Source organism: Castanea sativa, chromosome 9, assembly GCF_040712315.1.
Source record: "Castanea sativa cultivar Marrone di Chiusa Pesio chromosome 9, ASM4071231v1".
In the NCBI taxonomy this organism is placed as follows: domain Eukaryota; kingdom Viridiplantae; phylum Streptophyta; class Magnoliopsida; order Fagales; family Fagaceae; genus Castanea; species Castanea sativa.
In genome coordinates, this window is record NC_134021.1 from 30,143,007 (window position 1) to 30,215,095 (window position 72,089).

General features: G+C 35.4%; 4 protein-coding genes, 1 long non-coding RNA gene and 1 pseudogene across 11 annotated transcripts; 2 read left to right on the forward strand and 4 right to left on the reverse strand.

Annotated features, from left to right (window-relative positions):
- Positions 1 to 311: 311 nt before the first annotated feature.
- LOC142610778 (uncharacterized) lies at positions 312 to 1,036 on the forward strand. Its single transcript, XM_075782714.1, has 2 exons — positions 312 to 691; positions 764 to 1,036. Exons 1-2 carry the CDS (start codon positions 530 to 532, stop codon positions 866 to 868), a joined length of 267 nt encoding a protein of 88 aa, XP_075638829.1. The 5' UTR covers positions 312 to 529; the 3' UTR covers positions 869 to 1,036.
- Positions 1,037 to 1,126: 90 nt separating this feature from the next.
- Positions 1,127 to 11,935, reverse strand: LOC142610777 (uncharacterized). Its single transcript, XM_075782713.1, has 3 exons — positions 11,487 to 11,935; positions 2,551 to 2,619; positions 1,127 to 2,006 (listed from the first exon to the last, which is right to left on the reverse strand). Exons 1-3 carry the CDS (start codon positions 11,778 to 11,780, stop codon positions 1,392 to 1,394), a joined length of 978 nt encoding a protein of 325 aa, XP_075638828.1. The 5' UTR covers positions 11,781 to 11,935; the 3' UTR covers positions 1,127 to 1,391.
- A 1,418-nt stretch (positions 11,936 to 13,353) lies between these two features.
- Positions 13,354 to 18,939, reverse strand: LOC142611304 (uncharacterized). Of its 2 annotated transcripts, XR_012840008.1 has the most exons (3): positions 18,638 to 18,917; positions 16,812 to 17,264; positions 13,354 to 16,003 (listed from the first exon to the last, which is right to left on the reverse strand). It is a non-coding gene; the product is annotated as an uncharacterized LOC142611304 (long non-coding RNA). The 2 variants fall into 2 exon arrangements; XR_012840007.1 differs by having other exon boundaries at positions 13,354 to 17,264; positions 18,638 to 18,939.
- Positions 18,940 to 24,392: 5,453 nt separating this feature from the next.
- Positions 24,393 to 28,435, reverse strand: LOC142611236 (receptor kinase-like protein Xa21). Of its 4 annotated transcripts, XM_075783291.1 has the most exons (4): positions 27,666 to 28,422; positions 25,557 to 27,323; positions 24,836 to 25,266; positions 24,393 to 24,561 (listed from the first exon to the last, which is right to left on the reverse strand). In XM_075783291.1, the coding sequence occupies exons 1-3, from the start codon at positions 28,306 to 28,308 to the stop codon at positions 24,836 to 24,838; spliced, it is 2,841 nt and encodes a 946-aa protein (XP_075639406.1). In that variant the 5' UTR covers positions 28,309 to 28,422; the 3' UTR covers positions 24,393 to 24,561. The 4 variants fall into 4 exon arrangements, with proteins under 4 accessions (XP_075639406.1, XP_075639403.1, XP_075639405.1 ...); XM_075783288.1 differs by having other exon boundaries at positions 25,557 to 28,424; XM_075783290.1 differs by lacking the exon at positions 24,836 to 25,266 and having other exon boundaries at positions 25,557 to 28,435.
- Positions 28,436 to 35,158: 6,723 nt separating this feature from the next.
- On the reverse strand, positions 35,159 to 36,917 carry LOC142609027 (putative LRR receptor-like serine/threonine-protein kinase At3g47570; annotated as a pseudogene).
- Positions 36,918 to 46,845: 9,928 nt separating this feature from the next.
- Positions 46,846 to 53,432, forward strand: LOC142609576 (adenylyl-sulfate kinase 3). 3 transcript variants are annotated; one of them, XM_075781191.1, is made up of 7 exons: positions 46,846 to 46,967; positions 47,706 to 47,843; positions 50,145 to 50,294; positions 51,116 to 51,234; positions 51,321 to 51,405; positions 52,737 to 52,783; positions 52,943 to 53,432. In XM_075781191.1, the coding sequence occupies exons 2-7, from the start codon at positions 47,720 to 47,722 to the stop codon at positions 53,042 to 53,044; spliced, it is 627 nt and encodes a 208-aa protein (XP_075637306.1). In that variant the 5' UTR covers positions 46,846 to 46,967; positions 47,706 to 47,719; the 3' UTR covers positions 53,045 to 53,432. The 3 variants fall into 3 exon arrangements, with proteins under 3 accessions (XP_075637306.1, XP_075637304.1, XP_075637305.1); XM_075781189.1 differs by having other exon boundaries at positions 46,873 to 47,203; XM_075781190.1 differs by lacking the exon at positions 46,846 to 46,967 and adding an exon at positions 47,080 to 47,203 and having other exon boundaries at positions 47,700 to 47,843.
- Positions 53,433 to 72,089: the final 18,657 nt, after the last annotated feature.

Sequence of the window (72,089 nt, forward strand, 5' to 3'; positions counted from 1 at the left end):
TTAATGAATCATTTAATTATTTTTTAAAAAATTATGATTCCTTCTCTGAAGCCGATCATCAGTAGCTGACATTCGCTTAGCACCGTTGGATTATGTGGAAAGTGCCCTCCATGTTCTGCCTAAGGGCTGGTTTTTTTTGAATAGTTCCTACCCAACATAACATAAAGCTGGTATGTATAACTTATAAGAAATTGAAATAGCAAAGTTTTGTAGTAGTTGGTGAAAATAACGTTGACATTGTAAACAAACTATTGGCATACCGATTACCGAGTACCTAGTCATAACAAATATACCTTTCAGAAACTTCCATCACCACTCAGTCTCACCCACAACGCGTTTTCTTTATCCATCCCTCTTATATGCTTTACTATTTTTAAAAACCACAGCCTTCTCATTCTTTGCATTGTCTTTGTTTTGCAAACCTCCCCGGTGAGAAAGCTAGGAAATTTTTTGTTAGAGAAGCTTCAACCCTTTCATTCATCTCCGTTTTCCTTCCTCTTGCTGATTCCCAAAAAACCAACCGAAGAAAATGTGTCCTCTGAGGTTCATCTTGGTGTTTTTCTCTGCAATACTGGCAGGATATTTTGCATGGCGGACAGTTTGTTCTTCGCCCGAGACAGAAAGCATTTTTGAGGACTCTACAGCTGAAAATATATCAATGAAAGATAAACAAGAATTCAATCTGAGAAAGGTATGGTATTAACTTTCACGATTTTCCCCTTTTTTGTTTCTTTCTCCTAACTTGGATGTTGTACCATTTCAGACAATTCATAATGGGTTCTGGGTATTCGTTGACATGGCCAGCGGGAGGTACTTATGGAGGAATCTGAGGGACATGAGGAACAATGAGAAAGTCAAGAGCTGCTAATATTTGATCATGGAAGTAATTACAAGTTTATCTCTGTAATCAATCTCTTTTTTCTTTGTTCTTTTTTATTCTTTTTGAGGGATCCGGATGTAGGTTGGGTTAGAGTGGATATAAAAGTGTAGACTTCATACAATTCTGCAAATAGTAGTGTCAAATTTTATTTTCAAATGCACATCTCTTTAGCTTTCGAAGAAAAAGGATAGAGAGCAAACAAATTGGTGAAGACAGACTAAATTTCAACAACAAAAAAGCCAGTAATACAATCAAAACAGGTATATATTGCTCCAAAATTAAAAGATCTGATGAATCCAAATTCTTGGTCCAACACGGAATTCAATGTCAAATTTGCAAATTTTGCAATTCTATTCATCAAACCTGTAGACAATAGGGTTTTATATCCAACAGGTGAGTATATGTAGTATGTACAACAAGAAGAACGTCAAATATCAGCATATGCACAACTTCAATCTAAAGAACAAAGACCTGTAATTTGTTACAGAAGATAAGATAGGAGTGGCAAGAATTACTTTAAATCGACCTGCAGCTTAATAGACATGTAGAGAAGAGTAAGCAGTGCGCCCTGTGGAAGTGGTGCATGCCTCGCAAGATTGGAGCCTACCCACATGGCAACCACCACTAGAGCAACTATACTGCTACTGGTTTTTCCACAAACCCAACTTGCGAATGAGAGGCACAATGTCAGCAAAACGCCACCCCTCCCACCCAATAGCCATGCAATTACATAACCAATCTTATACCCAGCATCCAACTTCCTATCAAACAAAGCCATGAGGCTACTAAAGGTGAGAGACAATCTGGATCCAAATGTCTGCAGTAAAAATAAAGATAGAAAGGCAGATCTAAGCACTTCGGTGAAGGGACCTCTCTCTTCATCTGTATTCCCTTCTTCAACCACCTCATCTACTTCATTATTGGAGGAATTATCTTCCCTGACATTAAAACGTTCCCAATGTCTCTCATGTTGCATTTTCCACCTCAGTTCAGCCCACCTATAAATCCTTACCCTGTCTTCATATTCAGGGCTTTGGTCCCATTTTCCTCTATATGGCCTGTCAGTATCTTCATGAAATTTGAGTTCTTGGTCATACTGAGTCCTTGTTGCTTCATTAGACAGTACCTTTAAGAGGATACATAAAGCAGAAATATTGTCATAAGCTTTTAGAAGTATGAGCCGACAAAGGAGTTTCAGGAAAAGGAAAATGCACTATTTGAATGTGGAAGCAAATGTTTGACATTTCTATTACAACCACGTTCATTAAAATCAGGAGTCAGTATTTTACCAATATTGAATGCGGAAGCAATTGATTATGACATTTCCAGTACAACTAAGAATTATCTCAGTCAATGTTTTCAATATTCCAGAAACTATTTCGACTGTAAAACAGCATTCAGGTTTTCAATATTCGAATTCTAAAACTGTTCACAACATCTCTTTTCTGGTCACAGATAAAATAGAATTGTTTATATCTTTTTCAATAGAATCACAAATCAACAATTTCCAGACACTCCATGAAACATTACCAACTACAGAGCAAGTCAAATATCTCCTAACCTGGAGTAGTAAGATAAGAAGTTCATGTGAACAGATAAAAAAAAGTTTCTAATTTTTCATTCATATATAAAGCAGTTGCTGTAAATCACAGATGATTAAGAATTCTCACTTCATATGCATGACGGATACTCTTGAATACCTCACCAGCTTTTGAATCCTTGCTAACATCAGGATGATACTGTAATCAAAACAGACAAATACATGTAAACAAATTTTTCATGCCTTTGTAATAGAGAATTAACAAAAAAACTCATAAATGCCACCTAAGCATGCTGCGTTTGTTATTTGAACCAATCAAAACATGTCATGTCAATTTATATGGTAGCTCAATTAAATAGCCAAAAGAAGCTTTAAAAATTAAAACAATTCTCTAAAATCCAAAAATTACATCTACTTAAAAAATAAAATAACATTTTTCTAGCATTTCCTCAGCATCCAAATGAAGTGCCAACAACCCAATCTCCCAAAAGCACCAATTTGTTGTTCCACTCAAAGCAACTTTGACCATTGCCGGACTCCATCGCTCAACATTGCCATTCAAATAGTGCTCTTTTACAACCATTTTGGGTGAAATCAAGGATTAATGGGAAGTTGGATGAGATGAGTTGTTTGGCTTTCATGGTGTAGTTTCATGGAGTTTGTGTGTGTTAATTCGGCTAATAGGTGGCTTTGTGTGGTGGGGTTTGGTCATGGCATACCAGCAAATATTTAGATGAAGGCGACAGCTTGTCCAGGTTGGGATCTGGGGAAAGCTCGGTATCTAGATTTGGGGATCACCTTGGCTTGGAGGGCCATAGATGTGGGAGATGGAGATTTGGTGAGTGTGGAAATAGGATCACCAAGAAACGAACGCCACGGGCTAAAGAAAAAAGAAGGGTAAAGGAAAAGGAAAAGAGAAAAAAATAAATTGATTCTGTAAATTAAAAAATTTAAATACTAACAAGGTCAAATAGGGCATTTAATGGCCACATCATTGACAGACACAGACAGAAGGATGAAATTCAAAATGCTATACAATGTCAATGATGAAAATCCAAATTTGAAACATATAGAGGGTGAAATTTGACTTGGTGAAACTTCCCAATGACAGAAAATCCACTGGGAAAGAGCATTTCAGTTTAATTCTGCAATTTCATAACATTATCATATTAACTAAAAAGAATAAGAATGCATACAGTGATCTGGGAAGAAATTTTAGAAAAAATTGAAAACATGAAGTAAACAAAGTGGAAGGGCATTAGCCCAAAAAATAACATCCCCGCAGTGTGCACAGTGCACAAAGGTATCCCTGACATCATTTGGACCACATGGAAGGCACAAGGCATGAAACTACACACTAACAAACATTTTCATATCAATCTATGATGCATTGTGAAAGTTACAATGCATTAACCATAGTCCATATACAATGAACACCGAAGGCATGCAGTCTTGATGATATGGATGAACATTCGGCGACAGAAACTCCCTATATTCTGGAAAAGCAGTGATCCAGCCATAGAAGACTAATTTGTTGTTGCTTCGAAATTTTATCCACTCAAGATTTTTTTTATTGAGTCAGTGTGTGAAGTTCAATTGAAATTAAACTTGTATTTTATTTTAAAGGTCTTAGAAGTATTCTAGGGTTGAAAGAATTTTTATTTATTAATTTTTTTTTAACATGTTATGGTCAGTTTTGTATTTAGGGGCAAAACTGTAACTTCAGAAACTCATGCATATAAGGGGTAGTTTGGTAATTTAGTTGAGACTAGAATTATCTAGGAGATTCTAAGTATCTTAGGTTTAGTTTCTTTGAGTCCAAGTTGTCTTTTATTACCTTATATTAGGAGGTTAAGATTTAGAGTCTATGTAAGCCTGTTAGTGTACTTGAATAAGATGGAGTTGATTAATAACTTTTTTTTTATTTGATAAATAACAGAATTGTATTAATCAAAAATCTAGGTACATCAGGGGTGTACATGGTTAACAGTAAATCAAACTCTTAGATTACAATGATAAAGCATTTCTAAAAAATTAGAACAAGGAAAAAGATTAAAGGACGAACTCCACTCTAGCAAGGTGTGGAAAAGGAGAGATTTAAGTTCCGAAATAGATCGTTCCTTCCCCTCGAAACATCTTGAGTTTCATTCTCGCCAAATACACCATAAGACACAATGTGGTACAACCCTTCATAAATCAATGCTCCGATGTCCACCGAAGGAACCTTGCCAACTCGAAAGTAAATCAGTAACACTTTGCAGCATAACCCATAGAAGACTATATAGAGTCCACACCATAAACCGTGACTCATAAACAATAGGACAATGAAGAAGAAGATGATTCACCAATTCTCCACTCTTTTTACACATATAGCACCAATCTACAACTACGACACCCTTATGCCATAAGTTCTCATGAGTCAAAATCTTACCTAATGCGGTAGTCCATGAGAAGAAAGCAACCCTAGGAGGGATTTTCGAATGCCACATAGGTTTCCAAGGGAAAAGAGTGTCAGGAGTAGAGGAAAGTTAGAAATAGTACTCACTCACTTTAAACCTCTTATTCCTTGCCCGTTTCCAACAAAGTTTTGTCCTGGCCTTCACCATTAAGAGGCATAGAATTGATAAGATCCAAAAAAGTGTAAAAATGTTCCGATTCCCAATCTTGGGCATCCCTAGAAAATTGAAGATCCCAGTGGAGCCTATATATGAATAGATTTAGGAAATCTTTCTTTGCTTGCTTGGGGTGAGTTTGGCCTTAGGAGAATTTATCAAAGGGAGGTAGACTAACTATGATAAAGAGTACTCTTTCTAGATTGCCAACATATTTTCTCTCATTATTCCCTATTCCCTTATCTATCGCTGCTCATATTGTGAAGTTGCAAATGGATTTTTTATGGGGCAGTTTCGGGGATGAACTTAAATTCAACCTTATCAAGTGGAAGCAGATTTATAATCTGATTCAAGTTGGCAGACCAGGGGTGAGGCATCTAGCTTTGTTTAATAAATCTTTAGTGGTAAATGGCTTTGGCAGTGAATGGGGCAATTGGTGTACGAAATCTGTCATGGGTACTCAAGGTGTGTGTGTGTGTGTATATTGATAAGTAATAAGTTTATTGATATCAAAAAAGGAACACCCTAGTGCTCAAGAAGTGTACAAGGGGGTCAAACAATCAAGAACAAAATGAGGCTAGGAAAATTTGCTGGTTTTATTAAAAATGAGGGTCGTTCTGGCACCAAGGTTCATTTCTGGTAGGATTGGTGGTGCGGGGAGAGAGCTCTTTAAGATGCTTTTCCTAGATTATATATGCTGGCTCAGAATAAGGATGCTTCTGTAGCAGATTTTCTGAGTAGGAGAAATGGGCCAGATTCAGCGGGATGAGAATTTCTATAGGGTTTTAAATGATGGGGAGTTGGGCATGTTGGCAGATTTCTTCCAGCTGATCCACTAAACCAAAATAACAAGGGATGTCATGCCAACAAAAGGTAAGCCTTTTGAAGTTAAATTGTATTACAAAGTGTTGAATGTAGGGGCAGCAACTCTGTTTTCATGGAAGCGTATATGGAAAGTGAAAGTCCTACCAAAGTGGCTTTCTTTGCTTGGACTGCAGCCTTGGGAAAGATTCTTACTATTGATAATTTACGAAGATGGAGGGTGCTAATTGTGAATTAGTGCCGTATGTGCAAGCAAGATGGGAGTCTTGTGACCATTTATTGTTACATTGTCAAATGGCTAGAGAGTTATGGTTATTTCCATTGTGTTTGTTTGAAGTGCAGTGGATTATGCGTAAAAGGGTGGTAGACATGCTGGCGTGTTGGAAAGGGCAGCTTGCTAGGAATGGTATCGGTGTTGTTACGATTGCTAGGACATTCAAAGGCTCGGAACACTCTACGGTGGATATGAAGCTCATGTTTTTATGTACTTTGTTTGGTTGGATGACTTCCTTTCATGGTAATTCAGCCTCCAGCTTATTGAACTTCATAGACAGTTGTACTTTTCTTGTTCCTTGATGCACCAACAGCATCTATCAATATATACTGTGTTGTTTCTTTTTTTCTTCTAACTAATAAAGTTTTACTTTTTTTAATAAGTAATAAAACTTCATTGAAAAATAAATAAATCGTATAAGGAACCAAAGGAAACAAAGCACACACGCAGTGTACTAAGGAACCAACAAAATATCAAAGCTATATTGCATAGAAAGTACAACTATCAATCAAATCAACTAAAGAATTGAAAGTAAAAACACCCGAAGCATTGTCCACTCTAGCAAAGTTTATTTAATTTTTACAATTTTTTATATATAAATAAATAAAATTATTTAATTAATAAAGGTCTACTTATTTATCAAAAAAAAAAAAAAAATTGTAATGGCTCAAAATTAAATAGACTAGAGTTTCATAAGATAGACATAGGGAAAATATACAATTTCTTGAAGCATGCAAATTACTAGAAAATTATGAACAGCTGTTTGTTTAGGAATTAAAGGGTGATTTGAATCTAGGAAGCATAGACACTTCCTTTGAGGTGCTGAACCCGTGTTGTATCCGTGTCGGACACTTGACACACCTATGGAAACTTTTGCATGCGTGTCTCAGCCATGTCCTTTTTATAATAAAAAATAAAAATAAAGAACACGGCCGAGACATAAGAACAAGAGAAATCAAAAACCTTTTCAAAAAACAAAGAGAGCATTCATGCTCTGAATAGTAATAGCGCATTTGAAAATGAATAAATATCCTTATTCTTGGTTTGTATTCTAAATTCTAAACATTTTTTAATGGTCATGGATTTGCTTTATTATCCATTAATATTCTTAATCTGATATATATATATATATATATATATATATATATATATATAATATGACAAATAAATGCTTAATAATCTATAGAAAGTATAAATAAAAAAATATTTAATAATTATTTAATAGATGTGTCTTGCCGTACCCGTGTCCTATTTTTTCAAAAATTGCCATGTTGTACCCGTGTTCGTGCTTCTTAGGATTTGATGAGTTATTTGGTGACTATTTAGTAGAAAAGGCAAACGGGGTTCTAGGATTTTGATAAGTAAGAAGAATAGATTAAACTTATGAGTTCAAGGTGACGTAGATGTGAGAAGAAACCGAAATCAAACCTGCCCACAATCTAATTTAAGACCTGCAGCGTGGACAGTAACCAGTGATCTCCAGCTTGACTGGCACTTCCTTCCCTTGCAAGTGCTAGGTGGAGGGTGAGGTTGTGGGTCCAAGACCCACAAGATGTTTGTGTAATCTACCAATTAAAAAAACAGCAAGGACAGTACATGTAAACGGTCACTTGAATAGTAAAAAATAGAGCAGAGAAAAGGAGAAAAAGAAACAAAGAAGGCCAACATGCCTTAATATTCAAAACAATCAATATTTTATTAGTCAACTCCATCTTGTTACGATACAATATCACACTTACCTATCAAAAAAAAAAAAAAAACACATTACAATAACTCACTTATAAAGAAGATTCTAAGTATAGGGTTTAATTTGAAACTTCTACAAGTGTGGGGTTTAATTTGAAACCACTCCAAACTATATGGTTTAAAATGTAATTTACCCAAACTGTTTTTAACCCTATAATACTTATAACTACACCTTTAAAACCATATGAGTTATGCTTCAATTGGACCTCACACATAGACCCAATAAAATAAATCTTGAATGGATAGAACTCTGATCTGAAGTAGCAACAAATAGTGTTCTGTAACTGCATTACACAGCTTCCTAACTGTTTATGAATTCAATATGTTTAACGTATACTTGACTGGGTGGCTGGGTGGCTGGGTGTGGGGATGTGTGGGTGGGGTATGTATATGTGTGTGTATACATGAAAAATAATTAAAAAATAATGAACAAAGAAATTGATGCAAGTGTTGTGACATGCATGAAAAGTAGGTAAATAAGCAATGAACAAAAGACATGAAATACTTGAAAAATATTTTAAAAGTAAAATAAAGGTCAAATCTGTTCCAAGAATCCCACCATCACATGAGATACAAATGTCATGTCTTATGTACTCACATCACATCCCAGATTCAACATTGAGAGTGTCCTATAGAGGTATCAGCTAAAAAATTTCCTTAGACATCATACCTCAAATATCAATTCAGCGGAAAAGTAATTAAAGATGAACAAAGAAATTGATGCAAGTGTTGTGATATGCATGAAAAGTAGGTAAATAAGCAATGGACAAAAGACATGAAATACTTGAAAAATATTTTAAAAGTAAAATAAAGGTCAAATCTGTTCCAAGAATCCCACCATCACATGAGATACAAATGTCATGTCTTATGTACTCACATCCCAGATTCAACATTGAGAGTGTCCTATAGAGGTATCAGCTAAAAATTTTCCTTATACATGCCTCAAATATCAATTTGATGCAAATTTAAGGGAAACTGCCTGAAGAAATAACCTTGTGCTTACAAATATTGCATCACACCCATGTTGTGATTAAGGGCCTCACACGTCATGGTTCATCCTGGCTCTAAGAATGCACCACATATAGGAACAGTAATAAGTTGCATTCACCAAAAAGGAGGGAAGAAAAAACACGAAAGGGGGTGACGGGTGTTTAAAAACAAAGACATACCAAATGGCAGTGATTAAAAATAAAAGATTAATAAAAAAAAATAAGGAAGAAAAAAAACACTATTTTTACCTTTGTAATTTAAAGGTCAAGCTAATATCTCCTTAACCTTCTAAGCATATATACCATTTTTCAATCATTGGATTCTGATTCACATTAGACATCATCGAATAATGAGCCACCAACTGGACCCAATTGGAGAACACCCAAGCTCACTAATCATTTGATTTTTTATTAGAAAATATATTCATAACCAATTATATCAATTGACACCATAACCACAAACATCACAAAAGGTATTTCCTGATCACAAAAGCAAATTCATCAAGCCTAGTAATTTTGAAATCATCCCCAAGACATAGCAATAAAATACCCATTTTGTGTACTAGCAAAAAGAGATTTATATTTTCTTCCATGCTTGCCTCTTGAGCAAATTTGATTGAAATTCACCATAGACTATGTTGGGGAGTTCATAAAGGGATGAAATGGAATAGATAAATTACAAAGGAATTTAATGGAATGTAAAGAAGAAGAATGAGGTATTCTTTTTCTAGCATGTGGGAGTTTATAAAGAAGTACAGGAAATGAAAGGAAATACATGCATACTTTTATTATTAAGCCCATTATATTATATTTTGTTTTTAAAACATGAGGATTGAAAAAAAAGAATTTCTCCTCAAATAATAAGGGGAACACATCAGGCATTCAATTCCTTCTCACAAAACTCTCAAATAAGGGGGAATACGTGGAATATCCCTTAAAAATTCATTCCATTCCACTCATTTCCCCACTCCCAAACAAGCTGATTTGATACTGATATCTTGGCAATTCAAACATCAAACCATATATGTATAAATTATTTTCTCCCACTTTTTTGTTTAAAGTGAAATGTCTCCTATTTTCACAGCTTATGCTTATAAAGAATAGAAATAATGTTTTGAATTGAAAAGATACTTAGCATACTTTATGTGCTTTTTAGAGAATAAGACTTTTAGAAATGATAGATTTGCCAGATACAACAAAACAGAGTAGGGATTCTAGCCACACACTTTTTGAAATGATATCTTTTAAATTTGAAAATATGTGGTTTACAGTGGATATGTTCATTGAAATAGTTCAAAACTAGTGCAGTGATTATGAGTTATGACTATCATGGAATCCCTAATCACAAAGTTGAACTGAAAGCTCCTAAAGAAGATTTGAAGGTTTGAAAGAAGTGCGAGTTTAGGGATCAAATAAAATGAGATTGCTTAATGATATATTGTAACGATCCAAGGAAAGCGCTAGCCACATCTGCCCTATGCCTCAAAAGGACTAGTCACAATTGAGGCTTCTTGTAATTGTTAATAAAGCTCAATTCAACTCAACAGATGCCAGACGTGGGACACCCACACACATCACACAATCAATCAAATTGGGGTATTACAAGCTCCCCCACTAAAATCTCTAACATCCTCGTTAGGGCCACTTTGTGGGTAGTGTCTCCAAGCTCACACAGGGTTACATGTCATATGTAACAATCTAGGCAAAAGCGCTAGCCACATCTGCGTTACACCTCAAAAAAACTAGTCACAATTGAGGCTCCTTATAATTGTTAATAAAGCCCAATTCAATCCAACATATGCGCGATGTGGGACTCACCCACACACATCACACAATCAATCAAATTGAGGTATTACATATATCATGCTTAGATGAGAAAGAAGGAAGAACCAGATTAACGTCTGAAGATAGGGATCGAAGGGAGGATTTGAAATCTAAATTGGAGAGGCTGGCAACCTTGAAAGAAATTTCTTGGAGGCAGGAACCAGGGAGCTGTTTGGCTAAAGGAAGGAGATAGCAATGCCAGATTCTTCCACAGGTTGGTGAATTCCAACAGGCGATCCAATCACATTGGTCAATGAGGTGAATGGGACGGTTTAGTAGAAGGATTCTGATCTGAGGTAAGGAACTAGATGGTTAATCTTTACGAATTACTTTACAAAAAAGACTGAGTTTTGGAGGCCAACAGAAGATGGGTTGGCTTTTTTCTTTCATAGCTGAGGCAGATAAATTGGTGCTGGAACAGGATTTTGAAAAGGATGAGATAATCAAAGCTCTTAAGGAGATGAGGGGAGATAAAGCCCCTAGAATGAATGGATATTACTATTTACTATGGCATTAGCAAAACCCAACTGAGGTTCAGACGCATTACCGATGCCTAGAGTTTCTTAGAGAGAAAAACAAAGGAGAAACCTCTTTAGGGTAGGGTGTTGAGTTGAAAATGAAATAAGCAAAAGCCTAGTGTTCATGAAGCCAAAGGCGATATATCATATATTATTGCTAAATTAAGAAAATTTATCTTACAATGTAGTTAGAAGAAGAAAAAACCCTTAAAAAAAAAAAGAATTAATTTAGACAAATCCTCTAGGCATACATGAACAAAAAAGAAATAGAATCGGGATACCTTACGGGCGAGAAGGCGATAAGCCCGTTTGACGTCAGAGGAGGAGGCATTGGGACTGATGCCAAGCACGCTGTACAGCTCCTGCTCCGCCGCACGAGATGATGATGATGATGATGATGACACCACCACTGGACCCCACCTCCGGTACCGCTGCTGCTGCTGCTGCTGACTTCTACTTCTACTTCTACTTCTACTTATACTAGGAGAAGATGAAATCGAATCAAAGAAGAAAAAGAAACCACTGCTACTACTACTACTGCCAGTGCCAGTGTTGATGATGGCCGCCAATTTCATTTTTATTTTATCTACTATTCTTTTTTTTTTTTTTTTTGACTGATTGAATCTGATATTATTACTTGCTCTTCAATCGAGTGATGATGTGATTAGAGGGAAGCTGCTTTGCTTCTTTTGTTGGACGTGGGTTGGGTTCAAGTTAATGGACCTTTGTCTGCTTTTTATTTATCAAAAATAGGCGCATTTATCAAAAATAGGCGCAGCCCAATTTCTGTTTTACCATTTCTACTTGACGTACCGCAAAATATGGATTCTGACCCGTACAAGTCTTTCATTATCACCTTTCATTTTGCCCAAACCATGTACACATTTTCATAAGAGCACTAAAGCATTCTCATGTTATTTTAATACATTAAACTTTTTTTTTTAACACACTATTTTATAATACGCCACACCATATATCAGATGTTCTATTTTTTTATCACTTCATTTAAATATTCTTTCTTAATTTTTTTTAATTCTTATTTTATTCTTTCTTTATTATTTATTAGGAGAAAAAAGAAAATTATTTGCAAAAGTTCAGGAAGCATATAGGAAGGATGTAGAGCGTACATTTAGAGTGTTTCAAGCATGATTTGCAATTGTACGTGAAACTGTATGGTTTTTCTATCATGAAACACTACAAGACATTATGAAAGCATGTATAATTCTTCATAACATGATTATTGAAGATAAGCGAGATCAAGTTGAAGTAGTGGACTTATATTATGAACAAATTGATGAGATTTATTGTACACCAATGTCGCATGAGCTGACAAATGAATTTATGAAGTTCATTCAAGTTCATCAATCCATTAGGGACCAAGAAGTTCATTCTCAACTCCAAATGAATCTCATTGAACATTTATAGCAATTACAAGGAGATTCGTGAAAACTATTGGTTTTGTTTATTTGTCTCCTCTTCTTTATGAAGTTGTCATTAAAACTTTTGATTTGGCTTATTTGTTTCATTTTGTTTATGAAGCTGCCATTAAACTCATTGGCTATGTTGTTTTGTTGTGTTAAGTTTAAGTACCAATTAATTGTTTTGTTGTGTTAAGTTTAAATACCATTTGTCATCAAGGAAGTGGCAAGCTTAAATTTGTTGAATTCAATGGGTTTTCTGTGTGAGTTAATGTTATTGGATATGAGTTATGTGTGTAAGTTTTCTATGGACTACATTAGTAGTTTAGTTCAATTGAAACAACTTCAACTTGACAGGTTGGCTTTTAGATTTCATTTATAAATATGTTTTCGGCTTTTGATATGAGTCTTGACAGGTTCAAAGTTTTTATTTTAGTTTATTTATTTTTTGGAGGTGACAGGTTCTAAATTTTTTTTTTTTTTTTGAAGGTGGCAGGTTCATAGTTTAGTTTATATTTTATGTATATAGTTTTTGATGGATTGATTGTTTAGTTCGATTAAAGTGGATATGAGTTTCCATTGCATCTATCATTCTCTTCAAAAAATTCATGTGATCGATAAAGAAAAAAAATCCAAAAACATGGTTGTCACGAAAAATAGATTTCCAGAAGTATGACCATTATAATAATTTTTTTTAAATGCTTGTTAAGAAAGTATGGATTTTTAAAAATATGACCGTTTAAATAAGACGATTATTTGAAAATGTTACCGTTAGAATAAGATGAATATTTGAAAATATGACTGTTAAATACATCATGAGCCAAAAAGATTAAGTACAATGTGAAGCACCTAGCTACAATCTAAAACAAATCTCCCTCTATAACAAAAATCTCCCCCTTTTTTGTGACGAATTGCCAAAGGGCAATCAAGACTCATTATCAAAAGGAAGTGGTGAAGGCGACCGTTGAAAACTCGCTAACTCTGCACATAAAGCTTGAAACTCTGTGAGGACATCCACCAAAAGTTGACCATAAGCCGCCTGAACGGTCATGACAGTGTCCAACATATGACGAACGCTAGAATCATCCGAAGTAGAAGGTGAAGGATCAGCAGCAGCAGCAACAGTCGAATTTTTAGGATCCATTCCCTACAACATCATCAACTGACTTAAGAGTCATTGATTTAGATTTGTTTGTCTTGGGTAGGTCTAACTCATAACTAGAAAGATCCTACAAGTTCATCAACAGGGATGGAGTCCACATCCTTGCTTTCAGTAATGACAGTCACTTTAGGTCTAAAGTTCTCACTCAAAAATCTAAGAATCTTCCTAAAAATCTTAGGTTGATCATATATTTCACCTAAATTATAAATAGAATTAACAATGTCATTAAGCTTAGCATAAAATTCATCAAAACTTTCATCATTAGACATCCTAATGCTTTCAAACCTAGATGTTAACTGCTACAGCTTATTGATCTTAACTGTCTTTGTGCCTTCATGCACAGTTTGAAGAATATTCCAAGCAGTATGAGCAATTTTAACATTAGAGATTCTCTTGAATTCCTCCATAGAAACAACATTAAAAATAACATTCATAACTTTGCTATTAAAAGCAGTTGCTTCAAACTGAGAAATTTGCTACTCACTAACTCGAGTAGTGGGCTTCTCCCATCCGTACTCAACGGAATTCCAAACTCTCTCATCAATGGATTTCAGGAATACTTTCATTCTTATAGGCATAGTTGTTTCTATCAAAGTGAGGTGGGATCACAAGAGAGCGACCATGTTCCATAACAACAGGGGTCAGGGATCAACTCCTAGATCAACGGATCTAAATACTAGAGCTAATCTGCTCTGATACCACTTGTACGTTTTTAGACCCCTTAAACACAAACAGATTAACCTAGTTATTTAGCCAATTGATTAACTTAGGTAAGTTATTCAGATCTAGGTTAATACAAGTAAATCATATCATTAAAACAGTGCAGAAAATAAAGAACACAACGATATGATAACCCAGGAAAACCAAACCGGTAAAAAACCTGGGGATGATTTAACCTAGCTATCCTCAGGGTAAAACAGATCCACTATGAAAGAATTGAAGTTTTACAATAGCGACTTAGACCACTAACATCCTATTACTATCTCAAGTAGAAAAATTACTACCACGACCACGTGACAGCTCCGAGTCCATGGACTACTTCTTTTTCAGATCTACAGCATCCACAAGTATACCACTTGTATTTCTTGAAGTTCTTTATGTAGCAACTGAATCTATCATCAAGCTTTCGACATCAATCTCGATCTTGATAACCCTAAGTATGTATGAAGGCAAACATCTCTAGATCTCACAAGAGATTCACACATACAGCATAAACAACAACCTTAAAAAGTGGTTAGGGTTTTTCCTTTTATACTTAAGGCAAAACATTAAACCTTACACGTCAAACGGGCTTGGGCTGAGTTAGAAAATTCTGCAGAAAAACAATTTGCATGGGTTTCGATTGATCGAGTCTAATTTTCAATCGATTGAGCCCTGCAGATTTACATAATAAATCCTGTAGTACACTCGATTCCAACTATACAAATAAATACACTTTGAGCAACCTAATTCTAGACTCTAAGTTTTGATCATAGTTTGCCAACATTACACATTGAAGTTCTAATACATTTAGATCCTAAATTCTTAGAACCTAACAAAAACTATGAAAATGTGAAGACATGGAAGAGAAAGATTAGTAGATGCTTTAAGGTTTCTTTTAGCAATAAATCTAGAGTCATCATTTATTTTTTCCCACAATTGTTAAGAATGGTTAGTCATAGATAACAACTTGAAGAAGTTAGAAGTCCCAAGACTGATGATGACCATACTTACAAACTAGGTCCACTAACTGATGAATTGGTGTGAAATTTAAAGTCAGATTATAATTGGTAGAAAGGAATTGGAAGTAATATTTAGATGCTTTTTAAGTGCGTTATGTCACGTCCCAAACCCGATACTCGGATTTGTGACCATGACCGGCATGTTAATATCAAGCCTAAACCTAGTATTAACAAAAACCAACTAAACTTTTACAAAACTTTTCCTCTTTCTTTTCATTCTTGTTTCTTTATTTCTTTGTGTAAATTTTCACTTAATATTCAGAGCATCTACACTGTACTCAAAGAATAACATAATCCACCAGTTACTCAAGTTCTAAATTTCACATAATACATCTCTTAATATTTTAAGGTACACAACTTTCATTAGATCCTAAAGTACACAAAACTACAAAGCTAAATATCAAATTGCTAATTTGGGATCTATACTTTTAAAACTAAAATCAGCTCATTCCAAAACTCGACTAAGGCTCCCTCTGCTCCAAAATAAAACCTATTAACTGAAGGAGTGGAAGGGGTGAGCTACACAGCTCAGTAAGGACAAGATACATAAGAATTTGATAAGAATGCATGTAAATCAAATCATTTCATTTTATAAATGTCCATATAGGAGACCATCTTTTCATGCATAGGATTTTATACTATTTATAATAATAACTTATACGCTCTTCGTAGGAAAATAGTTGTTCTTATTTTTCTTATCAAAATAATATTACTAAAACCTTTTGAATTGAATTTCTTTCATTTCTTACAAAGTCACCAAATATAATATTGATTGTTTAAAATCATATACATACGTATATATATTTGTGTGTGTGTGTGTGTGTGTGTATTCTTGTTACAAAATAATCATTTTAACTTAAATCAGACAATTGGTAACTTTGTCTTAAACTAGAAACATTTTAACAAATAAGAAGACTTTTCTTTATAAACTTCTTCTCGTAAAAAATTATAACTTTCATAGTTATAAAACTTAACGTTTCATAAAGAACAGGTATCTGATAACTTTTTAACGTAAACTTGTACTTTCATTAGAAGCTTTATCTTTACAGAACATTAATACATTTTCATCAAATTCTTTATCTTTAAAGCACAACAGAACTTTTTAAACTTTTATCTTTAAAAAACAACTTTTCTTTTCATCATAAACTTCCTTTCATGAGAGCTTTTAACTTTTCATAATGCATTTAAACAAATCAGTCTCTCATGATCAATGAAATAATATAGCTATTCCTAACATATTGGTTAGTCCATATCTGATAAGTCTGTACTTATGAGCACAGACGCACCGCCATTCTCAATACATACTTTGATTGAGCGCAGATGAACCGTCCTTCTTAATGCATACTTTAATTAAGCGCGGACGAACTGCCATCCTCAATACATACTTTGATCGAGTTCAAATTACCAGAGGACATAACCCGAAAACATTTCGTACTTATACATCATATTGAAATTCATAGTTTGCATACATTTCACAATAATAGCATTTCCATTATTTTCTTTAAATAGCATGTTCGTGGAAATTAGTAATAGCATCAATATGCTTAAATCATATACATAAGGTTTCGAAAACTCACAAACATATCATTGTCTGAAACATGATTATATACCATATCTCTAATAGAAAACCTTTTAATACATTACACTTTAAAATAACCTCATGACTTGCCAAATACTCATATAACTTATCCCTTACTTGAAAGTAGAGGAACGAAGAACCTAAAGTCGAAAGAGCTCAGACCCGAGGACTGGTAACACCTAAACCAAATACCAAAACTTATTACTATCAATTATGCCTTAGAATAAACTTACACATTTATTTCAAGGCCTATCTCTTAAAATCAAGGAAATCCTAATCTCACCTCAACGAGGTTCCCACAAACACAAAATACATTCATCAAACAATATGATGTAATAAATCGTAGAGAGACCAACATTCTCACATTAATCTCATATCTCTAGAAGAGCCAATTTCATTTCAAAAGGTGATTTGAGATTAGGGCAATAATGCATGCATAAACATAAACTCTTTTAAGCATGGGCATGTAACCATTTACACTCACATGGCAGCACATTGAACAAGACAGCTTCATAAAAATAACAATCAGATGGTTTAGAACCCCTACTTTGAGTACCAAACCTTGAACCAAGTTACACAAAATTTATCTATGATTCTAGACATACTAAAAGATAAGCATATTAATTTATAGTTTAAAACATTCACCCTAACTTTAGAATTAAATCCTCAAAGTCAGAGTTATCATTTACTGTTTACTACTCATTTTCAGCAGCATATGTCTCATTTGTAAAATACAAATGGGCTATCTAAACACATCCAATCCTCATGCAATTTTACAGAGAAACTTATCTGGATGTCTAGTAAATACCATATCAATTTCGGAGTCAGCATAAAACCATGATTTACTAAAAATCATACAGGACAACATGCTCAAATCTGTCCTGATAGAATTTCATGCAACTTAGAAATTAAACCATTATTTTTATATTGATCCAAATGTTGTGAGAGCACTTCCATTACAACCATATGTGTCTTAGAATTAATAAGAACTACTCCTAGCATCCTAATTCACTGTGTACAATTTAATACATAATTTACCATGTGCAAACATAGAATCTATCACAGTGACAGCTTTGCAACATTATCTTGTAAAATCACATACAATTATCAAACGATGGTATTTTCCTATGAAATTTAATACACACATACTAGACATATTATATAATAATCTCCAACAAACCTTTTACCCATAGTTGTCCTAGAAAAATACAGGATTTATAATGACCAAATAGGTTGACCAATGAGTGCAATTCTTAACAAGTTCATGAACTAACACTCAACCAGCTTCAATTATTGAATCAACTACACATTCAGCACCTCAAATAGTAATTCCATAAAGTTTATCTAGCTATTTTACTCATTTTAACACTTACCAATAACAAATTTTATATTAGTCTATCATCTAGGAGCACATGCAAGCATAACAATGATTCAAATCATATTTGGGCAATCAACAATCTCTAGAATCCAACACACCCATATACAAAATCATATAACCATCACTTTAGTTTAAAATGGATAATGGACTAAAAGAATTAGATGTTCTACTTACCCTAGACATGGTTCTTGGAGTGATAGAGCTAGAGTCACTCTAGCTTTAAATTGAGAACAAAAGCTTGAGAAGAATTGAAAGAAATATTCTTCTTTACTGCTGGACCCGTAGGTGTGAGAAGGAGAGAAGAGTTGAGAGCTTTTTTTTCTTTTGGTGTTGAACCGTGGGTATGAAAGAGGGAGAGAGTTTCTTGAGTCTTCTAATTTCTTTGAGAAAGTCAAAAAGGAGATGAGGTGTGAACAAGAGAAATAGAAAGAGATAAGAACAAAGAAAATGAATAAAGAAGAAGAACGAGGGCTGAAACTTATGGTACAACCAAGAAAAAAATAAGGGAGAAAGTTGTGTGGGGCACGTGTATGCATGAAGTAAAAAGGGGTGATGACTCACCCTTACTACTTTTCAAAATTTACTCTCTACCCCTCCCTAACCTTATATCCTATAAAGGCCCAAACTATAAAATAACTTTGCATGTAAACCCTTACCTTTAAACACTTAATTAAACACCAACAACTATATTTCTAATAACTTAATAACTTAATATAGTTTTGTACATACTTAGTAGATATTTATAACACAATTAGCCATTCAATTATTTATAATCCTTACGATTCTTATTCAATGACATTATAAAATAATATGCTTATTGAATACTCTTATATTAATTTTGGAAAGTATGTGACTCAAGATAATAATTAATCACTTGAACATAGGTTAACTATAAAATTGGGTTGGGGTGTTACACGTTACACTGTTGATCCCAAGCCGAGAAAAAGAGGAAATGTTGTAATAATTGGCCAATTGATATAAATTTTATTCACTTTTTCTTTTTCTTTTTTTACATCGTAACTTAACCAATCTGTAGTTCATTGTCTAAACATTCAGGTGAACCAAACCAATTGACTTTTGGGAGGTAATGGATTGAAGTGGAAAGCTATGAATTTGAATCAATTAATGTAAAAATATAATTTTTTTTTTAGTATTTGTTATTTATTTATAAAATTATTTACATCCATTATATTTTTTTCCTTTAGAACTTGCATAGAAGACTACAAAGTCTGTTGTCTTGGATTGATGTGGTGTTTATGCCTTTATGGTAATGTTAATTAGTCAATTAGTTTGCATCTAGTACAATTATTTTGCTTGAAATTTAAACAATTGAAATTTGTGATGTTATTCTATGGGTGGAGTTTGTGCTTCATAATGATATGGAGAGGAAAGTCAATAGTGGAATTTTGTATTAGAAAGGATGCAGTGAAATTTAATTTACAACGACCTATTGCGTTAAGATGACAAAGGTTGATATACTGTTGTTCCCAAGTCTAAAACATGGTTTTAAAACCCGAACCGTTTAATGAACCGAAAAAGGGAGAGGTTTAGAGTTTTGAGGTCAGACTGAGATTCAACAGAGGTCAAACCGTGATGTGTCATTTAATATTTTAATATATTTGATACTTAAATTGGTTTATATTTAGGCGTAAATGCACTTTTAGTCCCTACATTTTGGCGTTTTTTCATTTTAGTTCATACATTTTAATTTTACCACTTTTAGTCCCTAATTTAATTAACGCGTTTCATTTTGGTCATTTCTGTTAGCCCACCAACGGAAATTGCTTAGGTGGCAAACGGATGCTAACGTGGCCAATTAAAAAATAATAAAAAATTTTAATTAGCATTTAAAAAATTATTAATCAATTTTTACGAAATTAAAAAAGAAAAAACAAAATTAAAAACAATAAAATACATCCATTCAGATCTAATTCATTTTGAACAAGAACACAAAAGAACACAATCACAAATTTAAACATCAACACAAGAACATAAAGCACAAACCCAGGACCAAACACAAAAAACACAAACTCAAATTTAAATATTAACACAACATCACAAACACAAAGAACACAATAACAAACACAAACCAATTAAAAAGAGTAATTACAATTTTTTCCTTTTTTTCTTTTCATTATTTTCGAAAGAACAGAGTACCATGTTCTTCATGTTCTTTAGGAAAGAAAATGAAGGTTGCCCAGAAAAAAAAAATCATTATTTTCTTTTCTTTTATTACATTTTCTTAGCAAATAAACATGCAAAAATTCATTCAAAATCCCTTTCCTCCACCAAATCCTCCAACAAATCAAACCCATAAACCTAGAAAAATAATAAAATCCACATGAAAAAAACAAACCCAGATATAATTGATAAATTAAACATGAACACATTATATATTTGAACAAGAACACAAACCCAGCAAATTTAAAACCCAACAAATTAAATTCAAACCCAGTAAAATGAAATTTGAGCCTCCAAATCTCACATCCCAACAAACCCAAGCAACCACCAATAGATCCGAACAAAACCACCCACCACCACTCCACTAACCACCCACACCACCAACAGATCCGAACAAAACCACCCACCTCTACTCCACCGATCACACAAATCCACAATCTGAGAGGGAAAAAAGAAAAAACATAGCCAACAATTTTTTCAACTGTAATAACTGAACCAATACTCACCGTCCGATCAAAAAAAGAAAAAGAAAGAGAAGGATCCAACTTGGAGATCCGAATGACAGATCAAAATCTGGAGTTACAAGAATTGGGTTGGGAGGAGCTGAGAACAGAGGCTCGGAAGATCGAAGGCGATCTCGACGTTAAGTTCAATTCCTATGACAAGCTCGGTGCTAGGTTCACCCAAGGAAGATTTTGATCTTTAGAGCTTTGATCCCGAATCCACGATCTGAGAGAGAGACTTTAAAGCTTTAGAAAGTTGAAAGAGAGAGGGAGATTTTGGTCTGAGAAAGAGATCTTTAGAGATTTTTGTTTAAGACTGGGTTCAATAACCGCTTCCTCTGGATCCTTCGTTGTCGCTGCCTTTCTGGTTTGTTTTTTCTGTCTTCATGGCTTGGGTTTTGTTCTTCTAGTTCTTCGTGGTCTTCATTGATTTCTTCTTTTTCGTGATTTCTGGGTTTGAAGGGTTCTGGTTGTGTGAGTGAGTAACGGAAAAAGGCATGGATGAAAGAGCATCCTTATCAAACAAAATGGAGGATGAGGAAGCAGAAAAAGTAGCGAGTCAGATGAGGATATTCGTGGGAGGATTGGGAGAGAGCGTGACTGCTAAAGATTGCAAACCCAGATCTACGATCTCTCTCTCTTCACCTAACCTCCAACCCAATCTAGCAAAACCCAGATTTTCTTTTTTTAATTTCGTTAAAATTAATTAATAAATTTTTTGTATTTAAAAGCTGACATGACATTTTTTTAATGCTAATTAAAATTTTTTATTATTTTTTAATTGGCCACGTCAGCATCCGTTTGCCACCTAAGCAATTTCCTTTAGTGGGCTAACGGAAAGGACCAAAATGAAACGCGTTAATTGAATTAGGGACTAAAAGTGGTAAAATTAAAATATAGGGACTAAAATGGAAAAATGTCAAAATGTAGGGACTAAAAGTGCATTTACGCCTTATATTTATTAATTTTTCATTCCTAACCAATAAGTTATGCATGACCCAATGATTTGCATGCTAGATATGTTATTTCATTTGCTGAAAGTAGGTTCAAGTCTTGCCAGTAGCAAATTTTCATTAATTTTTACTAAAATAATGTCATAGATGAACTGGATTCTTATAGAACTGGTCCAAGGACCGGTTCCCGGTTAACCCGGTCGAATCGACCGGTCTGGTTTGGGTTTAAAAACAATGGTCTAGAATGTGGTAGACTTGTTATTCACTACAATATTTTTTCGCGACTATTCTACATGATAGACTTGTCATTTTTACATTGACCCACCTTTTTTGTTCATAATTCACAATGAGCTACATAAAATGTAATTGTGACAAAAATTGTGAAAAAGTTTGGAACTTAACATCCTGTTTGGTTAGGGTGTTTGAATAACAGTTTTCAGTGTTTAAATTCTAAAAATTGTGGGCCTAAAAAAAACAACGCGTTTGGTAAGGGTGTTTTTTACTGAAGTGTTTGAGTTACGTTGCTCAGTTTAGGGTGTTTAAACACTAAATTTAGAAAGCTCCTCTTACCAATTTTCAATTTTTAAACAACGTTGCTCAATGACACTTTTGTAAATATGTTGAAAATCATTGGGCCCATTTAATTAGACAACACATAAAGCTCCCTTCTTTAGTTTTAACCAGGGGACCCACTTGTCAGCTTTAAAAAAAAAACATATGTACATACCAAACACATAATTATGTTTTTTCACACACTAAAACATATTATTTGAAACATGGTATCAAATATTTTTTTTTTCTTTATGAATACTGTAAACATGTGTTTTCATAACACTTTTTAAATCACAATTTTTACCTCATTATAAACAACAATACTAAAAAACGAGCCAAAAATGTTGGTTTTCAATTTTCACATTTTGAAATTCGGATGGGCCCACCTATAAGACATATATAGGTGTTGGGCCCATCCAAATTTTGAAAACCATTTACCGTTTTTTAAACAGATACATAAGACTGGGGGTTTATGCCAAACTATTTAGAGGGGGTCACATTTTAATTGAGTCCAAGCCCTAGAGCTTGAAGTTAACCGGAAATTTGGATTCTATATGATCGAAGTAAAAAAAAGCCGCTTCATAAACGACAATAAAGGAAGACTTTTGACCATGTCTAATCTCTATCAGTGACTCCACTAGTACACTTCAAGCCATGCGACTCCATTACTTACAGCCAGAAAAGTTGTTCCATTTGTTTTTTTGTCCCAAAGCAATGTGAAGGCTAGTCTACAATTGGACGTGGTTGCTGCCTTTATTAGGTTGCATGGTGCAGTATCTATCTTTATTAGGCGCCATGATGCTATGTAGGACTCTTTAGGTAGATGTCAATTTTGAACCTATATAGATCTAAAGACAGCAACTTTTCTGATGATTTTTTTTACTTAGGGGGGTGATAAGTTCTTGAAATGGTGGGTATTGTATGAATTGAGGTTATTCAATGTATTGTGCTGTGTATGTGTGTACATCACATTGTTTTTAAACGTGGGAATCTTTGGGCTATGTTTAGTCTAGTTGTGTTTGATCCGGATTATGACTTGACTTAATATAAAAGTGTTATGGTTTTTAATGGGAGATTTTCTAAGGCTTAATTTATGAAGTAAAGGTTTGGGGGGAAAAGTTTTGCCCGTTTTTAGCCCATTGTGAATTCTCTGTGCATGATAAAAATACCGTTGTTCTCATATTAGGGTTTGGTGTGTGTTGTTTTGAGAGAGAAAAAAATTGTACTGCTGCCATATCTTGTATTTTTTTCTGGTAAATAGTTAAATTACTGCAATTTTATGGATATAGGCAAATTGTTAAACCACGTAAATATTATCTTGTGTAATGGTTTTTTTTTTGTGTGCAAATTCTTTCTTTATTTTTGCATCTCACAAAACTGAAAATTTTGTATTATTTCCTACCAAAACTATTGTTTGTTACTTGAGATCCAAAGATTGATAAATTCATGATGATACAGAGGGTGTGAGAGATCAAGGAGTTAAACCAAAATATAGTTACTATGGATTGCTTTATAAACATGGTAATATTTTAGTGATTAGTTAGATATATTAAGTACAAAATCATATCGTGGGTTCTAATTAGCTCAACCGGTAAAGCCTCTGTATACAAGATCTGGGGTTCAATCCTCACCTACACCAAAAATTGATCGGTGTCTTGGTCTGATGATAAAGAGCTATAATCAGGAGCGGACGTCATAGGTTGAAACTCTCAAAATAAAAATTACAAAATCATATCAAGAAAGAAAATAACATAGGAATATATGCTACAAATCAAAGGAGGTATCATACATATATGCAATAATCAAAAGAACATGGGAACATGATTCAAGAAAATGTCATTGACAACTAACAATAGCCTCAGAAATTGTACTCCAACAAGCGTCATTACTTCCATCCAATTTGGTTGTGCTACAAAACAAACAATCAAATGAACTAATTAACGAAACAAGTGTATGACTAACGTGAACAAACAACAATTGTATTCCATAATTTCCATTAGTGTTAATATTAATAAACAGTAGCATCCAAACTTGACAATCCCTAATAGAAGCGATTGATACTCTTTTCTTTCTACTTCTACTTTTTTTTTTGTTCTTAATTTTATATGTTTATGTTTTTTCCCCCAATACAACAAAGTGACCAATATGTATGTCCATTAATAAAACAAAATGACTAAGCATACCTAGCTCGTTCTTCTTCGGTTTTCCTTCTTAAATTTAAGAAATGTGTCTTTAATTGCATTAATTTCATTGACGACCACATTTGCAGGCATCCGCTCATCTGGTGATGTTCTAGAACACGACAATCCAATTTCGAACACTGATATCAAGCATTCTTTTATTTTGCTACTAATGTTAACATGAGGATCTTCTTCAATTATTGTTCTTTCTTCTATGTCATCGTTAGCATCTTCTTCATCCTCCACAGAGAACATTGATGGGTCAACTATATCCATGATATGTTCTTGCAAAGCCATTGTAGCGAATTTGTGAATGCTCAAACCATCTTTGAACATTTCATCAATAGGTCTTTTTCCAATAAACATTTCCAGTAAGAGTATCCCATAGCTATAAATGTCTCCTAGTGGTGAAACTTGGCCCCCCATCGCATACTCTACAATTCATCAATACATATTCAATAACAATACTAGTATTATGAGCTTAAAATTCAACCACTAATACAATATGCATTCCTGGCACATATAGCCTTCATACAATTTTGTGAATATTTGGTTTTTTAGGGAAAAAAAATATTGTTTTGTTTTTTCAAGTGGCATTTTCCCCACTCAAAAAGTGGAGTCAAAAGCATATAATTACTTTTTGAAAGAATCCCTACTTTAGTTTAATATCAATGCAATTTTTTATAAAGGAAATGAAGAGTACTTAATCTAGTTAGAAAATTACCTGGAGGAATGTATCCAATGGAACCTTTGAGCCCAACTGACAAGCTTTGAGATTTGGAGGGACTGTTTGATGTTTCAAAGAGGAAATTCACCAATCCGAAATCACCAACATGGGCTGTCATATCTTCATCAAGGAGTATATTGCTTGGTTTTAGATCACAATGAATAATTGGGGTTTGACATTGGTGATGAAGATATTCTAATGCATAAACAACATCAATGGCTATGTTTAGTCTTTGAATAAAATTCAATCTCTTGCTTTGATGTTGCACTTCATCTTTAGGATGCAACCATTGGTCTAGACTACCATTGCACATGAACTCAAAAATTAAACTCTTAAAGTCATTCCCTTCATGATCAATGCTGGAGCAAGCAGAGATAATCTTGAGGAGATTACGATGTCGTATACTTCTTAAAGCATTGCATTCATTAATGAAACTATTGGAAGCTCCTTGTTGTTGAAGGTTTAATACTTTAACCGCAACAATTGCTCCATTTCTAGGAAGAATTCCTTTATATACAGAGCCAAAGCTACCCGAACCAATCAAATTGTTTTTAGAAAAACAATTTGTTGATTGTAGGAGTTCTGCATAGGAGATACGTAATTGCCAATCTTCAAAGAAAGATGTAGTTAATGCTTTCTCTATTGAATTTTTCCCAACAAAGCATGTAGGGTAAAAATACAATAGAACAAGTACAGATATGATTATTATAGTGACAGGAATTACGATTATGATTAAAAGAAGCCTCCTAGACAAATGTGGATTTTTCTTTGAGCATGAAGGTAAATGTAATTCTTGGACACCACCACATAGCTTATCATTTCCAATGATTGAAATTTCACTTGCATTTGAAAAAATCCCTTCACTTGGCATTTCACCCTCGAAATCATTATAAGAAATGTTGAGATACTTAAGTGATGTAAACTTGCTAAAAAATTTAGGAATATGCCCAGAGAAATTATTTCGTGAAAGATCTATTTCTTCTAAACTTCTTAACATCTCCAAGGATTGAGGTATTGCTCCTTCAAGTGAATTACCTTCCAAATACAAGTGCTCCAAACTAAGACAATTCTCAAGAGTGGAAGGAATTTCACCTGATAATCTATTCTCTGAGAGATCTAACTCGCCAAGATGTATTAAGTTGCCCACTTCAAACGGCAGTGCACCTATCAAAAAATTATGGGAAATGACCAAAGAAATAGAAAGGGAAGAAAGACCCAAAACCTGTTTTGGTATAGTGCCAGTGAGATTGTTACGAGAAAGGTTCAGTGTATGCAAGTTTTGGCAATTTCCGAGGCTTGGGGGTATTGTTCCCTCAAATTTGTTCTCATCCAAAAAGAGGCTTGTCAATGTGGTTAAGTTACCCAAGGAGGAAGGGATTGACCCAGAAAATTTGTTATTATGCAAAAATAATTCGACTAATTTTTGAAGCTTCCCAAGAACATCTGGGAGAGTACCTCCAAAATAGTTACCATCTAATCGTAGAAGATTTAAGTTAATGAGGTTCCCGATCCCAATAGGGATGTAGCCACGGATCAAATTCCCACCTAAAGTAAGAAATTGTAACTTGGTGGAAAGGTTGGCTATGGAGTTGGGCAATACTCCTCCAAAACTATTACCATAAAGACGCAAGACCTCCAAACTAGTACAATTAGCTAAGAAACTGAGAAAATTCAGGTCTCCATCTTCCCCCTTTCCAAGTCTATTCTCTTCAAAAGCAAGCACAACCAAGCCTTGCAAACTTGCTAAATTTTGTGGCACTGTCCCTGTCAAACCATTTGAACTGAAGTCAAGAAACTGGAGTTGAGAAGCATTTGATAACGACACTGGAATTGGTCCTGTGAAACTATTTTGACCACCAAGAAACATTTGAAGGTTAGGAAGAGTGAGACCAACGTCTGGTGGAAGGCTTCCATGTAGTCGGTTTTGCGTAACAGAGAACGAGTATATGGAAGAAATATTAAAAATCACAAGAGGGATTGTACCAGACAGATTATTCACAGAAAGTTTAAAAAATCTCAAGCTTGATAGACGACCAAGTTCACTAGGTATGCTTCCTTGAAAATTGTTCTCAAGAAGACTAAGGACATTTAAAGAAGAAATGTTACCTATCCAAGCTGGGATAGTTCCTGTCAGGTTGTTCTGACCAAGACTTAGATTCACCAACTTTGTCAATGAGCTGAGATGGTCTGGAATCTGCCCAATAAGATCATTGACAGCCACATCAAGCACTCTAAGTTGTGTGCAATAACTTAGATTAGTTGGAATACTCCCATTAAAGGAATTCCAACTCAAATTGAGATGCTGCAGGTGTTGTAGACGTCCCACTTCTTGAGGAATTTTACCATAGAAGTTGTTGTTTTGTAGGTTTATTCCTTTGAGGTAAGAAAGATTTCCTATAGAAAATGGTATGGAGCCAACCAAGCTCTTATCTTCCAGGTCCAAAACAATTACTCTTTTACTGGAAAAGCTACATGTAACACCTATCCAGTTGCAAAAATGTGTGGAGTCATTCCATGAGCTCATGATTTGAAGTGGGTCTTGGGTGATCCGACTCTTGAAGTCAAGTAAAGCCAGTTGATCTGTCTTATTTGCAAAAGCTTGAACTGTAGCAGATTTCAAACATGAGCTCATAAACATTAGAAGACTCCCATGAAAGAATATTAAGAAAAGCCACTTGTAACTGAGACAAGAGTGCATCATTATGTTGGGGTTGCAAGTTTGAAGTGAAGGATAGAATCTGATAACCATTTACGTGGATACAAATAATTCAATTAGAGATAACATAATTATATGTCAGTAGGACACAGCTTTCTTTTTGCCCCCCCTATCGATAATGACATAAGAGTGAACATTACGTGACCCTGAAGAGAAGACTTTTGGGCCTTCGGCTTATAAGAAACAGCCAGAGAAAGATAGAAGTAAAAAAAAGGAGAGGTAGATTTCTGTGGGAGTAGAATTCAGATGCTGCTGTTGTCCAGCAAGATATGAGTCTGATAAAAGATCATTTCTTAATTTTTCTCCTTTGATTGAAGTAGTTAAACTGTACCAAGTCTTTAGCCGACATCTAATAAGATAAGTTTGAAACATGTGAAAAGACTCCTAATAAATCATTCAACATGTCACCGACCGAAAAGCTATCCTTGCTAATAAGATAAGTTTGAAACATGTGAAAAGACTCCTAATAAATCATTCAACATGTCACTGACCAAAAAGCTATCCTAGTTCAATAGGAATTGTGAGGACAGCGTGTTACCAATGTACAGCTAGTATTTAATTGTTGCTGTTTTTGCTATGATTGAATGAAGGTTCAGTTTTATGCAATTATTTGGGCAAGTATTATATGTATTTTTATATATTTTTTTACTCCTCAAGTATTTTTATATATGTTTTCAAACAATAAAAACACATATTTTCAAACATATATACCAAACACCCATTAGATCACTTAACTACTAAACTTATTCCCAACCAATTAAAGAGAAAGCTCTAATTTATATAGACATATAAATCTTCTTACAAGATTTTTTAGCTTTTAACTGAAACTAAAAAACTAGAAATTTGTACAACCTTTTACTTCAGGTGCATGAAAATTTTCATTGAACATGACGGAGAGCAGTAAATTTGTTGATTTTTATGATTGTCACACTTATATTAAAATTCTTGGGATAAAATACTGATGCAAGATTTTTTTTTTTTTTTATATTCCATTTTGTAGTAGTTTATTTAGTTTATATTTGAATTAGTACAAATACAATGTGGAAAAAAAAAAAATCCTAATATAGGGGATTCAAAATTTTTCACGAAGAATGGGAGCCTATTTTGCCAGTCCAAGCCTTGTTTATCACACATTTAAATTGGAGCCCATTACTTCTCTTCTTTATTATTGGATTCATTTGTAAGAAAACCCAGCCCAACATAAGAATAGCTCAACTGTACATAATTTTAAAAATAAAAAATAAAAGCTATCTTCAACCCAGTCTAATTGAGCGGACCATACTTCCTGGGCCGACCGAACAAATGCCATTAAAGCCGACTAAAATAGGCCAGATAGACCAGCCCACCGGTGCAATTGAGTATATTGCAAAAATGGTCAGTTCCACCGACAACACTAAACCTTGGGGCAAATCGGCCCAATACCATCTTTTTCAAAACAATTTAGTCAAAAAACACTGTTTCAGAAATAATTGGGGAAATACCACTTTTTCTAGTACTCGAGTTTGGCGAGCTCGAGTACCGGATTTTCTAGTTCCATCGTGGCATGCCAGCGTGGCATTTCGGATTTAAAAAATGCCACTTAGTACTCGAGTTCAACAAACTCGAGTACTGTATACTGTGGTACCCGAGTCCTCTAAACTCGGGTACCAATCTGGATTCACGCCAGGTTTGATGGATAATGCCATTTAATACTCAAGTTTCATGTGCTCGAGTACTGTTAACAGTACCCGAGTACCTGAAACTCGAGTACCAATCTGGATTGGCAACCATCTATTTGGTGTATATGATGCCCATGGTACTCGAGTTTCAGGTACTCGGGTACTGTTAACAGTACTCGAGCACATAAAACTCGAGTATTTCTCACTAAAACCTGTGAAAGTTCAAAGGGATAACATGACACTTGTTTTTATGTAAAGCATATTAAGATGATTTTTTTCCCATAGCCAAATGCTCCCAGTCAGCCTCCTCAAGGAAATGAAACAGAAGGGATGCGTGGTAATGTTGGAGGCTAGGCCCAAACAGGAAGTCAAGCACAGTCTGGGCAGGCATTTTCTACTCAACCATTCCAATCTTTACCTCAAGTTGTGCAAATCCCACTGGCTGCAGCTGCTGTACCTGTTCCTTCCCTTCATATGGTAGTTATATATTCTTACATTGATGATTCACATGTGTTTTGCATTAAACTGTCTTTCATATATCTTTTTTTCCCTTCATTTCAGCCTATCCCTGATTCATTGAGTACTCTCTCTGAGTTTATGAATCGCATGGAGCAGACACTGGTTTCTTGTCTCAAAATGGTGATTCCAAAACCTTTTTAACTTGTAGTTGCAAATGATTGCATAAAATTAACCAGTTCTCCATGATATAGGGTATCAGCCAAATTCATCTTCAACCAACCCCCGTGACCTACCAAGGGTGGAATTACCTTCCAGTGCACAGGGGTTGCCTACACCTGAAGCATTGAGCATAGTCCTGCGTCAAGCAGAACGGCTTCTCAGTGGTCACGCTGTTGCTGCACTATCTGTAATCACCATATTCAGAATACTTTAAATCTTGGGTTTTTTTTTGGGCGACTTTGTTTTGTTCCTTTTGCTGCACAATATTTATGTGTATGTTCGTTCTCTATCTCTTTTTTGGCTTTTTGTTAGATTATATCCATTATTTCTGATTTTTTGTCTCTTTTGTGGAAGAATGCATATGGGTTTGTTGTGACATTATCAACTTTTGGAACATTTCTTGTTGAGTAAAAGAGAGGAGTTTCATTAGTTCCAATATTTTTTCACTGAATCTGGTATTATTTTAGAAATATATATGGATCATAAGAATTCTAAATGGATTTTTCTTAAGTGTCCGTTTATCTCTTAGCTTATTTGGTTAGCTTTAAGCTTTTAGCTTAACAGAATCCTTTCACTTCTTAGCTTAACAGAATCCTTTCACTTCTTACTTCAATTATCTTCCATGACAGGTGATTTTTCTTACATGGATTTTTATATTCACATCATTTTAGGCAAAAGGAATTGTGTGACAAAGAAGATTGCAAGATATGTGATAATCTTGATGTGGATCAGCCATGCATATGTTAGTTTTATCTTTGAAATCGCTTTTGGCATTCTAGATGTTCCTTTCTATGCTTTTTTTTAAAGATGAATGAGAAATATATTTATAAACTACTAAAAACTAAAAAACAATGTACAGTTACTATCTCAACTCATAGACCAAAAGAACTCCTAGTCCTAGTAAAGAGCAGCTATACAATTGCATGTCACAGTAAAGGACAAAAAACACACATAAGGAAGAGGTAGCCTTTGTAAAACCACCCTACCTGCAACCAAAATCTAAACGAACCCCATTTAAGAAATGCAGTGCAAAATCTTCAAGCTGAAACTCTAAGTATTGCAATGACTCTGTTCAAGAGAGAGCCTTCATATTTCAAAATGCCTTTTCCAAGGATAATTGCATTTTTCCGATGCCAAATATTATAGATTGATCCTAAAGCTAGCTTACACACCACAGCTTGTAGAGATTTTCCCCTACACTTCTCCACTCTCCATTATGTGATGTCTTCCCATACAAACCCGGGAGCCTGGAGATGGCAGCACCTCATTAACTCTTTTCTAAATAAAGAGCACTAAAAAAACGTTCACTAAAAATCAAATGGAAGTAAAGATTCGAGCTGCATGATTACAACACTCCAGAAATTAAGGCCAACACAGATTGATACTCGAGCTTCATGGACCCGGGTACTGTTAACACAGTACCCATGTCACAAAGCTCAAGTATCAAATGGCATGATACACTTAATAAATGGGGGCCAACCCAGATTAATACTTGAGTTTTAGGGACTCGGGTACTGTGTTAACAGTACCCGAGTCCAAGAAGCTCGAGTATCAAATGGCATTATGCGGTCACTATATGGAGGCCAATCCAGATTGGTACCCGAGTTTAGAGGACTCGGGTACCACAATATACAATACTCGAGTTTGTTGAACTCGAGTACTAAGTGGCATTTTTTAAATCCGAAATGCCACGTTGGCATGCCACGGTGGAACTAGAAAATCCAGTACTCGAGCTCACCAAGCTCGAGTACTAGAAAAAGTGGTATTTCCCCAATTATTTCTGAAACAGTGTTTTTTGCCTAAATTGTTTTGAAAAAGATGGTATTGGGCGGATTTGGCCCTAAACCTTGTACACATCAAGTTTCTTCTACGGCCCATGGCCCCATGCTAATAGATAGCATCCCTCTGACTTCCTGGTCAATAATTTTAACTCGTCACAAGAAGTCTACACATCCTTCAAAAACATTTTATTTGAAACTTCTTCTTTTTCCGATACTTACAATTGGAATTTAGTATTCGAACCTGGAATATTTTTATTAGAAATGCCCGAAGGTGTCGGTTAAATTACAAGGTTATATTTCTCAAAGAAAAAAAAAATTACAAGGTTCTTAGTAACATTTTTTGGAAACTTAATCTAAAACCAATTATTACATGCATTTATGGGTCAAGGAACTACAAAATTGAGTAATTCCAGATAGTTGATCAACTAAATTAGTAGTCTAGACCTAAAGAACTTTAAAAAAAAAATTATTTATTTATTTTAAGAATCCTAGAGGAACTAGACCAAAAGGATTGATAAGTCTATGGAGTACAAAGGGTATGAGCCTGTGAGGGATTGAGAAGTTAAATCAAAAGATAGTTATTATGGATTACTCTATTAAAACGGTAATATTTGAGTGATCAATTAGCTATATTAGTTTTCTCCAAAAAAAGAAGAAGAAGCTATATTATAGGGAGAAATTAAATTTAACAAAAAATTCAAGAAAATAAAATGACAAGGGAATAGGTCCCAGAGAAAATGTTAATACCTACCCATAAACATTTTTATGTTCAGCAGAGTAAGCCCAAACCCAATTAGCCAACTTCTGGTGCAAGTTTCTAAGCAATAACATAAAGCTACAAATAGGGTATGGAATACATAAAGAAATTAAAGGAGGGATCGTATGTTCCATTTAAAAAAAGAAAAGGAATATGGTTTAAGAAAATGTCATTGACAAATAATAGTGAACCATTGATCTAAATTACCTTTTATCTGGAAAACAAAGACATAAATGGTTGATACAGAACCTGCATATGTGTAAACTCAAAACTGTATAGATTGCTCAGATGAATGTCATTGGGCTCATTACTTAGAGATTCCATCCCATCCGGTCAATCTAAAAACAGAAAACCAAATGAATTAATTAAATAACACAACATGGGAGATGTATTAAGATATGGGGTGAGAAATGGATCCCTTCCATGGAGTTAGGCAGAAGAACCTCAATGGAAAGTGGAGCGAAAGTTGCAAGCCTCATTGTGTAGGAACGAGCTGAGTGGGATGTCGCCTTGATAAGACGCACCTTCATCCCCCACGAAGCTGAGGCTATCCTTAGCATCTCGATTAGCCCCATGAACCCATCGGACTCCCAGGTCTGAGCAAAGTCCCCAAATGGCATTTTCACAATTAAGAGTGCATATAGAGTAGCAGCTAAACATCTTGCTGACCTTAAGGGAAGAGAGGAAAGCCCAGGTTGCTCTAACAACAAAATGACAACGATTTGGAAGGTTATATGGAACTTACAGCGCCCAAATAAAATAAAGTACTTCATGTGGAGAGCTTGTAGGAATGTGCTCCCCACGAAGTAGTGCTTGCTACACCGAAAGGTGTTAACAAAGGACAAGTGTGACCTTTGTGGCGAAAGTGAGTCATCTAGCCATTCCTTGTAGGGATATATGATTGCAAAGGAAACCTGGGTTGAAACAAAGTTTAGGCTTGACAACCTAATTCCACCCCCAAAGGACTTTCTAGATGTGGTCTGGCTGCTAATGGAGTCACTGGGGGAAAAGAACTGGGAAGGCTTTACTATCACAGCATGGAGTTTGTGGAACCATAGAAACTCAGCTCGGCATGGGGGAGTTTGTAAACGGGGGAAAACCATTGTAGGGAAAGCTCAAAAATATGAGGTTGAAGTGTGTGCTTCTATACCTTTTAATTGCAAAGGAACTCCATCTGCTCCTAGGCTCAAGCGCTAGACTCCCCCTCCTCAAGGAAAATACAAGGTTAACATTAATGCTGCTGTGTTCAATGATCTGGGCTGCTGTGGAATTGGGGTGGTAATTTGAAATGACCAAGGGCAGATGATGGGAGCAATGTGCAAGAAAGTAGAATTCTCGCTGGGGGCTCTTGAAGCAAAAGCAAAAGCCATTGAAGCAGGAATTTTCTTGGCTTGGGATCTCGGGTTGAAAGACATTGTTGTGGAAGGGGACTCCCAACAAGTTATACAAGCTCTAAATGTCTCCAACCCTCCTGCCCTTCCCATCCTAAGATTGTCGAAGGCTTAAAGCGGGGTTTGCTGAAGTTTAACTCTTGGAAGGCCGAGCATACCAGAAGAAACACCAACGTAGCTGCTCACTTGCTAGCTAGGAATGCAAAGAATGTAAAAGATAGTGTAATATGGGTGGAGGATACTCCTCCCTTTATTGAACATCAGATTTTGAATGATGTAATCCCATGGGGCTACTGTCTGTATTAATGAAATTGAGTTCAAGTTTACAATAAATAATAATAATAATAATAACACAACATGTGTGTGACTGCTAGAATTAAGTAGGAATGAAACAACTATAATTTCTTTCATGCAGCAAACTACAATTATATTCCTTCTATTCCATTTGCGTTAAATAATAGTAACATGCAGACCTGACAATCCTAATAGAAGAGATTGATATTCTTTCCTTTTCTTCTCTTTTCACATTACATTTTTATCTCAATTTTGAATTTATGTTTTTATTTTCATTTTTTTACAAAAAAGCGACCAATCTTTATGTCCATTAATTAAATAAAATCAGTTAGCATACCTCGTTCTTCTCGTGTTTCCCTTCTTAAATTTAAGAAATGTGTTTCTAAGTGCATTTATTTCATTGACGACAACATTTGCAGGCATCCGCTCATTCAGTGATGTTGTAGAACATGAAAATTCAATTTGGAACACAGATATTAAGCAATCTTTTATTCTGCTACTAACATTGACCTGATGATCTTCTTCAATTATTGCATGCACTTCTATGTCATCCTCATTTTTGTCATTATCGACATCTTCATCCTCCTCAAAGAACATTAATGGATCCATTATATCCATGACATTTTGAGCAAAGCCATTGACATGAACCTATGAATACTCAAACCATCTTTGAAAATTTCATCGATAGGTTTTTTCCCGGTGAACATCTCTAGCAATAGTATCCCAAAGCTGAAAATGTCTCCCAATGTTGAAACTTGGCCACCCATCCCATACTCTGCAATTCATTAATAAATTTAAGAAACGTTACTCTTATGAGCTTAGAATTTAACTACTAATGCATTATGCAATGTTTACACATATATCCCTTCATACAATTTTGTGGATGTGTGTGTGTGTCTTTGTTGTTTTGTAGACACTTTTTTTTTCGAAGTGGCCAATGGTGTTAAACATGTTTCCCTGCACAAAAAGTGATGTCAAACTGGAGCATATAGTTACTTTTGAAAGAATCCGTACGTTCATTTAATTTCAATAGAAATTGTTAAACAAGCAATGAGTTGTGCTTCATCTAGTTGAAACATTACCTGGAGGAATGTACCCAATGGAACCCTTTAGCTCACTTGACAAGGTTTGAGTTTTAAAGGGATTATCAGATGCTTCAAAGAGGAACTTCACCCATCCAAAATCACCAACATGGGCTACCATATTTTCGTCAAGGAGTATATTACTTGGTTTTAGATCACAGTGAACAATTGGTGTTTGGCAATGGTGATGAAGATATTCTAATGCAAAAGCAACATCAACGGCTATGTTTAGTCTTTGAATAAAGTTCAATCTCTTGCTATGATATTGCACATCATTTTTAGGATGCAACCATTGGTCTAGACTTCCATTGCACATGAACTCAAAAATTAGACTCTTAAAAGTCATTACCTTTATGATCAATGCTAGAGAAAGCAAGGATAATCTTGAGGAGATTGCGATGACGTATATTTCTCAAAGCATTGCATTCATTAATGAAACTTGTGGAAGCTTCTTGTTGTTGAAGGTTTAATACTTTTATCGCAACAATTGCTCCAGTTTTAGAAAGAACTCCTTTGTATACAAAGCCAAAGCTACCTGAACCCATCAAATTGTTCTCAGAAAAACCATTTGTTGCTTTTAGGAGTTTTGCATAAGAGATATGTAATTTCCAATCTTCAAAGGAAGATGTAGTCAATGCTCTCTCTCTTGAACTTTTCACAATAAAACATGTAGGGAAAAAATACAACAGAACAAGCACAATTAAGATCAAGCTAGTGATAGGAATTACTAGTTTGAGTGCAAGAAGCTTCCGAGACGAATGAGGTTTTTTTATGAAGCATGTAGGTAAATATAATTCTCAAACACCACCACATAGCTTATTATTTCCAAATATTGAAATTGCGCTTGCATTTGCAAAAATACCTTCACTTGGCATTTTGCCCTCAAAATCATTATAAGAAATGTTGAGATGCTTAAGTGACAAAAGTTTACTGAGAAATTCAAGAATATTCCCAAAAAAGTTATTCCGCAAAAGATCTATTTCTTCTAACCGTCTTAACATATTCAACGATAAAGGAATTGCTCTCTCAAATGAATTACCCTCCAAATACAAGTGCTGCAAACTAAGATAAGTATCAAGGGTGGTTGGAATTTCGCCTAATAATGAGATTTTACATGAGTTTCATTGGTGATGGAGTAGTACTTTACATGACCTCCCACTTAACTAATAGTTTAATGACCAAAACTTCTAGGACCACATAAAATATCACAATTTTTGTCACAATTGTCCATATGACAGGTTGTGAATGGTGGGAAAAAAAGTGATAGGTCCATGTGAAAATGACAAGTAGCCAATCATAATCTAGCATATGTAGGATAGTGGTGATAAAAGTTGTGGCTTTTATGGGTTACTAGAATACACTTCTCCCTCAAATGTTTGCCTCCCTCTCTCTTAACGAAACATGGAGGTACCAATAATGGGTTTTCTCAGGATTGATGATGACTTTGCTTTTTTAGGGTAAAACAGAATTTGTAAATTGCATTCTAGGCAAAATTATTTTTACAAATACTAAAGTGCCCAATTAAACAATTAAACAACAACCCCCCCCCCCCCCCCCGCCTCAATCTTTTTCTAGAATGCATTTTCATGCCCTACAAAAACCGAGAACCACATTTCCAATAGATTTGGTTCCAAAAGAGTAAGCTTGGTACTACAATCATTTCCACAACTTTGTCACAACTTATCAATGTAGCGAATTATGAGTGCTGGAATTGTGGACTCACATGGACACAATTTTTGTCCACCACTTATAACTTGCAACGTAGGCGAGTTATGGCCAAAAATTGTGGAAATTGTTGTAGTAGTAGACTTGCTCAGTTTGATAGGAGTAGTTGATTGAGTAGAGCTTAATGCTAGTTGATTGAGTAGAGTGCTATTGCTGGGTGCTGAGTATGTTAGTGACTGCTGGAGTTGTTAGTTAAGAAGTTAGTTAGGATGCTAGCTGTATACAGCAGTTAGGATGGCAGAGCTAATGATTGTAACTATTTTGTAACTGCCAGAATTGTACTAAATTGTATATAAAGTGGAGATGTGAGAATTGAGAATAGGCAAAAATAATACAAGCACATTCTTTGTTTCCTTTTCTCTCTAATCTTTCTAATCTTCCATTCTCATTCCTTAGGAGGTTAGTTGACTCGAAGAACTATTGAATACACTCATCACCACTAAGTTGATTCCCATCACAGTTCCAAACACTAACTAAATATGCTAATTAATATTTTATATTTCTGTCTGATGGGTAACAGTTGTCACACAACCCCAATTTTGTAAAAGTCCATCCCAACTCTAACCTTGATACATGGCTAAACTTGTGGAATCTCAAGTGTCATCTCACAATCCAACGAAATCCAGAAGATTCACAATGGGGAAGGATAAACTTCTCCACGCACAAAACTATAACTGATATAAAAACACCTCGAGTGTGACACTATGATAGATGTTCAACATTTTTGAAGTCGCAGGGTGTTTCACCAAAGCAGAGGAACTCTGCACAACCTAGTGCTAGTAACTAAAAATCCAAGCCACATGAGCAGAGGAGTATAATTTCATGCCACTTGGAACCCGCTATTTGTATATTTGGTGTATTTCAATTCTCTCACGTAAATGTGGATCTCATGTACCAGATCCACATTTGATTGAAATTTTGGGGTTTGTAAAAAGAGTGTAATGAATGTATATGAGATCCACATTTGAGGTATTGATTAATGAGCTCTACCTTTATCTAAACGAAATGTATAATATATCAGTGCACTAACTAACTTTACCCATATTCGCGTCAATATTTCTTCTTTCTTTTAATATTATTACAAATTAACAATTGGATAACATTAGTCTATCAATATTTCAATATAGGCCTTTGCAATATTTGAGGCTTTGAACCTAATGCACTCAAAGCTCTAGAGGGTTTTTTTTTTTTTAAATCAAAATAATTTATCTTAATAAAAAGTTCTAGAGTTCTTTTTTTAATTATTATTATTTTTTAGAATCAAGAAACTTTACTAAAAGTTTGTTTTTCATCCCAAAATTTTAAAAAGTTTGACTTTCTATCCTTAAACTTATTATTATTTTTTTTTGTTTCTAAACTATTGAAAATAGTTCTTTTTTTCATTTATATTTTTGCCCTTAAACTATTATAAAAACTCTTTACAAAATTTAAGGATGAAAAAATGACTTTTTAAAGTTGAGAGACAAAAGATAAACTTTTATCAAAAGTTGGGGCTCCAGGTTTGGTTGGAAGAAATGCTTGAGGATATTCCCCCCTTAATTTTATTTGATGTTCATTAGTTTGGTTGATCAATTAGGGCTCACAGTTTTTAGTGTCTAAACATTGAAAACTATTATTTGGAATTATTTACCGGCCCTAAATCCCCAAGCTTGTTGTCTGGTTTCTCAAAAAAAAAAAAAAAGGCATAAATGCACTTTTAGTCCCTATATTTTGACGTTTTTTTTATTTTAGTCCCTACATTTTATTTTTACTACTTTTAGTCTCTAAACCAATTTACGCGTGTTATTTTCGTCCTTTCCATCAGTCAATTGAAGGAAATAGTTGAGGTGGCAGCCGGAGACATTAAAATATTATTAAAAATGTCACGTCAGCATCTATTTTTTTTTTTTAAAAAAAATGTCAATTTTAACTAAAAAAAAAAAAAAAGCAGAATTAAAAACAATAAAATCAAATGCCTATGAATACAAAAACACAAACCTAGAAAATCAAACCCAAGAACACGAATCAAATGCCGAGGAAATTAAAAGACCTTCAAAGATTCAAAACACAAAGAACACAAACTCAAACCCAACCCTCAATCTCTAGCAAACCCAGAACACCACATAAAAAATCAAACCCTCCATACAAACATCAAACCCAAAAACCATCATAGCTGCCACAACCCACCATCCCAACCGCCATAACCAAACCCAACTCGGTCTCAACCCAAGCCATCTCGATCTCTACCCACCCCAACCCAACCACAACCTTAGCCACCTTGACTCAAGCCACCCCAGCCTGACCTAAACCCAAGCCGACCTCTACCCACCCTAGCTGGTTCACAATCTACCCACCTCAACCCAACCTCAAACCCAGCCACCCCGAGCTCAACCCCAGCCACCCCAGTCGGTCTCAACCCACCCAGCCCAGACCAACCTCAAATCACCCCACCCCGATCTCAACCCATTCCATCCCGATCTCAACCCACCTAACCCAGACCAACCTTAACTGATCTTTACCCATCCACCCCACCTCAATCTCAACCCACCCAACCCAAACCAACCTCAACCCACCCCGATCTCAATCCATCCCACCCTGATTTCAACCCACCCAACCCAGACCAACCTCAACCCACCCCAGCCGATCTCAACCCATCCACCCCACCCTGATCTCAACCCATCCACCTCGATCTCAACCCACCATAGCCACCATGAGCCACTACACCACCAGGTACCACGAGTGAGAAACACGAGAGAGAGAGAGAGAGAGAGAGAGAGAGAGAGTAGAGAATGAGAAAATTTGAGAGAAAGTGAGACACGGATGAGAGAGAGAGAGAGAGAAGAAAAATTAATTTAAGAAAATGAGATGGAAGAGAAAACACCAGAGAGAGTTTTTTTTTATCTTAATTATAGTGATTTTTATTTTATTTCTGTTTTTTATTTAATTAAAATTAACAAATTATTTAAAAAAAAAATAGATGCTATGTGGCATTTTTAATAATATTTTAATGTCTTCGGCTGCCACCTCAGCTATTTCCGTCAGTTGATTGACGGAAATGATGAAAATAACATGCGTAAATTGGTTTAGGGACTAAAAGTGGTAAAAATAAAATGTAGGGACTAAAATGAAAAATGTCAAAATGTAAGGACTAAAAGTGCATTTACGTAAAAAAAAAAAAAAGACGAAAGATAAACATTTGATAAAGTTTAAGGATACAAATAATATTTTAGCCCGAATTTATCTTAATAAAAAGCTCCAGAGGTTTTTTTTTTTTTTTTTGGACAAACAAGGGTGTCCAAACCTCTTTGAGTATCCGACTATTCCCTAAGGTGTTTGCAGTTCCCCTGTCCTGCACATACCAGGTTATTACAAGGAAGAATCCTATGAGGGTGGTCCCAAGATACTGACAAGAAGTTTTGAACCTAAGATTTTATGAATATCATAAGGTTTGAGGAACTTTCCTAATCTCTTAGGGGTTTAAAAAGAAGTTTTGAACGTAAGATTTTATGAATATCATAAGGTTTTAGGAACTTTCCTAATCTCTTAGGGGTTTAAAAAGATCTAGAGTTAAAACTATAATTCTTATTTCAATACCGAATGGGCACTTAGAATTTTAAATAAAAAATAAAAAGCTTTACACATTTTTCATGCGTTATAAATCTAAAACTTAGAAACATCATTTATTGTAATTTGTCAAATACTTAAAATACTAAGAGCTTTTTAGTTAAAGCTCAATATCTCAAAAACTCTATTACTTAAAACTCTACAGATAAAAATAGCTTAGCTTGATGTTGCGACTTGAGGCCAATAAGCATGTGGTGGACAAGAAATGGTTTTCCCATACCAAAACCTATATTCCTGCCCCATTTGCATTTCTTGGAACTAAAATAATGAAAACAAAGTAATATTATCCCTACTTATTTCTATCATTGCAATTTTTATTTTTTTTAATATTTTTTTATATAGTTCTTTGGTGATTTTTATTGGATATTTTTGTTCTTCAGCCTTGACACTCGTATAATTTTATCCGTTTAATGAATTTTCAGTTGTCCTTATATCGTGTTTAGGTTATGGTTGGAATAAAAATTCACTCAAATGGAATCCCTTTATAGTCTTAATAATCTATGTTGTCTATAAGAGGATTTTCATCTTTAGATTGAATTTTTATGTGGTTTAGAAATGCTCCTAGACCCTACATTTATTAGGGACAAAACTTGAGAACTACCTGATAAAAATATATCTCTAACTTTACATAAAATGCTTACAAAATAGGATATTTTCCTACTAATCCATGTCTTCAAAACAAACTTATCCAAAAATTAAAACTCAAATAACTTTGATATTTCTCTACTACGTACACTACATATATATATATAAAAAGAAGAAGAAGAAAGCCTAATTGTGTGTAATGAGGTTAGGACACTTCCTACCGATCAATATTTTCAAAACAAATTTATCTAATTTTTTTTTAAAAATAATAATAATGACATCAGATCAGACCAAAAAAAAGCCTCATGGCTAGTTTTCTATATAAAGAAATGGTACAATTTTTTTTCATCATAAATATTTTTTAAAGAACATTTTTTTTGGGATACATTCAAATTCTCATGGCAAACACTAGTGTATTAATACGTGATTAATAAACTACATAATTAGTTTTTTTATTTACTTACTAGTTAGGGTGGCATGTGCTTACCTCTTGAATGAGAAAATTAAAATAATTTTTTTATAAGATAAAAAATGTATATCATACAAAGTTAATCTCATTCATATAAGAATTTTGATCACATACAAAATTATGGTAGCTATTTAACATGTGAATATCTATTTTACTATAATAGTTTATTAGTACTTATTTGCTAAAGGCAATATCCACTCACTACAAACTTCTATAAGAATGATAATGAATATCATAATCTTCCAACAATAAGCAACTGAGTTTTGCTAAAACCTTGTCACAATATTTAAATGTTTGTAATGAATGATGTTATATGCTATAACTGAAAACTCTTCATCAAATACTTTCAACCATATACAATGAAAATTTTGTCATTTATGTTTTCTTCTTTATCAGTCTATATGAGTCTAGGTGCATTATATAGCTTAATTAGTTTTTAACTGAACACCCATTTAGGCAAGAAAGAAATAAAGAAAAAAGATAACTAAAGGCATGCATTATCAAATTTTCCATTAGATAAATTATAAGTTTCAAAGATTTAAACCTAGAAAATCAATACTCTCTAGGTAACAAATAAAACAACTTATATTACCATTCTAAAAACATTACTACCATCTAAAACTCAAAATATGTGAAGAAAAGTTTTGGGATGTTAAAATTTAGTGAGAGTATTTTAGACATTACATAATTAAATATTTTAAGAATCATAATTTTTCATTAGGATTTAATTGAGAGAATAAAAATATGACATATTTGCTTTTTTCAAAAATATTAAGGGAGAAATTACTTGATTTTAAAGTTTAAGGAGGAATTGTGAACTATCCTAAACATAAAGGATGAAATTTTTTTTAATCATAAGTTTTTGTTTTTGTTTTTGTTTTTGTGTGTGTGTGTGTAAAATAATATGTTTTTACTTAAAATAGTGCATTAAAAAAATACACACACACACACACACATATATATACACGAAAATTCAACCCAAAAAACTGCACGTGAAATAATAAATTTTGACTTAACAAAAATTGACTAATAAAAAAAAATTTAGAAACACAAAGAATGACACAACATTTTTATAATACCTTTAGAACTTTGTTATATTTTACTGTGACTTGTAAAAAATTGACACCTCAGCAATTGTGAAATTATTGTGACAACAACAAAATGTCTTAGCATTTTCATAAGAGAAATGTTATATCCACAACATTTTTATTACAAGTAAAAAAGAAGTAAGTTGTTATGGCTTGTTATTAGTGAGCAAAAAAATAATTTCATTGGTAAGTTTAAATAAGAATAACAGTTTACCATCTAAGATATGTTATGAAAATGTTGTGAATGTAGCACTTTTTTTTCACAATACTTTTATTTTTAGTTGCGGTTAGTTCCAATATGATATTTTATTATTTTATTTTGCCATATAAGGAATCAACATCTCAATAATTGTGAAAATATTGTGACAATTTGTTGTGTTAATATTATTATTATTATTATTATTATTATTATTATTATTATTATTATATAAGCAAGTTCAATGGACGATATTACCATAACCCAAAAAAAGGAGGCAAGTATAACCGTGGGAATTGAACAAACCAAAAGTATTGTAGCACTATACACATTGGATCTTTTTATATACAGTCTAGTTTGGGTGGCACATGCAAGACACGTGCTACCTCTTGAGTGATAAAATTAAGATATAATTTCTATTTGAAGAAGTATAAAAATATATACATTAAAAATTCATGTCATATAAAGTTAATTTCATTCGTATGAATATTTTGATCACACACAAAAATTAGTATAGCTATTTAACATTTGAATATCTGTTTTGCTATAATAGTTTCTTAGTATTTATTTGCTAAAGGTAATATATTCACTCACTAAAAACTTCTACAAATGATAACGAATATCATCATCTACAACAATAAGCAACTAAGTTTTGCTAAGAAAAGAAACAAGAAAATAAAAATATAACAAAAGGAATGTGTCATCAAATTTTCCATTATATGAATTATAAGTTTCGAAGATTTAAACCTAGAAAATCAATGTTCTTTAGGTAACAAATAAAATACTTTATATCATCATTCTAACTTTCCAAGCATTACTACATTCTAAAACTCAAAATATATGAAGAAAACTTTTAGGAATGTTAAAATTTAGTGGGAGTATTTTAGATACTACACAATAAAATGTTTTAGGAATCATAAGCTTTCATTAGGGTTTAACTATGGAAATAACAATATGACATAGTTTCTCTTTTCCAAAATATTAAAGGAAAAATTGCTTGATTTTAAAGTTTAAGAAGGAATTGTGAACTTTCAAACATAAATGATGAAAAGTGTTTTTATCTTAAGTTTTAGTTTTAGTTTTTTTTTTTTTTTTTTGGTGTGTAAAACTATGTGTTTTTACTTAAAATGGTGCCTAAGTAAAAAAAGAAAAAAAAGTCAACCCAAGAAAAATGTACGTGAAACTATGAATTTTGGCTTAACATAATCGAATAAACAAAAAAAAAATTATAGAAACAAAACATAATGATATAATATTTTAATAATATATTAATAATTTTGTTATATTTTATTTTTAATGGTAAAGAATTAACTCCTCATTAATTGTGAAAATATTATGACGACAATAAGGTATCTTAACATTTTCACAAGAGAAATGTTATGTCCACAATAGTTTCATAACAAATCATAAGTAGTAGATTGTTACTAGTTATTATTAATAGGCAAAAAAATAATTTTATTGGTAAGTTTAAATTAATACTAATAACAATTTACCATCTATGATTTTTATGAAAGTATTGTGAAAAATGTTGTGGATATATCACTTCTTTTTTCACAATACATTTATTTTTAGTTGTAATTAGTTTTAGTATTATATTTTATTATTTATTTTAACTTATAAAAAATAAACACCTTAACAATTATAAAAATACTGTGATAGTGTATATAAAAAATTAAAAGCAAGTTCAACTGTGATATTTACCAAAAAAAGCAGCCAGCGACAGACAGTGTAGATAGAATAAACCAAAGATACTGTAGCTTTACTGCTGTAGCTTTGTCCCTCTTTTTATACATAAGAAAAAATGGTCAATGAGGACAGGGGTTGAATAATCCAAAGTAGAGAAATTAATTAAATATTGGAACTCAATGACCAATGTGAACAACAAATGCTATATATCCTTTGATTTTTTTTTTGTAATATGATACATTAATGCCTCATTACAATAATGCAAAATTCCTCATTAGACATGGTGTTAGAAAAAGAGAAATGGTTTGATCATGCACACTTTTGATGCGTTGATCACTCTATAAGTATAAGCATTTGTAGAAAATAAAGACCAGAGTTGAAGTTTATAAGAATTTATATCTTTTATTAAAAAAAAAAAAAAAAAAAAAAAGAGAAATGGTTTGACTCAGCAACCATTAAGAATAGTTTCGAAACAAACAGACATATAGTGACGTCCAACGTATTAACCACATCCGCAGTGGCAATTCGTCAATTTCACATGGCCCATTATTCACACTCTAATAAATAAGAACTACAAATGGATGGAATAATAAATATTATTAGTGAGATTTAACCAACTTTATAAATGGATATCGAATTGTCTCGTTATGATTGATAATATATCAGTTTGTAAATTTAATATATCTATCATATTTTCATTTTCACATGAAGTACTACTTTTTATTTTCTATTAAACTAGGTAGTGTTTCTAGAATTTTTTTTTTCAAAACAAAAAAAAAAATGCTAGGTCCACAATATATTAACAAGAAATCCCAGTGACAGATTATTACCCGAGAGTGATGGCTAAAAACATGATACATAGGCCCAAATTGTAACAAATAAAAGTCTCACTCTAAAAATTTGTTGTGAAAATGTAGCATAAACGAAGTTTCAAAAAAAACTCTTTTTTTCCATGCAACTGTTGGTAGAGGCCATGTCAGCCAAAGTTTGAGTTTGGGAGCCACGTGGGTGTTTGAAAGGAAGACCGTTAAAAGCAGTAATTCAAACTAATAAAATAATATTATTTATGTAAATGTGTGCGTTCAATTTTTAATTAACACAAAAATAAAAAATAAAAAAACACTAGATGATGTTACATATTTAAAAATAGAAAAATATTGACGGATGTCCTTAGAACATTAATTAACAATTTATTTAAAAAAAATTTTTATGAGAAAAAATAATTAATATTTTAACAATTTTTTTATTTTCCATAAAAATAGTATTAAAACTTTACTAAAATAAATTATTAACTATTGAATATTCGTTAGTATAATCATTATAAATAGAGAGGTGTTACGTTCACAATATTTTTACAACAAATTATAGGTGATTAGTTGCTATTAGTTCAAATTTGAACCTAACACTAAAATTACTTTTTTACCCCAATAATAACAACTAGTAGCATCCTGTCACTTAAAATTTGTTATAAAAATATTGTGTACATATCATTTCTCTTATAAATAATATCATTTTATTAGACCATCTCAGCGGTCCTTCTTGTCTGAAAGGAAAGCACGCGAAAAGCACGTCACATAAATAGAAAGAGCTTTTTTGTTGTTGTTGTTGCCTCTTCTTCACTCCATCCAAACACTACTGTGAGGACGACTACATGATCTACAGGCGCAAGTAGTGTCCAGGTTCATTCCAATTCCAAAATGTATGCACCAACGAAAAACAAGGCTTCAAAACAGGACTACAAAACTTTTTCTTTCTACTAGCTAACAAACCCATAATTATTATTATTATGAAATTATTGCTTTCTTCCATTCCTTCTATTATTATTGGTTTCGTTCGGGTTACATAAAAATCACTTCACTTCTCTCTCTCTGTTGTGCTTGTGTTCTGTATTATCAAATATCATCAATCAATCAAGCAAATTAAGCGAGGTTTCAGGTTTGGAATCTTTCTCTTCCAGCTGCTATCATTTTCATCTGTCTCCTTCTTTCATTTGATGGGTCATGCCAAGTTCTTTTAATAGTGACAATACAAATACTTTATGAGTCTAGTATCATCATATATCTACCAAGCCCACATTGGATTCATTATTCTTTAGGATAAAAGGAACTTTTTTTAAAGGCCATTTTTCAGTTTTTGTGTGTATTCCTTTTTATTATTGTTCAAATATATAAATTAAAAAACAAAAAGTCTTATTTGCATTTTTGTTGAATTTCATCAATCCAAATAAAAGAATAATAGTTACCCAGAAAGTTAAAAGTAAAACAATGGAACATGAACACAACACCAACCCAATTCATATTTGCTTTGTCCTTTTTCTTAAAAAATGTATTAATTTATTATTATTATTATTATTATATAATATTCAAGAACACTTTTTCACAGTTGTATTGCTAATTTGCTATTAATGATTTAACGTTTGATTTTTGGGAAGGAACAGAAGAGAAGTTTGTGATGTCTACTCTGAGCAATTCAACAAATATATTTTGGCAAGAATCTCCTGTTGGGAAGCTTGATAGGCAAAAGTTACTTAATCAAAAGGGGTGTGTTGTATGGATTACAGGACTCAGCGGATCAGGTTTACTTTTCATTTGAATTTCATTTTACTTCCAATCTTCGTAGGAAAGTACCATGATGTCGATATGTTCATAAGAAATTTGTGGTATTTAGTAGATATCATGTCTATACTTTATTTTGCTACTTGGGCATTTAGTTTGAAACTTTAGTCTCTTATTTTCTTGCATATAAATTAAATTTCCAATCTGATTTTAGGCTTACATTTACTGTTGGTTGCTATTGAGCCTCTATGGATTTGCATTGCTTTTGGATTAATTTTATGACTTTTTTCTGGATTAGGTATGACCATGCATCTTGCTTCGCTTGCATATAGTTTCAATCAGAGAAGGTAGACCAGGGGAAGAATAAAGATTTATGGGGAGAATTTAAAATTTTCTATAAAATTCAAAATGAATAATACGTGTGGATGAAGTGTTGCAATTAGGATTGATGTGGTAGTATCAATCTGCAATAGACCCTTGTGTTGTAAGCCAAAAGAAAAAAAAGGGGGCAAAGCCTACCTTTTCATTACTCTCAAACTTTCCTTATTAATAAGAAAAGTATTCAATCTGCCATAGGATATGTAACCTTAAATTAAATTTTCATTGAGTAGAGATTGAAAAAGGAAATACTTTATAAAATAGGGAATACTTGTAAAAGATGGGGTTAAGAAAGAAGAGTGTCTCTATACTGCTGTTGGAAGCATACTTTGTGGTTAAACTTGATGACCACAAAGTTAGCATAGGTATGATTAGGATGCTGCCTTGGATGACTAGCTGTGAAAACAAGCATGGATAAGAAATTGATACACTTATTTGAGAAGGTGTAGGTAGCATCCAGTGAGGACACAAAATCTGTATAATGTTATTAGCAGGCCAGCATGCTTGTACAGTTCAACATCCAATTTGTCCTTAGAATGCGCATAAGTATGATATGGATGCTGCAATGGATGACTTAGCTTTGAAAGAAAATATGGCATAAGAAATCGATTTGCTTCTGTGTGAAGGTATGAGTTGCATATATTGAGGTCAAGATTTGGTATAGAGGCCAATTACTGCTCCTGTGAGAGTAGCAATGTTGCAGTGAGTAGCAATATTATTGCAGTCAAAGGAGTTGGTGAAGAATGCAAAAATGAATATGATCAAAATCAGGCCGATGACTTATTATTCTAGTGAGAATAAAGGTGTTAATTAGAACTGAGTGTTCAGTGGTTTTACATACCAATCCATGTAGGTCTGATATGAGGCTTGGTCATTGCTGTTACATTTCATTTAACTGGAACTGGACATTGACATTGTATTATTAATTTGCTGGTCCAACTGTGGTCAATAGTTTGGATAGCTGAATTTGTGATATTGTGTTGTTAATGCTAAAACAACTGATTTTATAAAAACCTTGTTATAAATGAAGATGATTAGTAGTTGGAAGTGTGTTTTAGGCTTTGGAAGCTTACATTTGAGTCCTGGGATCAATCTTTTAATTTTAGGAGCTTGAATCATTCTAGCATCAATCTTTTAGTTTCATAATCATCAGTCATCCAATATGAATAGGTTGGAAATTACTATAATGGGCCAACTAAAAACCTGCAGTTTGGTTGGTTTTAACTTTTAACTGCTTCTATTGTTATTTTGGTCCACAGCATGACATGGTCTCACTTTTGAACCAGGCCACCAATTACCAATGCCTCCAGTCTAGCTGGTCCATAGATGATAGCTATTGCTTTTACTGCCTAAATTTATGGATACAGATTGTAGAGGGGCATGGAACCACTTATTTACCAACATAAAATTAGCTGAACTTCTGCTTTTATAATTGCATTTTGCATTTTGAGCTAGCTTTGGAAGAAGCAATATTTGGGCCTTTGAGTAATTGAAGAAATTCTACAGGAACTGTAGAAATGTATGCCAGGAATCTAGTTTATTATGGTTGGATCAAATTCTTGAAACCAACATTGTCCTTTTCATCGGGGAGAGGTTTTATGCAGCAAGTCATTTATTAAGGTCACCAGGAGGATAGGCTTAATGTCCTCTTTCCCTTGGCGACTGCTAACATTTTTACCATTGGCTTCTTCATTTTTTCTCAAGATATGTTTTTGTGTGAATTACTCACCAACAATGGAATTCATAAAACCATCAGAAATGTTGTCTACTTACTAGCCCGATAAGTATCATTACATTGCCAATTATTTTGAGAAGTGAACAAGTTATTAATATGATGTCTCCTTGATTTTCCTATGATATTGAAAGATTTGAGGCTAGTTCTAGCATGCTATACTGGATGTAGTTGCTATGCTTTGCTGAATCCTTTTGTCCAAATTGTTCAGGAAAAAGCACACTGGCGTGCTCTCTAAGTAGAGAACTCCACTCCAGGGGAAAGCTGTCCTACATCCTTGATGGAGATAACCTTCGGCATGGACTAAACAAGAACCTTGGTTTCAAACCAGAAGATCGGACTGAAAATATACGCAGAGTTGGTGAGTATTTTCTATATACAACAAACTTTTTCTGGGGCTCGGTTAGGTGAGCTGTAAGCTTGAAAGTCAAATTTTTTATTAACAGATTCCGTACTTTTTAAGGCATATAATGGACATGTGAACTAATGTTCAATGTAGTCTTCACTGGTATATGCTCAATTTCATTTCGTTAATTTTTTTATGTATATTGTTGAAGGCTATGACCAATAGAAACATAGAAACTGAAAGAAGTTGGATCTATATTTTTGTGGCTTTCACATTAAATGTTGCTCCAGAGTTTGGGTTTATATTCCTAGTGATTCAATAATTTATATTGACTATTGGATCGTTTGGAAGAGTTTCTTGACAGAACTAGATAAATTTGATTACCATTAGTTATAGAATAGGTTTTATTTCTGAAATAATTTTGACCTTATCCGCCTGCTTCTATGGATCAATGATATGTACCAACATTAGTCACTACATGCTGTGTGTGTTTGAAAAACTGGGAAGAAATTCTTGCCAGCTCTAATTTGATGAGGGCCCTATCAGCTAGAATGTACACAGTAGACATGTGTGAGTAAATATCAACCTTTATAGACTTTTAGCTTTAAATATGATAATTTCAGTAGATGAATGGAATAGCAAAACTTCTTGCTCCTATTTTGCAGTGTTAATGCAATAGGGATTAAAAATAAATAAATTATAAGTGTAATGTTATATCTTAATGATAGAAATGAGCGTGTACTAAAGGTTTATTACAATTGGTAGGCTAGCCTTCGCTCAACTATATTAGTGCATGAGGTATGGTTGATAAACTATAATTTTATTATTTAATACAGGGGAAGTTGCAAAACTCTTTGCGGATGCTGGTTTGATCTGTATTGCCAGTCTCATATCTCCGTATAGAAAAGATCGAGATGCTTGCCGTGCGATGTTGCCAGATGCCAATTTTATTGAGGCAAGGCTCCTTCTAATGGTTATTATTATTGTTACTTGGTTTCTGTTCTTTTAACTTGGAATTTAATTTTACTTGTATGTAAACAGGTTTTCATGAACATGCCTCTAGAATTATGTGAAGCAAGAGATACAAAAGGCCTTTACAAGCTTGCACGTTCTGGAAAGATCAAAGGTGTGCTTTGTGAAACATGCTTATCATGCTGCTTTAATACATTAACACGTTTGTCTGCTTTCAAAACTCAACTCAATCCCCCCCCCCCAAAAAAAACCCCAAAACAAAAAAGAAAGAGTACACTGTCTGTTATGTGATTAAACTAAAAATTATGACTCGGAAATTCATCCCAATAATTGCAATGATAAAAGGGAAGAAATTAAATTGCTATAGTGAATGTGGGTTCCAGTTAGCCATTAGTAAATTCTCTTGTAATTAAAAAAAGAAGAAGTAAAGTCTCTTGTCATCGAATAAGGGGCTTGAGTTTGAATCCCATCTACACCGAAAATCAATTGGTGTCTTGTTCTAATGATAAAAAAAATTATCATGGTGTGGATGCTATAATTTTAAATTCTATCATATCTTAAAGGAAAAATTGAAAATGTAAAGAGTTTAAGTAATTTTCAAAGGCAGCATTGTTTGACTTCTATTATAAGCTTTCTGTTCTATGCATTATGAGTTTGCAAGGAACTCAAGAATACATGAAGTGAAGCGTACAGTGTGAATAGTGCTCCCATACCAGAGTGCCTTGCTACGATCTGGGTCCCAATCCATTAAAGTTGTCTTATCAATTTAAGCATGTGATATGATTTCTTTTCACTTGAAGTCTTATTTACATCTTATGTATCAGCATCTTCTATTTTTATCATCTTATGACCTTATATGAGCATCCTTATCAGCTGACTTGAATCTTCGTTTGGTGATTCTGTAACTTGGTGTAATTGGAACTGACCCTCATAGTTCTCTTAAGCCACAGCACGTGGTAAGGGTTTTTAGCAAGTTATTCTGGTACCCTGGTTCAGAGTTATTTCATTTCTTATTGTGTCTTGCATTGAATCTGTTCTGCAGATCAAAGTCATCTTTATTGAACTAGCCATGAATAATATGGTTCTTCTAAATCACCAACCAGATGCTATTTCAATCCCTGATTTTTTGTTTTTTTTTGTTTTGAAAATGACATAATCATGGTACTTTAGCATGAGGAGGGTACTGCAGGAGCACCTAAAATCTTTCTCATTAAAACTTATCTTGTCTGGTGGGTCATATGACCATACCATAGGTTATCTTGTTGGTTATATGATTATGAAATCACAGTAGGTTCATTGTTTTTCCTCACTCTACTTACTTTTCAAAGAAGTGATCCTTAATCATTGAAAAGTTGCTAGTAATATAAGATTACTTAATTTTATAAAACTTTCATTTCAAACTTTGTTGGTAGGGATGATGATGAATGTTGAATCTTCTTGTCCATTACCAATTGGTCCTTTTCATATGACCATATTATATTGCAGGTTTTACTGGGATAGATGATCCTTATGAACCACCATTGAGCTGTGAGGTATGTCTTTATTTAGTGATGGAAACTAATTGTGGCCATGTCCTTATGAATGTTGAGCTTTATCAAATATGAAACATCATTAAATCACAGGCATGTTTCTTATTATGCTGTGATTTTGTCTTATGTGTATCAAACTGAATAATTTTACTCGCTTTCCAGATTGAAATACAACAGAAAGATGGGGTTTGTGCTGCGCCAGGTGCCATGGCTGGGCAAGTAGTGTCTTACCTAGAGGAGAAAGGGTATCTTCAATGTCAGTGATAGACCACTCTACAACTAATGTTCGCGTGATCTCTTGTTATTGAGTACTCAAAGTATATAGGATGTCATTTCAAACACGTGGTAGGCTGCTTTAACACACCTTCAGGCTATGAATAGAGAATAGTGGGCTCAAAGTACTTATCTGAACACTTTGAAATGAAGAATATGTCTAGATTGGTAGGGTATGGAAAATTTGAGATCCATCCTGTTAACTTAGTGACATCTTGTCATAGCTCATTACCGACCATCATTTTTTGGGGAACCCATGGGAATCTTAGTTTCAGGTTATCCAAAAATGTGAAAACTGTATGTTGGAGATGGTTATACTGAGTACACATAATTATTTATATCATATTTACCTCAATATAAAGTTCACAAGTTTCTTTTAGCTTTCTGATATGGTTAGTGTAGTGTTCCTTGTTTGGTTTGCAATGAAAAAAAAAAAAAAAAAAAAAAAAAAAAGTCAAAGCATAATGCAAGACAAAGCTTGTCCATCAGTTTTGCAATGTTATCTGCACTTGATTCCTTTGTTCCTCTCTAATTGGAAAAGTAAAGAGAACGGAATTGTTGTGTTGTTTTTTGAATCTAGTGCATCGCAATTTTTTTTTCCCTCACTAGCTTCAATGTTTCCAAGATTTTGGGGCCTTGAGGAACTAAGAAGAATATTTAAAACACATGAGGTAATGCTAATCCACTATATGAAAGATGAAGACAATTTTATAATTTTTAATAGAAAATGAAAAGTTTCCAGAAATCAAAATTATTAAGCTCTTGAAATTTTTTAGTTAATAGTGAACATATCCCTGAGAAATGCTTCTTTAGATCATAACAATCCTGCAGCCTTAGGACATCTCAAATTTGAAAATTCTTCTGTGCTCCACTTCCATGTGTCTTTCTCTATATTTCTCAGTCGTGGTAGATTTTGAAGTCTCAAATCTGTTAAGTTCGGTAAGAATATTTTTCTAGTTCTTTCCCACTCTTAAGAATCTAATTGGCATCACATTGGGTCACTCATGTATTCAGCCCTTGATATTCCCTATGCCAAATTCAGATGGTCTTTTAATTGCATTATGATCTTTCAATTCTTAACTCAACCAAGTACATCAAGACTCATGGTAGAAATAAAGTATAATGTGAGAACTCACCCATCTCTGAATTTCAAAGATGCGTGCCACACCAACGGTATAGTTGAGCTTGAGCCGGATGATACTTTCCTATACCTTAAGGTTTCGTTTGAGAGTTCATAAGGGAATGAAATAGAATGATCATAAGGGAATGAAAAGAAATTGAATAGAATGGAATGTATGCAAGGGAAATGGATTGAAAAGAATGGAATAAAGTGGAATTAAGTAACCTTGATTTAATGTTTTAAAATAAAGGAATGAAAATGAGTGAAAATGAATGAAATGTAAGTAATCTTGATTGGAAGTAACATAGAGGGAATGAAATGGATTCATTTTATGACAATATTACTATTAGACCTCTATTTTAAATTAAAGGATTGGATATATAGGGTTGTTTTGGGAGTTTTAGTAAAAAATTCATTAAATCTAATTACATTCCCTCCTATTCTTTCCAATTTTGGAGGGAATGAAAATTTGAGATTTTAAGGGAATAGAGAGGAATAAGTGTTCTCTCCTACTCATTCCATTCTCTCCCACTTAAACTCTCAAACAAGGAAATGAACTTTTTTATTCCCTCTATTAAAACTTCCAAACAAAGGAAGGGAATGGAAGAATATTCTAAAATTATTCTTTTTATTCATTTTCATTCTATTCTATTCCCTCCTCCCAAACGAGGGCTAGTGCATGGCCAAACGTAGGGGCCTCTGGATCCAAAATAGTAAATAAATAAAAAAGATGACGCATGCCAAAACACAATTTGTGTTATTGTTCATATCCATATTTTGAATAGTGAATGAAGTTAAAATTTTGAAACTAGTTCAAGTTAACATTAGCAAGTGTGGAAAGAATGAAAGAACAAAAATTAAATATCTTATTCAAAGTTGAGCTTTGCTTCTTCTCTTTTTCATATAATTAAATCATTGAATTTTAATTTGTATTAACTTACTTCCTAGTTGAACTTTCTAATCTATAAATAATTTCCTAACTTAATTTTTTTTAAATTTATATAACTATATATATATATATATATATATATATATATATATATATTCTAGTTGATGTGATCAACCTCCTATAAGGAGGTACCACCTACACTAGTGGCTCGACTCAATAATTAGGATTTTATTGTTGGGTAGGTCTTTGAGTTTGGATATTTGAAGGCAACAACATTGACACTATTTCAACTTAAGGACTATTGTCTTCAATGACCTAAAATCATTGATTCTTTGGGTAGGGTTGAGATTAAGTTATGGCTCAACCCACTTGAGAGCTTATTTGTGATCCTATTTAGAGTTTAAACCCTTAAAATATTGATTTCTCAAGTAAGGTTTATTCACCCTCTTATATATGTATTTTTTATGAGGAGAATAATTTTTATAACAAGGTTCAAGATTTATTATTCTGCATAACAAAAATGTATTAAAAGAGAATACAAAGATAACATGAGACAAGGAGCGGAAAATAATGTTGATTTTTTTTAAAAGCCCTAGTGAAAGAAGAAAAAGTAATGTTATAGAAAATATCGCATTTTCTCTCACATATCTTTCCACTTGGGCCCTTCACAAACAAAAAACACAAAAAAAGCAGCAAAAAAAAAAAAAAAAAAAAAAAAAAAAAAAAAGCAAAGAGAACATATAAAAATTGGGTGTCTCTTCACTTCTCCTTAATGTTACTATTATTTTTACTAAGAAGGTAGGCAGGTTGTTAATTTGTCACCATGAAAACTTGTTCTTATTGGGGGAAAGAAAGAAAAGAAAAAGGAAAGAAGAAAACACCTTCTTAGGTCCAAAAAAAAAAGAACAAAAGAGAGGCAAAAATGCAAAAATACACTCTACATCTTAGAACTTTGATCATTTGTCATTTTTAGTGGACTGAATATAAAAATTGTCATTTTATTCTATTAAATTTGAATAATTGTCATTAAATAAATTAGCAAAGTAATCTCCAAAACTATATTTTATTGTTTAAAATGTGAAAGACATCTAAGGGGTTAACAAAATTTTTTAAAGGGCAGTGAATGGAAAGACTAATGTAATGGTATATCAAAGTTAATGAAGTAAAAATAAAAATTCTTAAACTTAATAAGCTAAAATAAATTTTTTTTTTAAGAGTTTTAACTTATGACATCTACTTTTGATGATAGCTCTTTATCATCATACCAAGACATCGATTGATTTTTTATGTAGGCAAAAATTAGACTCTAAATCTCTTATTCAATTATCACATATGCTAACTTAAAATAACAATTAATCAAAGTTAAAAGGATGTACAATGAATTCCCCCCCCCCCCCCCCCCCCCCCCCCCAAAACAAAAAAAACAAAAAAAAGGAAAGACGTGGGGTAAAAGATATATAGAAAAAAAGCGGTGTACTAAAAGTAATGGGGCGTGGGCTTGTTTGTCCAAATTGTGTACTAAAAGTAAAACACGCTCCTGGCAGCAAAAACAAAAGAAGAAAATTAAAATTGAAGTTGTCGCTGGCGATGGTGTTGAATGGGGCAGTGGTATTTTGGGTGGCAAAGGTATCAGCAGAGTTATGGCAATACATAGCGTGCAATCCAGAGAGATTGAGCAGCGACCGTGTTCTCCACCTCCTCTGTTGTCTCCCTTTTCAATACTTTCTTCGCCTCTTCTCTTCTCTTTGATTTCAAGTTTTTGCCTTTTTGTTTTCTTTATCAATGCCTAATGTAAAACTTTTGAGGATATAATTAATATTATCTGTGTTTCTTCCTGATCTCTGTTCTGTTCCTGCTTGCTTACTGCTTACATTTACATCTCAATTCATTTTGTAATTTGTAATTTGCCTTTTTCTTCTATCTTTTCTGTGTTGTTAATGTTTTTGTCTACACCTCTTTACCCTATCCTAAATGGCTGAACGGGTTCAGGTTTTTCTAACACATCACCTATCTATATTCATATCTATTAGCAAACCCCCCCCCCCCCCAAAAAAAAGAGTATAGGAAAATGCTAAAGCCACGAAAGGGAAAGCACGCATTAGCCAATTAAAGTGACACGGTGGACCAAACACAAGCTAATTTGTTGGTGAATTCATCATGCCTCAAATGATCTTTACTTTTTTTGCACAACTCTTTCATCTCGGTCTTCCTTCTCAATTGCACAATCAAAGTGGGCAACAAAACCACACTTTGAGCAATGGTAGAGCTTGTAGGTTGTGCCCACCTTTTTAGCACAAATTCCACAAAATAGGTTCTCAGAGTGCTCGATGTTAAGATAATTTATGAGGTTGAAAGGTTGCTCATGTTGTATATGCCTGACTGTGCGTAAGAATGAGGTACACTTGGGATCTACCCAGAATGCGCATACGTCACATTGGTAAGGCATGCCCTTGCCTTCTTTACCACAAACATCACAGGTGTATACGATTGACCTTCGGAAGAGGGTCAATTGGTGGTCATGAATTTCAGCTTGAGTGACAAATTTGGTTGTAACCAATAGTTATAACTTCCACTAAAAAAAATTAGCATGGCTACATATTTTGAAAATATAACAATTGGATGCAAGCTCTTTATGTTCTTAAAACGCATATCAAATTTTGTGTTAATTAGATGCTATTTACTATTTGATCTATAAACTTTTTTTTTATGCATAATTTAATAGTACAAAAACTTCAAATTTAAATATTTGATTGATGATATAACTATTAATCTGTGATCTTTTAGAAATTTTGAAAGCATGAAGAATATAATAAGAATATGTAATCTAACGGTGGATTTGTCAAATTTCACATCGTGGAGTTGTAGTCATTGGTTACAACTAAGTTTGTAGGCAAAATTATCTAAATAGCCTTAATTTTAAATTATGTAGCCAAACAACTAAATTTTCAAACTATTGACATCAACAATGTCAAGTTCCTGTCGAGTTCCAAAAGAGTAATATTTTCCGAAATAGTATGAAAAGAGTAGTTTGACTACATAATTTAGAAATTAAAGCTATTTAGTCATTTTCTCGTTAACAGGAAGTCGCACTCTTGAGCCATTCAACATTTGCACTTAAAATCAGTTATGATAGCTATGTATTTTTTTGTTTTTTTTTTCATTTTCTTGTTTTGTTTTTGTTTTAGTCTGTTAATAATATAAATAAGCAAAAGAAGAATGTGGTGGCTGGTTTCTTTGTTTTTTGTTTTTTTTGATAATCAACTTAGAAAGACTTTCATTAAACCGAACCATCATACAAATTTGTTACATCTTTGAGTACTTGTTCAGCTATAGCGGGCGAGGTATCCTCAACCCAATTGTTACAATCAGACACTGAAATAGCCTCCCTAGCCATTATATAAACTGCTGCATTCCCCTTTTTGCGCACATGAACAACCCTCCACGCCTTGAAACAGCGAAGATTCAACATGGCTCCTTCGATCACTTTGGAAATGGCCCATGGTACAGCTTCAGGGTTCAACAGAGCTTATACCACCAACTGGGAGTCACTTTCAATCTCAATCTCCCTCAGCCCCAAGTCCCAAGCCAACATAATTCCCTCTTGCACAGTTAGAGCTTCTAACTCCAAAGCCTTCAATGGTAGCTTGACTCGTTTGCTCATTGTCCCCATCAGAAGACCTTCATCAGTCCTAATAACTGCCCCAACTCCACAGCAGCCAATTTCTTTAAATACTGCACCGTCTCATTAACTTTGTACCAGCCCTTTCTAGGGGGGGACCAAAGGGGGTTGGATGCATCTTGAGGCCTATCAGTCTTATGATTTTCCTGTCTGATTTCTTTCATATATTCTGTTATTTCCTTTGTGATTATGACTGCAGTTTTGCATTGCCCTCCATGCTTGACTGCGTTCCTATGATTCCACAAACTCCAAGCCGTGATAGCAAAGGACTCCCAGTCTATGTCAGGCTTTCTCTCCTTGATTTCTCATACAACCTCAATAAACTCCTGCATCTGATTGGGGAGGGAGGGTAATTTTAATTTTGATTCACTCCACACCTCTGATGCTAGTTTGCAGCCCCACAGAACGTGCCTCGAAGATTCACTTGAGCCACATTGGTCACAACAGTCCTCTATGCTTATTCCTCTAGTCTTCAAACGTTGTTTTGTCGGAAGAATATTTCTGCAAGAGTGCCACATAAATTGTTTAATCTTGTTTGGACATTTTAGGTTCCAAATCATCTTCCAAAGGGATTGCATCTGTGATTTATCAGAGGTTCCCCCAGCATCTGCCTTGGTACCTCGCTCCTTCAACCATTTTTGGGCACCTTATATGCACTTTTCATTGAGAACCTACCATTTTTGGTCCATGCCCATATTAATGAGTCATTTAAGAGGCGAGGGCTAATGGAGATCCCTAGAATAACCTCGGCTTCATGAGGAAGAAAGGAGTGTCTCATTTTACCAATATCCCATGACCCTATAGTAGTGTCCAGAAGGCAAGCCACTTTATCAGACGCTAACTGGACCCTCAGACTGACCAATTTGAAGGAATCCGGTGTGGGAATCCACCTATCCTTCCAATTCTCAACATCCTCGCCATTTCCAATTAACCACTTGAACCCTAGTTCCACAATCCCCTTGATTTCCATAATGCTCTGCCAAATATAGGATGGTCTCCTTCCTAGTTGAGCTTCCCTAAAGGTCCTATCCACAAAATACCTTGCCTTAAGCACCTTATGGGCTAGAGAGTTGGTGTTTTGTTGGATTCGCCACCCTTGTTTAGCAAGGAGGGCAAGATTAAACACTCTAAGGTCTCTAAACCCCAAACCCCTCTCATCCTTTGGAGTGCAAAGCTTCTCCCATGCAGCCCACGCCATTTTCCTCTCCTTATCCTTCTGCCCCCACCAAAAGTTGCTCATCATTGAGTTTAAGTCTTTGCAAAGCGAGTCTGGTAGCTTAAAGCAACTCATTGTGTACGTTGGGGTTGCTTGAGCAACTACCTTGATTAGTATCTCTCTCCCCGCACTTGATAGCAATCTACCCTTCCAACTGGCAACTTTCCTCCCCACTTGGTCCTTAATACGATTAAAAGCCTTTCTTTTTCCATTCCCCACTAAAGTAGGCAAGCCAAGGTATTTTCATGGTGTTGGATAACTTGTGCTCTGAAAATCCGCTTCATTTGCTCTTGTACTTCCCGCTTGGTTTTCTTGCTGAAAAATAAGGAAGTTTTTTCCTTATTTAGTTGCTGCCCCGACTCGGCTTCATAGTCCTCTAGCACTCTAAGGACCCTTCTGCCCTCATCCATTGATGCTCGGCAAAAGACGATGCTATCGTCCACTAAAAATAGGTGAGAGATCTGTGGAGCACCTTTACATATTGCAATTCCCTAGATATTTCCTTGCTCTTCTTCTTTCCTCAACATGGCAGACAGCCCCTCATCACATAACAAGAACAGATAGGGAGAAATTAGGTTTCCTTGCCTTAGTCCCCTTGAAGGAACAATACTACCTTTGGCCTCTCTATTGATTAAAACCGAGTAAGTGACAGTGTTAACACACATCATCATAAGGGAAATTCATCTCTCATTGAACCTCAATCTTCGTATTATAACTTCCAAATATAGCCACTTCACCCTATCGTACGCTTTGCTCATATCTAGCTTTAGGGCCATCAAAGGATCCTTACCTTTTCTCCTTCCGTTAATGGAGTGCATAGTTTCAAACGCCACCATTACATTGTCTGAAATCAGTCTTCCTGGCACAAAGGCACTCTGGGATTCATTAACCACTTCAGCAAGAATTCTTTTCAATCGATTAGCAAGAACTTTGGATATTATCTTGTAGCTCACATTGCATCGACTGATAGGGTGGTACTCAGTGATTTTTTGGGGATATTTAACCTTTGGAATAAGGCTAATGAATGTTTCATTGAGACCACTAAGCATCACTCCCATATTGAGAGTTTTTAAAACATGTTCAATAACTTTCAACCCTACTAAATCCTAGTACTTTTGGTAAAAAATTGGAGACATACCGTTTGGGCCTGGGGTGCATCCCAACAGTCAGGGATGCATTCATGGCCGGGGTCACTATGGGATATATTGCACTAAGACTTGCATCAAAGTTTAATGGCTGATTTGATTTAAAGATGGAAGCAAAATAGCTTAAAATGATACCTTCAACACTTCTTGGATCATCCTTCCACGTTCCACTTGAATCCATCAATCCCAGTATGCTATTTCTCTTCCGTCTTTGACTAGTAGTAGCATGGAAAAATTTCGTGTTATGATCCTCCCATTTAATCCACATAGCTCTTGACCTCTGGCTCCACATTATTTCGTCCCTATTTAGAGCCTCATTAATATCTGTTTTCAATTTCTAGACCTCCTCTGCCATGTTGTGGAGACTGTTTAGGGACTCCAAATGTTGGAGTTTCTCTCGCTTCTGCTTAATAGTGTGCTTCACGTTCCCAAACTCTCACCAATTCCATTTCTGAAGGTTTTCCTTGCAACATCTCAGTCTGTCAGCAAGTTCAAACTCTGGATTCCCACTTACAGAGTCCCAGGCCATCTCCACCACCTTCCTGCATCTGTTATCCCTTGTCCACATAGCCTCAAACATGAACCTCTTCTTTGGTTTCACCCGATTATGCCCTTTATTTAGACTCAATTTGAGAAGTCCAAATTGACATTGTAGAATGAAAGACTCAGGCCTCCGGGAAATGTCTCATCCAATCTTCATTAGCCACCATCCTATCAAGCCTAAGTTTTGTTCTGCTATCACCAAACCTTCCGCTACACCAAGTGAATTTTTGCCTAACAAACCCCAGATTAACTAAGCCACATCTACTTAGACAATCTCGAAAATCCTCCATCATCTTTGCCTCCCTCTCCACTCCGCCCAATTTCTCATTTGAGTACATGATTTCATTAAAATCGCCAAATACAACCCAAGGCATATTACATTAAGCATAAAGAGAATCAAGGAGTAGGCAAGAAATGTACCTTTTATTAGCATCGGGGTGTCCATAAAACCTAGTGGCACGCCAATGCTCTAAGGACGACGACCTATGGACTATCACGTCTATATGGGAGTTCGAACAACTCTTGAAGGAGATATCAGTGCCTTCCTTCCATAATAAAGCAAATCCGCCGCTCCAACCATCGCTTGGAATGAAAATCCCCTGGGAATACTCGAGTTTTTGCTGAATACCATTGATACGATTCACGAGGGCCATCGTTTCAGCTAGGAATACCAGCGTTAGGTCCATCGACTTCACCTTGTCGGTGAGTATACAAACTGCCGGGGTCGACCCCAATCCCCGGAAGTTCCACGCCAGGAGCGTGATTGGGCTTGGCAGTGCGGTCCCGTAGCCACCGCCACACCGCCAGCCGTTTGGTCATTCTTCGATACTTCTCTTGCTTTGCTTTTTCCCTGTTTACACTTCAGCTTTAATGCGTTAGGATTAAGTTCGGACAAAGGTGTTGGACTTTCCCTCTTTTGTTTGATTGGGCTTATAGCTATCGAGGCCTCATTTGGTTTTTCACCCCTTGCTAGCCATTTCTAGTGTTCGCTTGAAGGGCTGAGTTTTTCCACAACCCAGCCCGCTGTTGGATCATATGTCAAAGCCATTGGGCCCAGCTCGGGCTTGGGTTCACCCTCCTACAACTCAGAGAACATAGAGGGAAAGGTTGGCGCGAGCTTGAATTCAAAACTGGGCTCAACTTTTAGTGTCTCGAAGGCTTCCCACTGCATTTCTGCCCCTTTTGCATCTTGGGGTGCTTTCAAGCCCAATACATTTTCACTAATTTGGGCTACCCTCTCTTCACACTTTCCAGGTACTTCATTAACTATACCCAATTCATGTAAACCATCCCCTTTACTCCTCTGCTCCTCTTACTTTGAGACTTCTCCCAATAAGACGTGTTTCACTTTTAATGGCAACTGCACGTGATCTCCTTCACTTTTATCACTTATGTCAATCGTGCCCATCAACTTCGATTGCTTTTTCAAGAAGACTCCAGCGAACGTTGGGCGTGTAATAGACACTTTCCCCGAACCCCCCTGGACCGAATCCCATCCATTATTCCTCTAAGGTTCCCCTCTCGACCAAGCCCCATATTGCATATTACTTTCTTCCAACAGGCTCTGCTCCGCCCACCCCTCGGGGCAGTCCTTAATGGCATGGTTAAGTAACCCATAACCATAGCAAAAATTAGGAAGTCTCTCATACTTGAAAATAACCCATCTACAGCTATCGAGGCCTCATTTGGTTTTCACCCCTTACCAGCCATTACTAGTGTTTGCTTGATGGGCCAAGTTTTTCCGCAACATAGCCCGCTTTTGGATCATATGTCAAAGCCAATGGGCCCAGCTCGGGCTTGGGTTCACCCTTCTTCAACTTAGAGACCGTAGAGGGAAAAGTTGGTGCTAGCTTGAATTCAAAACTAGGCTCGCCTTTTGGTGTCTCGAAGGCTTCCTTCTGCATTTTTGCCCCTTTTGCATCTTGGGGTGATTTCAAGCCCGTTGCATTTTCACTAATTTAGGCTACCCTCTCTTCACACTTTCCTAGTACTCTATTAACTATACCCAATATGTGTAAACCATCCCCCTCACCCCTCTGCTCCTCTGACTTTGAGATTTCTCCCAATGAGACGTTGTGTTTCACGTTTAATGGCAGCTGCACATGATCTCCTTCACTTTTATCACTTGTGTCAGTCACGCCTGTCAACTCCAATTGCTTCTTCAGGAAGACTCCGGCGAACGTTGGGTGTGCAACAGACCCTTTCTCCAAACCCCCTCAGACCGAATCCCATCCATTCTTCCTCCAAGGTTCTCCTCTCAACCAAGCCCCATATTGCATATTACTTTCTTCGAGCAGCCTCTTCTCCGCCCACCCCTCGGGGCAGTCCTTAATGGCATAGTTAAGTAATCCATAACCATAGCAAAAATTAAGAAGTCTCTCATACTTGAAAATTACCCAACTACAGCTATCGAGGCCTTATTTGGCTTTTCACCCCTTGCCAGCCATTTCTAGTGTTTGCTTGATGGGCTGAGTTTCTCCGTAAACCAGCTCGCTGCTAGATCATATGTCAAAGCCATTGGGCCCAGCTCGGGCTTGGGTTCACCCTCTTACAACTCAAAGAACGTAGAGGGAAAAGTTGGCGCAAGCTTCAATTCAAAACTGGGCTCGCCTTTCAGTGTCTCGGAGGCTTCCCACTGCATTTCTGCCCCTTTTGCATCTTGGGGTGCTTTCAAGCCCAATGCATTTTCACTAATTTGGGCTACCCGCTCTTCACACTTTCCTGGTACTCCATTAACTAGATCCAATTCGTGTAAACCATCCCCCTTACTCCTCTGCTCCTCTGACTTTGAAATTTCCCCAATAAGACGTTGTGTTTCACTTTTAATGGTAGTTGCACACGATCTCCTTCACTTTTATCACTTGTGTCAATCGTGCCTATCAACTCTGATTGCTTTTTCAGGAAGACTCCAAGGTTCTCCTCTCAACCAAGCCCCATATTGCATATTACTTTCTTCGAGCAGCCTCTTCTCCGCCCACCCCTTGGGGTAGTCCTTAATGGCATGGTTAAGTAATCCATAACCATATCAAAAATCAGGAAGTCTCTCATACTTGAAAATTACCCAACTACAGCTATCGAGACCTCATTTGGCTTTTCACCCCTTGCCAGCCATTTCTAGTGTTGCTTGATGGGCCGAGTTTCTTCGTCACCCAGCTCGCTGTTGGATCATATGTCAAAGCCATTAGGCCCAGCTTGGGCTTGGGTTCACCCTCCTTCAACTCAGAGACCGTAGAGGGAAAAGTTGGCGCTAGCTTGAATTCAAAACTAGGCTTGCCTTTTGGTGTCTCGAAGGCTTCCTACTGCATTTCTGCCCCTTTTGCATCCTGGGGTGATTTCAAGCCCAATGCATTTTCACTAATTTGGGCTACCCTCTCTTCACACTTTCCTGGTACTCCATTAACTATATCCAATTCGTGTAAACCATCCCCCTTACTCCTCTGCTCCTCTGACTTTGAAATTTCCCCAATGAGACGTTGTGTTTCACTTTTAATGGCAGTTGCACACGATCTCCTTCACTTTTATCACTTGTGTCAATCGTGCCTATCAACTCAGATTGCTTTTTCAAGAAGACTCCAAGGTTTTCCTCTCAACCAAGCCCCATATTGCATATTACTTTCTTTGAGCAACCTCTTCTCCGCCCACCCCTTGGGGCAGTCCTTAATGGCATGGTTAAGTAATCCATAACCATATCAAAAATTAGGAAGTCTCTCATACTTGAAAATTACCCAACTACAGCTATCGAGACCTCATTTGGCTTTTCACTCCTTGCCAGCCATTTCTAATGTTGCTTGATGGGCCGAGTTTCTTCGTCACCCAGCTCGCTGTTGGATCATATGTCAAAGCCATTAGGCCTAGCTCGGGCTTGGGTTCACCCTCCTTTAACTCAGAGACCGTAGAGGGAAAAGTTGGCGCTAGCTTGAATTCAAAACTAGGCTTGCCTTTTGGTGTCTCGAAGGCTTCCTACTACATTTCTGCCCTTTTTGCATCCTGGGGTGATTTCAAGCCCAATGCATTTTCACTAATTTGGGCTACCCTTTCTTCACACTTTCCTAGTACTCTATTAACTATACCCAATACGTGTAAACCATCCCCCTTACCCCTTTGCTCCTCTGACTTTGAGATTTCTCCCAATGAGACGTTGTGTTTCACTTTTGATGGTAGCTACACATGATCTCCTTCACTTTTATCACTTGTGTCAGTCACGCCCATCAACTCCAATTGCGTCTTCAGGAAGACTCCAGCGGACGTTGGGTGTTTTCACCCCTTGCCAGCCATTTCTAGCGTTTGCTTGAGAGGCCGAGTTTTTTCACAACCTAGCCCGCTGTAGGATCATATGTCAAAGCCATTGGGCCCAGCTCAGACTTGGGTTCACCCTTCTTAAACTCAAAGACCGTAGAGGGAAAAGTTGGTGCTAGGTAGAATTCAAAACTGGGCTCTCCTTTTGGTGTCTCAGAGGCTTCCCATTGCATTTTGCCCATTATGCATCCTGGGGTGCTTTCAAGCCTGATGCATTTTCACTAATTTGGGCTACCCTCTCTTCACACTTTCCTGGTACTCCATTAACTATACGCAATTCGTGTAAACCATCCCCCTCACCCCTCTGCTCCTCTGACTTTGAGATTTCTCCCAATGAGACATTGTGTTTCACGTTTGATGGCAGTTGCACATGATCTCCTTCACTTTATTCACCAGTGTCAGGCATGTCCGTCAACTCCGATCGCTTTTTCAGGAAGACTCCTGCTGAAGTTCAGCGTGCAACAGACCCATTCCCTGAACCCCCCTGGACCGAATCCCATCCATTCTTTCTCCAAGGTTCCTCGCTCAACCAAGCCCCATATTGCATATTACTTTCTTCCAGCAGGCACATTTTCGCCCACCCCTTAAGGCAGTCCTTAATGACATGGTTAAGTAACCCATAACCATAGCAAAAATTGGAAAGTCTCTCATACTTGAAAATCACCCATCTACAGCTATCGAGGCCTCATTTGGTTTTTCACCCCTTGCCAGCCATTCCTAGTGTTTGCTTGATGGGCCGAGTTTCTCCGTAACCCAGCTCGTTGTTTGATCATATGTCAAAGCCATTGGGCCCAGCTCGGGCTTAGGTTCACCCTCCTTTAACTCACAGACTGTAGAGGGAAAAGTTGGCGCTAGCTTGAATTCAAAAATGGGCTCACCTTTAGGTATCTCGGAGGCTTCCCACTCCATTTCTGCCCCTTTTTCATACTGGGGTTCTTTCAAGCTTGATGCATTTTCACTAATTTGGGCTGCCTTCTCTTCACATTTTCCTGGTACTCCATTAACTATACGCAATTCGTGTAAACCATCCCCCTCATCCCTTTGCTCCTCTAACTTTGAGTTTTCTCCCAATGAGACGTTGTGTTTCACATTTGATGGCAGCTGCACATGATCTCCTTCACTTTTATCACCTATGTCTGTCATGCCCGTCAACTCTGATTGCTTTTTCAAGTAGACTCCGGCAGACATTGGGTGTGCAACAGTCCCCTTCCCTGAGCCCCCCTAGACCGAATCTCATCCATTCTTCCTCCAAATTTCCCCTCTCAACCAAGCCCCATATTTTATATTACTTTCTTCCAGCAGCCACTTCTCCGCCCACCACTCGGGGCAGTCCTTCATGGCATGGTTAAGTAACCCATAACCATAGCAAAAATTAGGAAGTCTCTTATACTTTAAAATCACCGATCTACAGCTATCGAGGCCTCATTTGGTTTTTCACCCCTTGCCAGCCATTTCTAGTGTTTGCTTGATGGGTTGATTTTTTTCGCAACCTAGCCCGCTGTTGGGTCATATGTCAAAGCCATTGGGCCTAGCTCAAGCTTGGGTTCACCCTCCTTCAACTTAGAGACTGTAGAGGGAAAAGTTGGCGCGAGCTTGAATTCAAAACTGGGCTCGCCTTTTGGTGTCTGGGAGGTTTCCCAATGCATTTATGCCCCTTTTGCATCCTGGGGTGCTTTCAAACCCGATGCATTTTCACTAATTTTGGCTACCCTATCTTCACACTTTCTTGGTACTCCATTAACTATATGCAATTCGTGTAAACCATCCCCTTCGCCCCTCTACTCCTCTGACTTTGAGATTTCTCCCAATGAGACGTTGTGTTTCACGTTTGATGGCAGCTGCACATGATCTCCTTCACCTTTATCACCTGTGTCAGTTGTGCCCATCAACTCTGAATGCTTTTTTAGGAAGATTCTGGCGGACGTTGGGCATGCAACAGACCCTTTCCCCGAACCCCCTAGACATAATCCCATCCATTCTTCCTCCAAGGTTCCCTTCTTAACCAAGCCCCATTTTGCATATTACTTTCTTCTAGCAAGCTCTTCTCCGCCCAACCCTCGGGGCAGTCCTTAATGGCATGGTTGAGTAACCCATAACCATAGAAAAAATTAGGAAGTCTCTCATACTTGAAAATCACCCATATACAGCTATTGAGACCCCATTTTCTTTTTCACCCATTGCCAGTCATTTCTAGTATTTGCTTGATGGCCAAGTTTTTCCGCAACCCAACCCGCTGTTGGATCATATGTCAAAGCTATTGGGCCTAGCTCGGGCTAGGGTTCACCCTTCTTCAACTCAGAGACCATAAAGGGAAACTGCACATGATCTCCTTCACTTTTATCACCTCTATTAGTTGTGCCCATCAACTCCGATTGCTTCTTAAGGAAGACTCTGGCGGACGTTCGGCATGCAATTGACCCTTTACCCGAACCCCATCGGACAGTATCCCATCCATTCTTCCTCCAAGGTTCCCTTCTCAACCAAGCCCCATATTTCATATTACTTTCTTCCAGTAGCCACTTCTTCGCCCATCCCTCGGGGCAGTCCTTAATGGCATGGTTAAGTAACCCATAACCATAGCAAAAATTAGGAAGTCTCTCATACTTGAAAATCACCCATCTACAGCTATCGAGGCCTCATTTTGTTTTTCAACCCTTGCCAGCCATTTCTAGTGTTTGCTTGATGGGCAGAGTTTTTCCAGAACCCAGCTCGCTGTTGGATCACATGTCAAAGCCATTGGGCCCAGCTTGGGCTTAGGTTCACCCTCCTTCAACTCAGAGACCGTAGAGGGAAAGTTAGCGCTAGCTTGAATTCAAAACTGGGCTCGCGTTTTGGTGTCTCAGAGGCTTCTCACTGCATTTCTGCCCCTTTTGCATCCTGGGGTGCATTCAAGCCCGATGCATTTTCACTAATTTGGACTACCCTCTCTTCACACTTTACTGATACTCCATTAACTATACGCGATTTGTGTAAGCCGTCCCCCTCTCCCCTCTGCTCCTCTGACTTTGAGATTTCTCCCAATGAGCAAGGTTTTGAAACTGGACCATTTAATGAATGGAAAATGGAGAGGTTCAAGGTTTTTGACGTTGGACCGAGGTCGAACCGTGATGATGTCATAATTAATTAAAATATAAATAAATATATTTAATTAGTAAAAATTAAAAATTTATCTAAAAATAAAGAAAAATAATTGTGAGGAGTAAACTGGCCCAAGTGGGCATATGGGCCTTTGGACTGTAGCATGGAGGGCCGACTTGCTCCAGAATTGAATTTTACGAATTGGCCCATACGCCGAGGGTCCGAGGGTGCAGCCGAGGACGAGCTTCTCCTCGGACAAGCCCAAGAGAATTCAAAGCTTCATTATGAAGGTCAAAGCACAACTCTAGAAAGACTAATGGTTAAAAGGGGAAACCCTGAACCTTCTCGATGCACCAGTGTTAAAGAAAATATCAAGAGCAAAGGCTGCCACCTCCGCATTAAAGACTCTGCATCTACCTTCCTGGCCGCATTAATGGGGAAGTGACCCCTGAATAGTAGGGCTGAAACTTCTAGTCACTAGCCAAAAGGCATCAACGAAGGAAGTATTTAAAGGGGGCAAAGGCCAAAGGGAGGGGGGATTGAAAAACAAAAGAAAAAGAAAGAAGAATTGTAACCCTTAAGAAAGAAAGAGAAATAATACAGAAGTAGTCCTCGGCTCACGTCCGAGGAGGTCTATTTGCCATTATTGTTTATTATTTACAAGTGCTTGTAACCTTTTAGTCTGTTATCAAGTTCCCAGTATTTCTAATCTAGATTTCAAGCCCACACTCTACAAATTTCATTGTTTAAGGCTCATTGGGCCTGAGCCCGTGATTGTCTTTGGGTCCAGGTGCAATTGTGCACTTACAATAATTATATACATATATATAGATATATTTAAAAATTTTGTAGAACTCTTAATTCATTACAAAGCTCATTTGACTACCCAATATATATATATATATATATATATATATATATATATATTTTTTTTTTTTTTTTTTTTTATGAGACCCAATAAAATGGTAAAGAGATAAATTAATGTGTGCCCATGGCTAAGCCCATTTGACAACCCAAACAACTTTTTTTTATGCCCAAGCCCATTTGAATAGTCCACCATTTATGAATTTAAAAAAAAAAACTATAGGATAAATACGAAAGCTAGAGCCTAGAACTAAAAGTGGTTGACAGTTGTTTGACTAGTTTCAAAAAAAAGAAGTGGTTGACAGGAAAACACGTGATTGACAGTAAAGCAACAGCAGTAAAGTAAAAGCACAAACAGAGGACTTCATTTACCAAAAACTGAAGAAGACTCCGGAGGAAAAAAAATGAAGAAACAGAATGTCAAAAACACAGAGAGGGAGTGCGAGCGAAACAGAGAAGAAGAATAGGAAGACGGCGGACGTTGGGTGTGCAACAGACCCTTCCCCAAACCCCCTGGACCGAATCCCATCCATTCTTCCTCCAAGATTCCCCTCTCAACCAAGCCCCATATTGCATATTATTTTCTTCTAGCCGGCTCTTCTCCGCCCACCTCTCGCGGCAGTCCTTAATGGCATGGTTTAGTAACCCATAGCCATAGCAAAAATTAGGAAGTCTCTCATACTTGAAAATCACCTATCTACAGCTATCGAGGCCTCATTTTGTTTTCACCCCTTGCTAGCCATTTCTAGTGTTTGCTTGATGGGCCGAGTTTTTCCAGAACCCAGCCCGCTGTTGGATTATATGTCAAAGCCATTGGGCCCAGCTTGGGCTTGGGTTCACCCTCCTTCAACTTAGAGACTGTAGAGGGAAAGTTGGCACTAGCTTGAATTCAAAACTAGGCTCGCGTTTTGGTGTGTTAGAGGCTTCTCATTGCATTTCTGCCCCTTTTGCATCCTGGAGTGCATTCAAGCCCGATGCATTTTCACTAATTTGGGCTACCCTCTCTTCACACTTTACTGGTACTCCATTAACTATACGCAATTTGTGTAAACCGTCCCCCTCTCCCCTTTACTCCTCTGACTTTGAGATTTCTCCCAATGAGCAAGGTTTTGAAACTCGGACCATTCAATGAACCGTAAAAGGGAGAGGTTCAAGGTTTTTGAGGTTGGACCAAGGTCGAACCGTGATGATGTCGTAATAAATTTAATAATTATTTAAAATATAAATAAATATATTAAAGTAGTAAAAATTAAAAATTTATCTAAAAATAAAGATAAATAATTATATACATACATACATACATACATATATATATATATATATTTAAAAATTTTGTAGAACTCTTAAGTCATGACAAAGCTCATTTGACTACCCAATATATATATATATATATATATATATATATATATATATATATATATATATATATATATTTTTTTTTTTTTTTTTTTATGATACCCAATAAAATGGTAAAGAGATAAATTAATGTCTGCCCATGGCTAAGCACATTTGACAACCCAATATATATATATATATATATATATATATATATTTTTTTTTTTTTTTTTTTTTTTTTTATGCCCAAGCCCATTTGAATAGTCCACCATTTATGAATTAAAAAAAAAAAAAAAAACTATAGGATAAACACAAAAGCTAGAGCCTAGAACTAAAAGTGGTTGACAGTTGTTTGACTAGTTTCAAGAAAAGAAGAAGTGGTTGACAAGAAAACATGTGGTTAACAGTAAAGCAACAGCAGTAAAGTAAAAGCACAAACAGCGGACTTCATTTACCAAAAACTGAAGAAGACTCCGGAGGAAAAAAAATGAAGAAGCAACATGTCAAAAACATAGAGAGGGAGTACGAGTGAAACAAAGAAGAAGAATAAGAAGATGGCGGTGAAATCTTAAGTCTAATAGCATCTCATGATGGTTGAAGCTTCAGCCTTCAACAATGGTTGTAAGCGTATAAGTACTTTGAAGGGAGCTGCGTGATGTACTCTGAAGAGAGCAGAATTTAAAGCTTGTTTTTCTGTGTTCTTTTTTTTTTATTTTTTTTTATTTTTAAGATTCAGATTCAAAGGGAGGAACCGTGAGAAGCAGTCTGATCACGGTTCTCAGAACCGTGCGGTTGGACCGCGGTTCTAACGGTTCCCTATTTTTTGGGCATAGATTGGTTCTTAAGACTAAAAGAATCGTGTTTGTGAGAG

What these genes read in the sequence shown, in the direction of transcription:
- LOC142610778 (XM_075782714.1), top strand. Translation starts at nt 530, where the DNA reads ATGTGTCCTCTGAGGTTCATCTTGGTGTTTTTCTCTGCAATACTGGCA. An exon ending in AAGAATTCAATCTGAGAAAG is followed by an intron (nt 692 to 763) that starts GTATGGTATTAA and finishes GTACCATTTCAG; the next exon opens with ACAATTCATAATGGGTTCTG.
- LOC142610777 (XM_075782713.1), bottom strand. Translation starts at nt 11,780, where the DNA reads ATGAAATTGGCGGCCATCATCAACACTGGCACTGGCAGTAGTAGTAGT. An exon ending in ATCGCCTTCTCGCCCGTAAG is followed by an intron (nt 2,620 to 11,486) that starts GTATCCCGATTC and finishes TTTTGATTACAG; the next exon opens with TATCATCCTGATGTTAGCAA. An exon ending in GTATCCGTCATGCATATGAA is followed by an intron (nt 2,007 to 2,550) that starts GTGAGAATTCTT and finishes ATCCTCTTAAAG; the next exon opens with GTACTGTCTAATGAAGCAAC.
- LOC142611236 (XM_075783288.1), bottom strand. Translation starts at nt 28,308, where the DNA reads ATGGTTATCAGATTCTATCCTTCACTTCAAACTTGCAACCCCAACATA. An exon ending in CATTGGATACATTCCTCCAG is followed by an intron (nt 25,267 to 25,556) that starts GTAATTTTCTAA and finishes GATGAATTGTAG; the next exon opens with AGTATGCGATGGGGGGCCAA.
- LOC142609576 (XM_075781191.1), top strand. Translation starts at nt 47,720, where the DNA reads ATGTCTACTCTGAGCAATTCAACAAATATATTTTGGCAAGAATCTCCT. An exon ending in TGAAAATATACGCAGAGTTG is followed by an intron (nt 50,295 to 51,115) that starts GTGAGTATTTTC and finishes TATTTAATACAG; the next exon opens with GGGAAGTTGCAAAACTCTTT. An exon ending in ACGTTCTGGAAAGATCAAAG is followed by an intron (nt 51,406 to 52,736) that starts GTGTGCTTTGTG and finishes ATTATATTGCAG; the next exon opens with GTTTTACTGGGATAGATGAT.